This window comes from Polyodon spathula, chromosome 3, assembly GCF_017654505.1.
Source record: "Polyodon spathula isolate WHYD16114869_AA chromosome 3, ASM1765450v1, whole genome shotgun sequence".
Classification (NCBI taxonomy): Eukaryota; Metazoa; Chordata; class Actinopteri; order Acipenseriformes; family Polyodontidae; genus Polyodon; species Polyodon spathula.
In genome coordinates this window covers 18,994,007-19,063,325 of record NC_054536.1, presented here as the reverse complement: position 1 = coordinate 19,063,325, position 69,319 = coordinate 18,994,007, and the positions used below count along the sequence as shown (strand labels likewise).

The following is a 69,319-nucleotide window of genomic DNA, read 5'->3' as shown; positions in this document are numbered from 1 at the left end:
AGTCTTGGATGTAATGTGTGTGTGTTTATATATTCATATATATATATATATATATATATATATATATATATATATATATATATATATATATATATATATATATATATATATATATATATATACACACACACACACACACACATACATATATAGTAGGAGAGGAGGTAGTAGAAGACTAACAAAGCACCAACAAATTCAAAATGTCCAAATTAGGAATTAAGGGGCGTTTCATTCTTTTTTTAACGAAAGAAAACAATTAAACGTTGTCTAGTCACGCCAGTCATTTTATTAGTTACATTGGAATAAAACACTTTGATGGCAATGTTTATTTTATTTCTTATCTTTGAAAGCATATTTAATTTGTATTATTTTGGGAGAGGGGATACGTATCCTCATATTATGAATATGATTCGTAAATATCATTATGTTTACATTGCACTGTGCTTAAACTGAATTAAAATAATAATGAAATAAACAAATAAAATAATGCAGAAACTAAAAGCCTAAATAGGCTGATTGAAACCCGAAAGCACAGGTTTAGTTATGTCTACAGTTTCTTTGCAGATGGGCCCATAGCCTACAATACATCTGATATGCAACTTTCCAGACAGTACGTGCCAAGAGGGTTAAGTATCCTTTTCTGGGTTCCTTTGTCCAAACTAATGCGGTGTTAATGTCTGCGGGCTAATACTTACCCAGTGCGACTCTTGAACAGATTATGGCAATCTCATTCCTAACGATTTGTTGAAATCTGCGCTATTTCAGAGGGTATACACTTTCGCCAAACAATACACCTCCATTTGTGTTTAGTGTAAAGTCGCTCACACCAAAAAAGAAACGCAATATTTCAAATCTTATTTTGTGTCACATTAGTAATGACGGCAACGAGTTAATTAGTCCATGTTGCCGTTTTAAGATTGCACAATGCCAGAAACAACTATACAAAAAAGTTATGACTACCAATCGCTGTCAAATGCGATTTGTAGTCTATACATACCTCTTGTGGAAACATATCACACCCTAATACAATGCAGAAACAACTGAACCAATCATTTTTATAATAGTTTTTAAAATACATACATTAAATGCAACTAGGTACATTTTCCTCAAGGTGACTACTTATATATCATTTTGTAAAAAGGCACACCGCGCGCTGGTTAACTAATCACCTCGCTTTGAACGAGCCGCAGCTGCTGTCAATCTGGTCACTATACATTATACAGCGTCCTTGATTAACCATCTCTCAGTGCTTTACAAATATATACATACATACAAACAAACCCATACCAATACCCACCCACCCTAGAATAGTTCTAGACTGCGCTCCAATAAAAGACCGCATTCAAATCTATGTTTTATGCTTAGATGTAAAGATGCAGTGACTCTACATTTCGAATGGAACCAGTGTTCCAAAGTGAAAGTGCTCGAGAATGAATGCCGTCGCGTCAGAAACTTTTACTCGAGTTACTGGAATTACCAAGAGACCGTGTTTTGTTTTTAATCTAGTTTTATTTCATTTATTTTGTGCGCTTTAACAAATATTCTTTTGTTCAGGTGTGTAGGCCTTTTTCCAGAAGCCCCATACCCTACAAAATGAACGCTGTCAACCGCAATTATAAGGTCATTGAATTAGGAAATACAAGCAAATTAACAAACAGGCTTAATGAAATATCAAACACACTTGGTATTCTATGAATCGTTTTTTCAACATGATGTATATTTGTAATACTGTATTCATATAGCAGCAGGTAACTACTATTCTATAGTTAGTTTGTTTAGTCTGTCTTTTAGTCACTGTTGAACCTTTACAGGGCCAAGACTAAGAGTTGATTTAGTGCAGAACTGGTTATTTATTTATTTTTTTAAAAAGATGGAAGTGGCAAGTAGATTACATGAAAACAAATTACATATGTTATAGTGATGCAGTTGCATGTTGTGTCCAGTTTAAAGTCAGTTGAAGTTGTAATCCGTAACAAGACCACAGTAACCAAGCTGCCCTGCTCTTTGTAAATCTAATGTTTAGGAAATAATTAAGATTTTGTGTGTGTTTTTGTTTTAGTGTGCAGGCTGTAGTTTCAAACTATTGACAGAACTTGCCCAGTGAAAGATAATACAACTCTTGTTCCCATATCGGATCAGAAATCAAATAAACAGTAAGCAGTGTTGTGGAAGTTACTTCTAAAAAGATAGCTGTTACAGTTACAAGTTACTTGAACGAGTTACAATTATTATTGCTTTGAAAAAATCAGTTACTTCTCAGGCACAGTTTAGATTTTACATAAATATCTTTCTTCGGTTTGGTCAGGCTGCATCTGGAAATATTGTTTGAAGATCCAGATATTAAACCCATTCTTTCCCTCCTCTGACGCTGTTTTCAAGCACAATTATATGAAGAGCGAGTCTGTGTGACATGTAAGGTTTGACTCTAGCAGTACAACACTTTGTGTTGCCAGTTTGAGCTGTGAATGTGCTACTTCAAGTGGATGTGGCTAACAGAATCATTTCATAACTCTTCATACAACACCAGCTTAAAGACAGTTCTCAGTTTGCTTGCTGGGCTTTCCAGGAAATCAGTTACTGCTCCACTTCCTAGGTTATTTCACCTCAGCATTGTATTGGCAGAAAGCATGTCAATCAATAGGGGAAGCAGCTGATTGGTTACTGACAGGAAAGAGTGTTGACGTGGTTGGGAAAATGTCAACCCCCAGGTGACCAAGGAAGTGCAAGTCTCTCAGAAAGCAGGGCCTGTAAACAAATATTTCTTTAACCAAGTGCAGTTCCAGAGATCATGTTATAAAAGGAATGTTTGCTGAAATGTAGGCTTCTTTTGGAACTGCTCATTTGAGAGCTATACAGTGAATAGATGTTCTTGGCGTGGAAAACATATGCAGTTGTTTTGCTAGCTTGTATCCCTTGAAGGAATGACGTGCCATTCAATTATTTCTAACACCAATTCTGAACAGTTTTTCGGTAATGCATCAATTTTTTATCCAATATTTATTTGCAGTTGTCTAAAGATGGCATTCATAGAAATATAAAAGGATGCAAAGGTGCACTTGTGAGCCATCACAGGATTCGATACACATGAAAAAAATAAATACGAAGGCAGCAATCGACCCTATGGTAGTTCTACTAAAGGTGAGACATCTTCCTGTGTAAATTGTTCATTTTTGGCCATCACTTGTAGTTAGAACTCCCCTCTTTATAGACCCTTGTGCTTTCTGATATCCTGGATGTAGAACTTCCCAAACACTCGGATGGCCATGGGAGGCGTCACCTAGATAGTGAGCTAATTGGGAGCAGGGTGCTTTGTAAAGAGGGTGCAGTACTGTTTTGGGGTCACCTTGTAAAGAGGGTGCAGTACTGTTTTGGGGTCACCTTGTAAAGGGGGTGCAGTACTGTTTTGGGGTCACCTTGTAAAGAGGGTGCAGTACTGTTTTGGGGTCACCTTGTAAAGAGGGTGCAGTACTGTTTCTGGGGTCACCTTATAAAGAGGGTGCATTACTGTTTTGGGGGTCATCTTGTAAAGAGGGTGCAGTACTGTTTTGGGGTGATGGGAAGTTGGAAACAGGTCAAGCTGATTAGCCTTTCTGAATCAGGATGTTTCAGATGGGATGACTTGCAGTGCTGGTACAATGAGACAGTACAAGCTGCTTACAGAAGTAGCGCTTAAACCCACTGCTGTCTCCAGGGGTCAGAGAGCCTGCCCTCAGCTAACGTGCATGCTGATTCCTAATTTGTCTTCCAGAATTCGAAATAAAGCACACTGGCAGTGTGTTCGACCCCCGTCCTGTATAGTTACCTCTCCAGTCTTTGATAATCCACTGCACTGCTGCACTCGTCCACTCAATGAGACATTAAACTGAGGCCCTGTGAACATTAAAGATCTCAGAGCTGCAACAATTAATACATTAATTTATTATTGATTAGCATGGCTAGCCTTATGTAACCAGTTGCCCTGAACAATTTGTAAAAGTTTACTACAGTAAATTTGCACGATAATTTAATAACGATCAAAGTTTTCCCAGGCTTTCCCCATGGTTACACTATGCATTCCCCATAGTTTACCCTGGTTTGCCATGTTTATTAATATGCTTTAACATACCTATCTGTGCTTTTGTACAATGCTTACCTCATCTTTGCTATGCATTCACTGTGCTTTATTACACTTTGCACTGCTTTTACTAGGACAAACTTTTATAAGGGACTGACCAGCACATCCATCTACTTGACTCGGTTTCTTTTAGTTTTACCCTCTATTAAAAGTCACCTCCCCTTTAGAACGTATCCGTAGCAGCTACTTTACAGAGATTGTAGCTCTGCACTCAGAATGTCAATGAAAAAGCACTCGGAGCGTTTAAACCCTAACACATGGACCAGCCTGCTCCTGGTTCCCTCTATGTGTTGGTCCGCACTTCATTAGTAGCCTCTTCTAATCCCTCTCTGTTCTGGCTTATCCCCCAGCTGAAAGGATCCTCAGGACTGAGACGGGGGTGTTAACTACCAAGCTTCCAGTCTTTGAAAGTGAGCTGGACTAATCCCTAAACTGTGGACAACTTGTCCATCCAGGGTTTGCAGGGGTTGTTTTTGTTTGAGGGGTCATGACTGTAGGATACAAGCAAGTTCTGTATCAAAGGAACCCCTGCTTGCTCCTGGCCTGCGACTCCCTTCTGCTCAAATCCTCTGAAGTAAAGGTAAGGGAGTTGGGACCAGGAGGTTAGGATGAGGTTGTACAAGAGCAGTGACAGAGAGACCACACCTAGAGCACTGTATTCCGTTCTGCTCACCATAGTACTAAAAAGGGCCTTGGAGAGAGTGCAGCGAAATGCAACCAGACCCAATCCAGAGCTGAAAGGAATGAGCCATGAATATCGGTTGGAGGAACTGAATACCTGGAGCAAAGAAGAATTAGGGGTGAATTGATTGGTCTTTAAAATCTTTAAATGAGTTGACAAAGTTAGCCCTAACATTATGATCTTTGGTTAAGGTATCCAGGTTAACCTTTACTTCACTTAATATCCTGTATTAACATCAGATCACCAATAGCGACTCCGTGATCCCCACCTCGCACCGTCACGTTAGATCACCAATATCGACTACTGACCCTCTTAAAATCTTTAAATGAGTTGACAAAGTTAGCCCTAAGTAATACAGAAACCAAGTCCAGAGGTCACAATTGGAAATGAAGTGAATTTAGGACAGAATGTAGTCTAGTGGTTAGCGCTGAGGCACTAGGGGGGAGAGTGGCAGTGCAATCTAGTGGTTAGAGCTGATGGACTGGGAGAGGGGTAGGCAGTGTGGTCCAGTGGTTAAAGTCCAGGGTTTGTAATCAGGTGGTCACCAGTATGAATCCCACCTCAGCCACTGACTCACTGTGTGACCCTGAGCAGGTCAGTCAACCTCCTTGTGTTCCATCTTGCGGATGAGATGTTAAATCAATGTCCTATTGTAAGTGACTCTGCATATAATGCACAGTTCACAGCCTACCTCTGTAAAGCACTTTGTGATTGTGGTCCACTAAGAAAGGCGCTACATAAAAATACAGATTATTATTATTATTATTATTATTATAGTGGTTAGAGGAACTGGGAGAGAGGGAGGCAGTGTGTTCAAGTGGTTAGAGCTGAGAGACTGGGAAGGGAGGCAATGTGGTCTAGTGATTAGAGCTGAGAGGTTAGGAGGGAGGCAGTATGGTCTAGTGATTAGAGCTGAGTGATTAGGAGGAAGGGAGGCAGAGTCACCCATTGATATCAGGATTAGAAGGTAACTCCAAGATAGCACATGCTCAGTAAATAAGTATTGAAACCATCTTGTTGTGTGTGTGAAGTTGCTCTAGTCCTTGTCAATGTATTTAGATGGTGCAGTCTGAGCTGTGCTGTCTCTGTGCTATTGTGGGGTCTGTGCACGGCTGGCTGGAGCTGCAGTGGAGAGACTACCCCCTGGGGCAGGAGACACAGAGGTGTTGGGCTGGTTTATCATGCGAAAGCCAGAGAGTCTGCAGGCAGAGGTATGCATATGAAGAGGGTGTGTGTGAGAGAGTGTTTTAGCCTGTCTGCATATGACATAGAACATAAGAACATAAGAACATAAGAAAAGTTTACAAACGAGAGGAGGCCATTCGGCCCATCTTGCTCGTTTGGTTGTTAGTAGCTTATTGATCCCAAAATCTCATCAAGCAGCTTCTTGAAGGATCCCAGGGTGTCAGCTTCAACAACATTACTGGGGAGTTGATTCCAGACCCTCACAATTCTCTGTGTAAAAAAGTGTCTCCTATTTTTTGTTCTGAATGCCCCTTTGTCTAATCTCCATTTGTGACCCCTGGTCCTTGTTTCTTTTTTCAGGCTGAAAAAGTCCCTTGCGTCGACACTGTCAATACCTTTTAGAATTTTGAATGCTTGAACTCCTAGGTCGCCACGTAGTCTTCTTTGTTCAAGACTGAACAGATTCAATTCTTTTAGCCTGTCTGCATATGACATGCCTTTTAAGCCCTGAATAATTCTGGACGCTCTTCTTTGCAATCTTTCTAGAGCAGCAATATCTTTTTTATAGCAATGTGACCAGAACTGCACACAATATTCAAAATGAGGTCTTACAATACCCGATTCTAATCTCCATTTGTACAGATTTTTTTTTTTTTTTCCCCCCCCCCTTCTTTTCCCCCCTCCCTTCCCCCTTCTTTCTTGGTCCTTGTTTCTTTTTTTCACTTAGGTCTAGTCCTTTGATTTAAATTCATAATTCACTTTTCACAATGTATCCGAGTACATCTTGTTTAAATTCAACACTTTTTTCCTTTTTAGCATTTTTTATAGCTTCCCCACATTGCCTAGATGAAGACATTTCTGAGTCAACAAAAACTCCCTAGGTCTTTTTCATAGATTCCTTCTCCAATTTCAATATCTCCATATGATATTTATAATGTACATTTTTATTTCCTGCGTGCAGTACCTTACACTTTTCTCTATTAAATGTCATTTGCCATGTGTCTGCCCAGTTCTGAATCTTGTCTAGATCATTTTGAATGACCTTTGCTGCTGCAACAGTGTTTGCCACTCCTCCTACTTTTGTGTCGTCTGCAAATTTAACAAGTTTGCTTACTATACCAGAATCTAAATCATTAATGTTTAGGAATAGCAGAGGACCTAATACTGATCCCTGTGGTACACCGCTGGTTACCACACTCCATTCTGAGGTTTCTCCTCTAATCAGTACTTTCTGTTTTCTACATGTTAACCACTCCCTAATCCATGTACATTTGTTTCCTTGAATCCCAAGCGTTCAGTTAGAATTAATCTTTTGTGCTGACTTTGTCTGGGAAAGCTTTCTGGAAATCTAAATAAAACCATGTCATATGCTTTGCAATTATTCATTATCGATTTGCATCTCAAAAAAATCAAGTTAGTTAGTTAGGCACGATCTCCCTTTCTAAAACCATAGACTGTCTCCCAGTTAGGAGGAAGGGAGGGTAATTTTCCATTTTGGCTCTTATTATATATTTCCATAAGTTTGCATACTAAAGAAGCACATGCTTACTGTAAATCTGTATTTACCTGGTTCATTTGTTTCCCTTTTTTGTGGATCGGTATTACGTTTGCAATTTTCCAGTCTGTCGGTACCACCCCTGATGTCAAGAGACTGCTGCATGATCTGTCTTAGCGCTATTGTAAATTACACTTTCATTTCTTTGAGTACTACTGTGGAGGATCTCATCCGGCCCAGGGGATTTGTTTATTTTAAGAGCTCAGAGGTGTTGGGCACTTTATCATGCCTCAAGTTATGAGAGTCTGCAGGCAGAGGTATGCATATGAAGATAGGAACTGGATGACATGTGTGGCATGTTGTCAGTATCTTCCTTTGTAAAAACTTGTGAAAAGTAATCATTTAACATATTTGCTATTTTTTTTTCTTCCTCTACGATTTTGCCATTTGTATCTCTTAAACATTTAATCTCCTCTTTGAATGTTCTCTTGCTGTTGTAATATTGGAAAAAAACATTTTGGAATTGGTTTTAGCTCCCTTAGCAATGTTCATTTCTATTTCTCTCTTGGCCTTTCTAACTTCCTTTTTGACTTGCAAAGCTCTGTAGCAATAGTGTAATAAAGCACAGTGAAAGAATGGCGACGCATAAGTAAGCGTTGTAAAGCCCAGAGAAGTGTGGTAAAAATATTTAAATTAAAATTCCAAAACTACAGTAAAAATTTATTGTGGTCAACTTTTATCAGGGTGTGCCTTCACTGAAGACTATACCATTGCTACTGAAATGTTGGGAAGGGTATATTGCATAATCTGATTCTGGGGATATATGGAGGTGTCTGTCTGTCCATACGGCCATCCATCTGTCTGTATTTCACACGTACATAATCTGAAGATTCGCTTTTCCAATTGAGATTAAACATTTCATTACTAATTCTTATTCTATAGTATTCTGGACATACGCGTCAACTTTTTCATGCCACTGATAGCTCTGATTTTGAATTCACAGCCTTGGCAGTGGGGGGTGTGTTTCTCTGACATGCTTGTTTTAACTACACTCCCTGTAAACGCTCTATACATTTAGAGGGCTTTCAAACAAGATAACTCCAGCAATCTGCTGGCAGGGTGTGGTGGAGATACCAGGTTACGGAGGGGAGTAGTGCACACATTGACAGCTGGAGAGACAAACACCAGACAGTCTGTTTTTCAATGTGGTGAATAATCTCAAATCTACAAAATGGTTCAATTAACCACAGATTGGCTTCAGTGAGTTTGTGGCTGTCCTATTGAACATGCGCTGATAAAAAAAAAGCTCACTGCATTCTTTGTGTCCACCCAGAGCTATAAACACTCGATAGTGATGAATTTAGAAATGCTGAAAGAAACTTCATGAATTCAACGACAAACCTTTTGACCAGAAGTCAGAAGTTTTTAAATTATAAATACTTCGCTCGAAACATTTGTCAGTGAATTGAATTTCTTTTAGCTGTTCCAAGTTCTTTGCATCCAGTAACATTATCATTAAGAAGGCAGAGAATTTGGATCCTGTATTAGTTATAAATGAAAATGAATGAAGCATTCCACCCTAGCCTTTAGCTTCTGTGTTAATTGACTGGACAGTCTACTATACTTCATTCAAAATGCAAATGCACACATCGTATAGCCCTACAGTGCCTGTGGCAGGGGCCAGGCTGTTCCATTCCACGTATAAATGAATAATTAAGGGGTTTAATTGGTTCCATTTGATAACTAAGCTGTCGTTAGAAGTGCCAATGTTGTCTGTCCCTTATCTATAGCAAATAATGGCTTCTTTCACTGAGTTAATGAAAAACCTTCACTGAGATTAATATAGGACAGGCACTGATAGGTATCCCACTTTTCTCAACTGTTATTAAACTTCCTGTAAAGCCGTGCCAGCCATGAGGTAATAAAACATCTTAAAACACATGCTAGCTATAACATGTGCTTATAATCACTGTAATATACTGTGCAGTATCGCAACACAGAACACTTCTCATGATTGTCATTTCTAAGTGTATTTCTTCACTGGGTAACCATTAGAGCGTTCTTCTCCAACAGGCTTGTCAGACAGGATATTTGACCACAGAGGGAGCATCATGACATGGGCTGGTTGGGTTTGGGGTTTGCTGGTGATGTGATGTGAGAGGCCTGGGTTGAATAGGGCTGTTTACTGACAACTATGTGACCCTCCATGCTGTCAGATAAGAAGAGGGCAGTGAGGCTCTCTGTGCAGATAAGAGCTGAGACTGAGCATTCACACCCTATCTCTGCATTGTATTCAGCCAGGCCAGATAAAAACTGTGCTCCCCAGCTCAGCCCTCTCCCTCTCCCTCCCTTCCCGTCCTCATTAACACTCAAAGAGGCCTGTAATAAATGAAAACAAAAAATCAATGATACACTCACTAAATGGTGATGATAACATAATACGTTTTGGAAGCTAATTGAAAGTTTTGGCAGAAAATTGGAAACAAAGGAAGTTTTGGCAGCAAATCATAATTATAGCATGGAACTTCTTGCCCAAAAAACTCCAGCTGTCAGCATTCTGATTGGCTGCAATAACAAGTCTGCAAGTGACCCTAAGGCAGCACTGATTAAACAAAGTACAGTTTATGTTGGACTGCTGGTATTCCTCGCTGGAGATGAAGCTTTTACTTTTGTTCATATGATATTCTCACAGTTAATGAGAATATCAGATTGTGAGGATATGGAGGGGTCTAAGGCAAGCCAAATGATCATTTAGAGATATCTCAAATAGCTTTTTAAGGTATATTGAAATATTTAGAGACATCTTTGAGGCACAGCTGATCCCTTACTAATTGCTTACTTTAAGTAACCTGTACAGTTCTTTAGTGCCACCTACTGGATTAGGTTGAATATCACTCACTTGGGAGGAGGGTGGAGAGCTGTGTCGACGTGCCTGGGTGTATCTGGAGGAGTGTGGGTTAACTAGAGGGATAAGTAATAAAAGTAGCTAACTCTGTGATACATATGTCATAGAACTGTGGAACTCAGGTATGTATGGCCTGAAGCATTTGACTTGTATAACACTGTGTAACAAATTTTTTTTTTTTTTTTTTTGTTCCTGGGTAGTAAGTGTTATTTCCTAATTGCTTATGCCTCAAAAGTATAGAACATGGTTATTATTCCCCATAAACTTTGCTTTTGTGACCAGGACAGTGATATTTCAAAATACTGTAAATACAGTATAATTGTAAATCTCGAAAAACTACTCACTTCTAAATCTTTTGTAGTCATCTTTGTATTACTTTAGTATAAATACACGTTAATTTGGATTCATATGTTGTTTTTTTCTGACTTTATGTGAACGAAAAGACACACATTTTCCTATTTTCCCACTGGAAATAGTGATATTTTGAAATATCACTGTCCTGGTCAAAGAAGCAAAGTTTGTGGGGAATAATAGCCATGTTCTATACTTTTGAGGCATAAGCAATTAGGAAATAACCCTTACTACCCAGGAACAAAAATTGTGTTACATAGTGTAATAAATATGCTCTGTGCTTGTACCAGCAGTCCATATCTATAGTGTCTTGTGGATTAACCAGCCTGGCTATCGTACTGAAGGGTGCTGAAGGCTGTGGTATAGAGAGGGGGTGGGGTCTGGTACAGCTCAACCTAGAGTGGCTCTGGCTGGAGTAGTAAAGCATAATTAGAGCCAAGTAAACGCATGGTAAAGCCCAGGCAAGCAAGGGTAAAAAAAAGAAAACCCTTCACACTTAACCACAGTAAAGCTCATAAAATGCGTATATTATAAGCGTGGGAAAAGCAAACTGTAAATTTACTGTGCGAAACACCTGAGTAAACTGAAGTAACCCCCGTCTAACACAGTGACCATCCCACACTCTTCCCTAGACTCCTACAGTGTCAACCAGGATCTGAGGACAGTTGGAGATGAAGTAGGGAAAGGCGCAGAGTGTAGTAGGCACTTTGGTCAGGGTATGGAATGGGTTACCTAGCCATGTCGCTGACGCGGTTTCTTTTGACACCTGTATAGAGTATCTTTATTAAAATTTGTTATGATTTTATGACAGTTTAAAAAAAAAAATCTTGTTTTTAAATAGCAAAATAAATATTGGTAATAATAATAATAATAATAATAATAATAATAATAATAATAATAATAATAATCTTTTAAGATGGTCAAATTGATTAAGCCTGTGTACTTGTAAAATGTGATGGCATTTCTTTCAGTGTTACCAGCAATTTGAGCTGATTAAAAATGAGAAGACTCCCTTACTTATGTTCTATGCAGTATTGTATCACAATGTTAGTGTACAGCAAATGTTATCTATTTGAGATTTTCTTTTTTAGAATAGTTTGTAGGTCAATCAATCAATCCTTATTTTATATTGCACCTTTCTTAGTGGACCACCATCACAAAGCACTTTACAAGACACAGTAACAACAAGAAAATCCATAATAATTAAAATACAGAGAAATGCATAATACATGATATACAGTAAAAAAAAACCAATGCATAATACATTAAATACAATGGAAAGTTTATAATACATGATAGTAGCATAATACATTAAATACAGTGGAAAGTGCATAATACATGATAGTAACATAATACATAATAGCAGCAACACAGAAGCTAATAGCAGATATCAGGCTTAAAGAGCATGGAAAGCAACAGAGAACAGGTGGGTCTTGAGAGGTCAGTATAATATTGTTTTAAAGCAGTGTTTGTTTGCCTTTGAACTCACAAAGAGAGAGAACATTCTGTTAAACAGTAGATTTTGGATTGCTTGAGCAGCAATGGAAATGTGATTTGTGATTACAATATGCAGTGGATTCTATTAACCAGGGGTTCTATGAAAGACTGGAAACTGCTGTAATTTATCATCAATAGAATTTTATCTTTTTTTAAAAAAAAGCATAATCTGAAAGAGATTCCTTGAAAATTTAGAGATCGGTTACCATATATACAGTGCCTTGCAAAAGTATTCAGACCCCTGACCAATTCTTTCATATTACCGAATTACAAATGGTACATTGAAATTTAGTTCTGTTCGATATTTTATTTTAAAACACTTAAACTCAAAATCAATTATTGTAAGGCGACGCTGGTTTTATGTTGGGAAATATTTTTAAGAAAAATAAAAAACTGAAATATCTTGCTTGCATAAGTATTCAGCCCCTGTGCTGTGGAAACTCCCAGTTTGCACGGATGAAAGAAATTGCCCTAACGAGGACACAATTACCTTACCATTGGCCTCCACCTGTGAACCGTTAAAGTTGCTGTCACATTTTCTGGATAAAAACCCCACTGTTGAAGGATCATTGGTAAGGCTGTGAATCTGAAGGAAAATGAAGACCAAAGAGCATGCTACAGAAGTTAGAGATAAAGTAATACAAATGCATAGATTAGGGAAAGGGTACAAAATAATATCCAAGTGTTTGGATATCCCAGTGAGCACAGTTGGATCAATAATCAGGAAGTGGAAGCTGCATCACACCTCCCAGGCACTGCCAAGAAAAGGCCGTCCCTCAAAACTCAATGCTCAAACAAGAAGGAAACTTGTGAGAGAAGCCACAGAGAGGCCAACAATCACTTTGAAGGAGCTACAGAGTTCAATGGCTGGGAGTGGAGTAATGGTGCACCAGTCAACCATATCAAGAGCTCTGCATAACACTGGCCTGTATGGGAGGGTGGCAAGAAAGAAGCCGTTACTCAAAAAGTACCATCTGAAAGCACGTCTGGAGTTTGCCAGAAAGCATGAGAGTGACCCAGCTGTGATGTGGGAAAAGGTTTTGTGGTTAGATGAGACCAAGATAGAGCTTTTTGGCCAAAACTCAAAGAGCTATGTGTGGCGCAAACCTAACACTGCCCATACCTCAAGACACACCATCCCTACAGTGAAGTATGGTGGTGGCAGCATCATGCTGTGGGGATGCTTCTCATCAGCAGGGACTGGGCATCTTGTTACAATTGAAGGAAGAATGGATGGAGCAAAATACAGAAAAATGCTGCAAGAGAATCTGCTTCAGTCCGCTAAAAAACTGAAGCTTGGGAGGAAATTCACCTTTCAGCAGGACAATGATCCCAAGCACAAGGCCAAAGCAACATTAGAGTGGCTCAAGAACAAAAAGGTGAATGTCCTACAGTGGCCCAGTCAAAGTCCTGATCTCAATCCCATTGAGAATCTGTGGCACTATTTGAAAATTGCGTTCCACAAGTGTCGTCCAACCAACCTGAACAACCTGGAGCAAATCTGCCAAGAAGAATGGACCAAAATCACTCTGACATTTTTTAATGATCTCATGAATTAATATTGCACAACGTATTTGATATGTAAAACCACTGGTAAAATATAAACTACTGTTTTAGTATTAAATGACACCAAACTCAAATTTAATAAATTTGGATTAACTGATATGTTTGTTGTAAAAGAAATGCAGATGTTATAACATCTATGCATTTGTCATGTGACAGGGCGGAGGCTGGGCGCGTACCGGCAACTCCACCCATCGCAAACAAGCTTTACAGAGAGGCAGTACACCACTCAGCACTGCCCATTACAAACACTACAGGATGAGAAATTCTGCCCTATTCTGACCACCAGTCCTTTGCAAGTGTACTCACAGAAAGTGCACTTCTGAAGACCCATGACATGCTAACTTTCTGGTATAACTTTACAGTATATCCTTAAAATAGTTTAAGCTTGAAGCCAATAAAGTCAATAAATTCCATAATACCGATAACAGCTGCATCCAGGTGAGGCTTTTAGCATAAATATTGAGATGTGATGAGTGGGGTATCACCCAGTGATGAGGGGAGCAGTGAAAATGGCAGAGATAAGAAAATGCATTTTAAAACCTTCACCTTCAGCAAGGAAATGTTCCACTAAATGATCATCATAATTCTATTATTTCATGAATTTCGATCGAATTTCGATCTGTTGGGGAGAAATGATTTCATTCTAGTTTTGAAGTGATTTTCACTGTAGCACCTTTTAGGTGAGGTATACTGGATCAGTGTCCTGCTCATGTGTGTCTGTAATAGTTAGGATTTGTGTGCAGAAATGTTAATATAGCTGTTGCTGAGGCTTTTGGTAAAGTAGTCGATTCACAGCAGCTCCTCTGTTTTGTTTTGTGTCCTCTCACCTGGATCTCACACCTCTCAGTGTTAGTTTGCATAAGAAAGCTCTTCTTCCAACCTCTAAGGTTGTAGTAGGCCAGTAGGGCACCCTCTAGCAGAGCCTCACATTCACTGCACCCACAGACAGCACATCCACACAACTCTGTGCAGCTCAAGCCCTTCGATTTACAGAACGGCTGGGGATGGACAATCTGGCTGTGTTACTGCTGACATCACAATACTGTATCACAGACATAAACACTTCTTGGTTTTACACACACACACACACACACACACACACACACACACACACACACACACACACACACACACACACATATATATATATATATATATACAGTGCCGTGAAAAATTATGTTCAGATCTTTTTGTGAGTTGTAGTAGTTTGGTGCTTCTTTCATTTGTTTGGTGAGCAGGGTAATCAAACATGCAATCTTCATGCGTGAAAAAGTTATTGCCCCCCTAGTTAACTCAACTCAGCTAGGGATAATTAGGGTCAGCTGTTTGAATACTCTGGATAACAATCAGGCCTGATTTGGGCCCGCCCTGCCCAATATAAATCTGGAAAGGGTTACAAAGCCATTTTTAAGAGTCTGGGATCCAAATGGAGAAAGTCTGGGACAGTAGTGAATCTTCCCAGGAGTGTCCGTCCTGCCAAAACCTCTCCAAGAGCAAGGCGTAAAATCGTCCAGGAAGTCACAAAGAACCCTAGGACAACATCCAGGGATCTGCAGACCTCTCTTGCCTCGGCTAAGGTCAGTGTTCATGGCGGAAACCACTGCTCACCAAGAAGAACATGAATGCTCGTCTCAAGTTTGCCAACAAGCACCTGGATGATCCTCAAGAGTTCTGGAACAATGTTCAATGGACAGATGAGTCAAAAGTGAAACTTTTTGGCCAACATGGGCCCCGTTACGTCTGGTGAAAACCAAACACTGCATTCTACAGTAAGAACCTCATACCAAAGGTCAAGCATGGTGGTGGTAGTGTCATGATTTGAGGATGCTTTGCTACATCAGGGCCTAGACGACTTGCCATCATTGAAGGAACCATGAATTCTGCTCTGTATCAGAATTCTACAGGAGAATGTCAGGCCATCCGTCCGTGAGCTGAAGCTGAAGCGTAGCTGGGTCATGCAGCATAACAATGATCAGAAACACACAAACAAGTCTAGTTCAGGATGGTTGAAGAACAAGAAATTTAAAGTTTTGGAATGGCCTAGTCAAAGTCCAGACCTAAACTCCATTGAGATGTTGTGGCAGGACCTGAAACGAGCAGTTTATGCTCGAAAACCCACAAATGTCACTGAGTTGAAGCAGTTCTGCATGAAGGAGTGGACCGAAATTCCTCCATGGCACTGTGAGAGATTGATCAAGAACAACAGGAAGCGTTTGGTTGCAGTTATTGCTGATAAATGTGGCGTAATCAGTTATTGAGTCTAAGGGGGTGATTACTTTTTCACATGGGGGCATCAGGTGTTGCATTTTGTGTTATTTGTTCAATCAGGGACTCTTTTATCTAATATTAGATTTTGGTTGAAGATCTGATAACATTCAGTACCAAAAATGTGCAAAAATGCAGAAAATCAGACAGGGGATAAATACTTTTTCACGGTAGTGTATATATCTAGAGCTATGGTCAGACGTTTAGCAGCAGCCCCCTATAGAATTAAAGTCGAATAAAACCTGCTGAATTATGTTACGTTAACACATTGAATTACATGCCGCTTTGTAGTCTTCCATATACTTAATGAGTAACTGACGAAAATGTAAAAATGTGACATTTTGAAATCTAACATGAAATACGATACTACTACTATGGCTTCCGGTAGACTTTTGCGATAACATTTTATAGTTTCTTTGATTACATGATGTTAAATAAAATATCTAAATTATGTTCATATAGTTTTTTTGTTTTTTCGTTTTGTTTTTTTGTTTTTTGTTGTAAATGATGTCTCAATCTTAAAATTCTAGGTGATGCAAAACTTTTGGCCACAGTTGTTGAGAACTGCTTATCCACTGTTCATGACTTCATCCTCCCCCTAGTGGTCACAATGCTGAATAACAGCCAAACAGAGACAAGGTTTCTATATTCCCCAGAGGAAGATGATGGTCTCAATTTGCCCTCTAGTTAGAAATGTTATGCGACAAGTACTTCAGGCTTTTTTAAAAATGCTTTTATGTCTTATTTCTTCTGCTATCAATTTTATTTTGGAATTTTATTGTAGTGCATTTTGATGGGTTCCAGCATGACTTTTTATTGTGAAGTGTCTCTGGGTCATTCCTGATGAAAGGCACTGTACAAGTGTAGGTTTTTATTATTATTATTATTATTATTATTATTATTATTATTATTATTATTATTATTATTAAGTCTGACCTCAATGGCTGTACTGTGAATGGGAGCCTTTGTGACATTTGGTTTATTGAAACTCTACTGTGTCCTATTACAGCAGAATGAAAAAAAAAAAAAAAAAAATAAAAGGAGGGATGCCTCAGGTTAAATACTCTACAAATACCAAAATATTTTGTCCTTATCTGAAACTTTGAAATGGTAAAGTGTGTTTTGGAAGCACGATTTAATATCGAAACTGTAGCCCTATGCTCACACAAGTTTAGTAATGTATTAAGTTGTGTCAGCGTCATTAATGAATCAAATGAACAATCTTATTGATTATTATTATTTTTGTAATACTCGCATATGCCTTGTTTTCTGCCTTCTGTCTTTTTGACAGTCTGTTGTTACATAGATTCTGTTACTGGAACATGTCTAGGCTTATTTTTAATTTTGTATAAATAGTTATCCACCACCTATGTCTTGATAACTCTGACATCTTTCAACTGATTTATTTTTTATATCCGTGTTTAATGTTATTATATACAGCACTTTTAACGGCTTCGGGGTTGCAGTAGCGTCAGTGAACTGAAGAACACAAACGTCCCGGTTTTCATTTGGTAGTGCCGTGCCGGAGATTTGCCACACACAATATGGAGGTCGGGCATTGCCACTTACAATTGTCCCTCTGGTAGGCCGGTGCAGTCGCGGTTTGAAATTGCCTGGAATGATCCGGATGTGAGTGCGGTTGTTATGGAGAAGCATTTCCCCTGGGAGAAAAGAGTGAGGGGAGGGCGAGCGAGAGGGAGAGAAGACAGACAGAGAAATTGGGAAAGACAGGAAGAGAAGGAACACGTACTGTAAACTGCATTTCCAGGTAAATAAACTTTTTATTTATTTATTTATTTCAGTTGCAGTAAAGTACTGATTGGTGTTTTTGTTTTTTAGGAATAATTACTATCAGCTTGTATAGTCGCAGGTAATTTGGATAAAACGCAAATGAATAACACTTTACATTCCCCCTTTAACGACCAAATCTGCAGTTGTGACAGAAACTGCAAAGTAAAAAAAAAAAAAAATCGACAGTAATAATAAAACGTACTGTAGAAATATCAACAGGTGGGTGACTATTGCACTGTGTAGCAAGCCGTTTGTCACGACACAGAAGCAGGAAACCAATGACCATTTCTGCTAAACTACCGCCACACCGTTCACTTCAAAGAGAACGGTTCTAGGTAATAACTGGACCCGGTTTGTTTTGACGATCGTTTGTACCGAAGCTCCTTTTCTTTAGCCTTCTGTCTGAACCAGTCCAAAGTCGCCTGTGTTTATGATCCGTACAGGACGACTTTCCCACACCGTGGGTCGTGTAAGATCAAAAGTCCGGCCGTTTTCTTATGGGCAGAATTACAGTAGACCGCCTAGTTAATGGCTCTTGTATTACTGTAAACAACAGGTCTTGAGGATGAAAATAGCTCCCACTCTGACAAACACAGAGCAGGAAGACTGAAGAAATGCGCTACCAGCTGCTCAAAATGGTACTTTGAGAAATGTCATTGGGATTCATACATATCCTATTGTACATGGCCGGTGATTATCTATCTATATCTCTGTGTACATCAAGCAAAGTGGTCCCATGCAAATCATTTATTTGTTCTGCTATTTGATGTGATTTTAGATTCCATTCTATAGAATGTAAGATATAATATATCGATATATGGTTTGCATATTGATATCTTGTATTGTTGTTGTTGTTGTTGTTAGTAGTAGATAAATAAGTGTCGCGGTACCCCAGTGGCTCTCGTTTGTAAATGTTCTTATTGCAACGTGTATTATACAACACAGAGCACTTTCTGTACATCCATCTCCCAAATGTACAAGAACATAATGTTGTTTTATGAGGATTTGCTATGTTTGTCTAGTTACTGGAAACGTGGGGCAGTTAACAGTGATACAGTGCCCCTCCACTTTTTAAACAAAACTTTTTTTTTTTTTTTAAGTGGAATCTGCAATTTCATGCATTCTTGTACTTAAATTGGGTAATTGCCTGACAAGTGGGCTATGAGTCCAAACCACCATGACTGTGCTTTTTCTTCAGTTTTACTGGACATGGTTGAATTGATTAAAAAAAAAAAAAAAATTAAAGTCTGTTTGTGCTAAACTTGCATATCCTCACATGACTTCTAGTGCTCCTAAAGCAGATGGTTTATACCCCTAGACTACATTCTGGTCATTTCTTTTTGTTGCAATTCTTTTCTTTTGTTAGTAGTTTAAATGATTAAATGTTAGCCAAGTGTTAAACCTTTGTTTGCCTTATGCCTAATGTCTAACAATTGTCAGAAATATGTAGGCAAAATATAGTGTTAGCCTTCAATATAATTAAATGTTATATACAGTCTTATACACTAGTACACATTGCAGTCATTTATAAGGTGATGGAGGGCTTCTGGTGATGGCTTTCCTCATTGTCACAAACATTCCTGATAAAGCTGAAACATTTAATGTTTCAATGATTTGGAAACTAAAGAGAAACGAACAACCCTATTGTGTACAAATGTTTTCTAATGCAGTAAGGAAGGCTAGATTCACTGAGCATTTGATCTGTAGAAAAAATGAAATGTTGGAAGTTACAAAAACTTTAAATAAATGACACTGTCCTCATTTAGATGATCCTGTGTGTGTGTGTGTGTGTGTGTGTGTGTGTGTGTGCGCGCGCTCTGTGCTATTCAGAAATAGCCAGGAAACAGAATCACTCTGGTTCCTCTTTTTTGAGACATTTAAACTGAGCTTCCAAGACTCCTTGGATTCCTCGTGGTGTTGTTATTGATTCCTCTACTCTGGTCAAAGTCTCAGAAATTCCTTAGGGAGTCACCCTGCTGTGTGGTCACACCCTGCATTCCAGGCTGCACTAAGACTCAAGTCTCAAGTTATGTTAAATATACAACAGTGAAGAAAAAATCAGCTTCTACGCGGTATGTAGGCCAATTGGACTTACTACTGGAACTTGCAAACATTTTTCCCCACTGCTTTCCTTGTCAGCCGGCTACATTTTTAGGAAGGGACCTGGGCTCTCCAGAAAGCATGCGGTACGAAACTTGTCCTCTCCTTACCCAGCTATACCTGAGTATTGGGGGTGATACATACAGTATACCTGATTTTAATTTCGGTTTTATTTAGGAGGTTAACAGTTTAGAATTTAAATGTTAGCGAAGTGATAAACATGCAGGCCAATTAGAGGTGTTACTGTGCCTGTAAGTAAAAGCATTTCAGCGTTTAGTCCTGAAATTTGAATGTATGAGAAACTAATAAGCCTAGTTTGACGGGTTTATTTGTAAAATACCGTGTGATTATTGTGGCAGGCATTGTAACAGAAATAAAAATGTTGCTCTGTACAGTATGTCAAGTTAGCCTCGTACTGTAGCAGTCGCAGTTATATTTTAGATTGGATTGCTGTATCTTGTCAGTTTGTATCTGGTGTTTTTACAGCAATGACAAAGTTATGTATTTTGCGTTCTGTGTTTCTATGTGTTGGGTTGCTACCAGTAATCATGTTGCGAGTGTATTTCTCACACATGGTTCTCTGTGTCCAGGGGGTCGTCTGTCTTACAACTTGTAGGATGTATTGTGGTTTGAACATGTTGGCAAAGAAATGGGTCTGACGTCTGAACTATAAAAAGCCCATTGTTCTGTACAGGAGAGTGTTTCAGTCCTTACTCTCGGAGGCAATTAGATGGGACACCGTGCTTATTTTATGCTTGAGATATTTTCTCTGTAATATAGTACTATGTATACACTTGCAGAACACTAGACTGACCTTTGCCTGTATGTTGCACTGCTCAGATTCAGTTTAGTTCTTTTAAAGAGCTTCTTTATTTCCTATGGCACTTTGGCTCTTTGCAACACACTTCTCCTTTATGATTCTCCAACTCTACTAACATCTCCAGACTTGCTGAGCAATATGTTTCTACGAGAATGTTATTGCAGGATACTGCAGTCCTGCGTTTTCTTAGGTAACATTACAGCATTTCTAGGGGAAAGCTGTAAAATATGTTGTATCTGTTGATAATCATCATAATAGGCCTTAATGTATTATTTTATTCATGTAATGTAGCTGGAATGAAGATGGGTTTTTGTAGGTTTGAATTTTTTTTCCTATTGAGACGAATAGTGTTAATTTAGAATTTGCTGGAACAAAATAAATCTTGTGAGTAAAATATACCTGGTAACCCTTCCAATTCCCTATTAAAGAAAAGAGACACACTCTGTACTGTACAATGTGCGTTATGTATTTCAGATTTCATGCATTTCCTTTCTGTGATATCTCTGAGATATACAGTATAAGTTCTCTTATGAACAAATATGAACATAATCATTTCGAGCCCTGTTTGTTTGAATATTCAAATACTAGGGCCAGCACTGCTGATTGTTTGTACTAGTTATTAGATTTTTGTCTCTACTTTTAAGTTCCGTTACACTTTAAAACAGCAGTCTGGTATTTTAGCACTGCCAGGCTGTAAAGAATTGACCAGTTCACCAATTCTGGATCCTCTCCCCACTTTCCAGCTCTGGAGTTTTCAGACTGAATGTGTTCCAGCAATTACTTGGAGACTGACTCATACAGTTTCCAAGACATTCTTCTGTTAATTAGCTTGCTTAGGAATACGCAGTGGTCTACATTTCGATTCTGCTTCTATCTACTTGACCACAAGTTCAGTGATGTTGGAGGGACTGTGGTTTAATGGATCTCCTCCTAGCAGCTGATGAGTTAATAATACTGATGTCAGCAGAAGGCCTGTACTTGCCTCTCAAACAGAGCTTGCTCTTGAGTTGAATTGTATGGAGTTCTGAGTTTAGCCTATCGTGTTCAGCCCTTGCCTTTCCATTCAATTCAATGGGTTGAGATGCCAAGCCATTGCAGTGGTGCCTTATGGGAAAGATCCATGATCCCTGTGGTTGAAACAGGCAATTTCATATCCTTGTTCTTTGCATTGTAGCATCTGTGCTGGTTTGAGACATGTGATCCTCTCTGAAGTTGCTCTGAATCATTTTATGTATTTTTATTTTAAAACCTGATATCTGGTACAGAAGTCTTGCCTTCAGGCAGTGTTGCACTACCTTGGTCACATGGAGAGTGAAATTGCCCCCTCCCCTTATTTCCTGTCATTAACCAATCAGCTGCTTACCCTGTTGACTGTCTTGCTTTCAGCCAGTAACATGAACCAGAAGACGCTTCTGGGGTGACCTAGGTAGTGTCCAAAGTAGGGACCCTCTGTATCTTTGAATATTTCTGAGAATATTTTCTCAAATAGATGTACATTTCATCCACATTACACTGGAGCTCGATCACATTAGAATAAGATAAGCAAGTTTTTACCTAATGAAATAGCAGGAGCAAAAGCAATGGCTCACAAAGGTGTCCAGGCCACTCATCTACAACAGGTGCCAAATGAGATGCTAAGTTACTTTCAAAACAGCACAATTGGCATTTAATGGAATTATTTTGTGAGCTACAATTACTTTAATGCAACCCACACACACAGAAAGATAGCTGGCTCTGTTGACTCAGCTCTGTATTTGGTCTGCTGCCTGATAGCATTCTAATGGTTTTTCTTTGTTTGAGAATAGTTTATTAGTGCAGTTTATCTCCCCAGGCTTTGACTGCATGTGGAACAGTGTTTACATTGCATTCAAATCCAGATTGAAAAGCAGCATAGTACAAGGGCGTTCTGATAGGGTTAGAGAGATTGTAGATAACAAAATAATGCCATAATACCTGTTTTGCACTTCCGTTAGCTACACAGGTGTGAAGTGTGCAGTTGTAGAAAATAGCACACCTGTCTTTTTTTATTTTGAAACATGACACCAGGTACTACTTTAAAGGGCCCTAATGCTTCCGCATCAGCAGTGCGACTACTGTAGGTAACCCCTTCCATTCCCTCTTCATTCTCTATGGAAACAAGGGTGTCCTGCCCTCTAATTTTGGAGGGATGTGGTTTCTGGCTTTTTTTAACTGTATTTTTCATAGATCCTACCACGATCTCCCAGGTTAATATAAAAGCTGTGATAAGATGTGCTATCCAGTGTGTTTTCAGGTCAGGCGGTAATGGATTAGAATAGAAACTGAATGAGAAGGTCTCTACGTGCCCTGTGTGTCATCCCATGCTAAAACCTGGACTGTAGGATACACATCTACAAAGAGTTGGCAAAGTTAGCCCAACCCAATATTGTAAGCGCAGCATAGAAACCAGGGCCAGAGGACTCACAGTTGGGAAACTAAGTGGACTTGCTGTAGGACAGAGGGTAGGAGACTCTCTTTTAGCATGGAGAGCACTGACTGGTGGAATGGGATACCTAGTGTTGTGCCTGATGCTGAATCATTGGGATCCTTTCAAAACCAACTTGATAACATTTTGAGAGTCAAACATCAACTGTTGATCTCAAAATATTTACGGTTTGAATAGTCAAGGTTTAACTGCATGTCTTTCTTCATCATAGTGCTCAAGCCAGGTCCTGAGGTTACCCTTATTTCTTTACTGTTGGAGTTTTCCAGAACCATGTCATGGTAACAGCCACACCCAGACCGTTGATTTAAATACATAAGCTGTCATAAAGCAACCATGGATGAGTTATGATTAGTCACGCCCGAGATACTTCAAGCAATACAATCCACCCTGCAATAGGTGCTGGAACTTCCTTGAATCTATTACACAGTCATTGAGAAGGCAAACCTTTCAGACTAGTACATATTTCATGTTTGGCCATTATAGATGATGCTTTCAGACAGGTGGCACTAAAAAGAGCATACACTAAACTATACTATACCATTTCCTTTATTATCAGAATCATATTGAAATGTATAAAATAGCCATCTATAAAAACAGCAATAGTTGTATAATCTAATTATTGAACACCTGAGTCCTGAAACTCTGTCCCTCCTGTGGACTGTAATAAAGAAGAGCAATGTTATTAATTTCAAGAATGACCATGGCTAGGACAAGGCGGTATAAGGTGAGAATTTTGCCAACATTGGCAATATTTGATATGAACACTGTTTCACCTTTAGTGGAACTTCAGTACCATAAGGTATATTGGCAGAAAGGAACTTGCACTGTCTGCTGCATTGTTATTTTCTGTGTGTATCAAATCCTATGTATGCCCACTTGTTCAAACCTGTTTATTTTAAGATAATGTAATACTACCATTTGTAATGTAATGTAAGTGGCTAATTTAAACAAAACACAGTTGGAGGAATCTTAGCCCTGCATTTTTATTGCAGTAGAAATGTGTCTGTCAGGGGTGTGCAATTTTTGAAAAAAAAACCTTGTTGTCCAAGGGATGAAATGCTAGAAAAATCTACTTGTCCACTCCCCGTCGCACAAAACACACGCAAAAAAGTAGAATATAACTTGTAGCATTTTGGTTTTATTTAACAGTGAACACAGTCAATCAGTAAGTAATTAACAGGGGCGGATCTGGCCTTGAAGAATTTAGTGAACCAGTCAAGCTACAAGATACACAAAAGGTTCCCTGTGACCCCACCTCACCTCAACAAATATATTTATAACATACTTTAAGGAAATGTTCCTTTCAGAGCAGTTTGTAACATATTTGCTAGTAAATGCAAGTAACATACTAAGAGTGCAACTGTAATAAGCAGTACTTTGGAGTTATTCAAATGTAAAAGTAGCTTCTGCCTGTGTTTCCCCCCCCCCCTTCCACTCTCTATAAGCTGAATCCAACTGTTTATTGTAGGTGTTTTAGTTTTCTGCATCACAGATACAAAATCATTGCCAGCTATTACTGCTGTTTTGTGTAATAGATTTTTCTTGATGTTCTTTCAGTTTTCTAACTGCTGAACCCCAGATTTTTTAAATGTGTTTAACCTGTCAAGTTTCTCTGCAGTTTTCAGAAACCTGCGTGGCTCGCTACAAATGTACCTGTTCTCTGTGCATGGAAACCACGTTTTTTCGAGCTGTCTGTGAAAACAGCACGAGAACGCTAGACTTGGCTAATTTGCATATCGTTCTCCTCATTTCCTCTTCATTTGCATGCTGTCAGGTGAAAAGAGGGTCTTCGCAAGTAAAATAAACTGAGCCAATGGAACCCCGAAATGTATAGGGTCATTTTTCATTTGGCTCGAGAACAATGTCTCGAGAGAAATTAGAGCACACATGGAAACTTCCCCCATTGTTTCAAGCTGCCTGTCAAACTGATGGTCAGCTGCAGTCTCTGCCTGTTGTGAGGCTTTTGAAACTGTCTGGATATTTACTAGTTAACAGAAATGCTGGTATTGTGTAACAGGGGAGATGGTAGGCACGAAGCAGCGATCCCATGTTCCACGAGCATCTTAACCACTGTGCAAAAGAGCCATACTCCTTTTCATTCCTGTTTTAGAACTTTTACCCTTTTCTCACCAACAGGGGGCAGAATCCATAACAGCAGTGCATCACACAACACTACCTGTTACAATAGGTAGTCCTATTTGTTTTTTCTCCATCCTTTATTGTAATTATGCCAGAGTGACTACAGTGACTTCCAATACGTGTCGTTCTTGAAGAGGATTTCCTAAAGGTTTCCCACTAAAGCATACTGTAAGAGTTGACTGATCGTTAGATAGCTGTATAGAACTCCTTTTGATAAGATCTTCTTGCCGGCGGTGTGCAGCAGTGCACTGTATCTCTGCCGTGTGCGTGGCACACAAGAGAAGCAGTGTGCTGCAGTGCAATGTATCTCTGCCCTGTGTGACTTTCACGATGAACAGTGTGCTGCAGTGCACTGTATCTCTGCCCTGTGTGGCTTTCACGATGAGCTGTGTGCTGCAGTGCACTGTATCTCTGCTCTGTGTGGTTCTCAGGATGAGCTGTGTACTGCAGTGCACTGTATCTCTGCCCTCTGTGTGGTTCTCAGGATGAGCTGTGTATTGCAGTGCACTGTGCCTCTGCTCATCATGAGATTCATGCAAAGGGCAGTGTTCTGGAGTGCACTGTATCTCTTCCCTGTGTGGCTCTCACAATGAGCAGTGTGCTGCAGTGCACTGTATCTCTGCCCTGTGTGGCTCTCACAGTGAGCAGTGTTCTGCAGTTCACTGTATCTCTGCTCTGTGTGGCTCTGGATCAACTGTGTGCTGCAGTGCACTGTATCTCTGCCCTGTGTGTGGCTCTCTGGATCAGCTGTGTGCTGCAGTAATGTTGTTGAAGCTGACACCCTGGGATCCTTCAAGAAGCTGCTTGATGAGATTTTGGGATCAATAAGCTACTAAAAACCAAACGAGCAAGATGGGCCGAATGTCCTCCTTTCATTTGTAAACTTTTGTATGTTCTTACGTTCTTATATATCTCTGCCCTGTGTGTGGCTCTCTGGATCAGCTGTAGCGGATTAACATGGTCGGTATGGAGGAGTGGCTCTTTATCTGGGGATTACTGTTCACAGGCACCTCTTGTTTCTCTTTTCAAAGAAGGATTACAGAATAGGAATTAAAAGCACAAAAGATATTCCTGGCAAGTGGTTTACTGGAAATGGTTTGTAGGATTCCTTTGCATCACAGTGATATCAGTACCCAGAGGAATTTCAAGAAAAAAGTGGGATTCGTTTAAGTACCTGCACTGATGGTTTCTTTTCTTTCTGGTGCACTTACTGTACCTGTTACAGAGTAACATGGGAGCAACTGAACTAGGCATGGTCATGAACATATTTTACTATTTACGAAATACACCTATTTTAATATTGAACTAGTATGTTCTGTTTTTATTTTAATTACAAATATATAAAAAAAGAGAATATGGCAGTATAGCTGTAAAGATGGCTACAGAGACAATTTCTTTCCCTGTAATGGCCAATTTTTAATAAGGGTTTTATTGTCATTAGAAATGGTAAACTGTGCCTTTATTGTTATTTTAAACACTTGAAACCTCTGTTTTACAGATTTCTTTACCTTTTCTATGTTTTGCTATACCATCCGTTTTGCTATTTCAGAGCAAGACTTGCTATCTGGTCTTGTGTTACTCTGTACTCCGAGCTGCAGTCATGTCTCAATCTGATTTGCAAAAGCTGGATGGTAATATTTGCCAGTTTCTTTTTGTTTGGGGAGTGATCAAATTTGTGTTGCAATATCTTCTGTTTAACACATCTCTCTCTCTCTCTCCTCTCTCTCTCTCTCTCTCTCTCTCCTCACTCCTCTCTCTCTGTTTTACAGGGTGGATACCTGTGGAATTTTGACCTGGAGAGAGGACAAGTCGTCGAGAGAAGAGAATTTGTAGAAGAGTGCGGGATCGAACTGACTTGCATGCAGGAGAGGAGAGCATAGCACAGCAACACATGTACCTCCTCTTCGACTGGACATTCAAGCTCAAGAGATCCATCCAGCTGGTCCACTTCAGATATAACCACTCTTCTACTCAATTCAGGAAGCACAAACTTCCTTGTCTAAACTTACCAGCTGGTTTCTGTCATATGTTTTTTTTTTTAAAACTGCTGTCACTTGAAAGAATAGCAGCCCAGTTTGACCAAGCTTAAAACTCCCTCCCTTCAATGTGGTGAGGTTCTTTCCTCTGTCAATAGCCAAGCTAAGTAGTACAGTTCAGCATCCTTCAGTTACACACTCCAGACAATCTGTGCTTGGAGATGATGCAAACCCGGCATTTAAGGAGGATTTTAATAGAGGAATAACATCTTTTTTGTTTTATTTAATGTATTTAATTTTTGATCTGCATTCTTACATTTTAATATTCATTGCGACAACTGGATGCTCAGCACAGCGGATGCATGTTTTGATTTCTTTAGAGAAACAAACAGTGACATGAATTGAGCTGCAGTGGACCTCAACAGATATCCCAGGAACTGTGTGTCTGAGACTGAATTCTGTGCAAATATATACTGTATATAAAGTGACCACATTGGGACTTGGCAATTACACAAGCTCACTAGGAGGAGGCAGTCTTCAGAGTTTCATTTTTTTGGGACAACCTGGAACCCATGAGAGAAACCAGCTCAGGTCTGATTTAAGGCGTATCTGAATAGTGTAAATGATTATTTAAACCCTTTATTCCCCTGCTTCTGTTATTGCTTGCCTACACACTGAACACATAGAGAAATTGCGTCAGATTGCTGTTGGTACTGTTCCTGCTGGTTAAATCATGACTCCTGCCTGTAGATGAGGCCTAGTTTCGGACATCTTTGCCGTTTGAGGGATGTGTGTTGCAGAGTGAGACGGAGAGAGAGCGAGACGCCATGACGGAACACGCAGAGCTGTTGGCTGAGATGCCGGCAGTGAGTCGCATGACGACGGCGGAGCGGCTCAAACACGCGCATAAAAGACGCGCACAGCAGCTGAAGACCTGGGCGCAGATGGAGAAGGAGGCCCCGCACAGTAGCAAAGGGGGGCAAGGCAGAAAGGAAGGGCGTCACATCACCTTCCCAAACAACGTGACCCTGCTGGAAGCTGCAGCCAGGAACGACCTTGAGGAGGGTGAGCAGAATACCGGAGCGTTTTTCTAGGGCCTGGACTAACATAATTCATGTTCCAGTGATGAAAATAAGACATTTCATAGATCCATTACTGGTTTTACTAGAAGTGTAATAAGACTTAGCTGAGCTTTACACACTGTGGCTAATCAAGCTTGTATTAAAACCTGGAATAGGTAAAACTACTATGCAATGGGAGTGTTATTTTCGTCCCAGTCTTTTCATTTTTAAATGGCTGGGAAGTCTAATTCGTCCCATTTGACAGTAAAATAAATAAGAACATATCTGAATATTTGTCCCAGCTCTTCCATTTACTGTTTAACCCAACACTGTCCAAAACAGAGTTAGAAACTCACATTAGCCCTGCTGCACCCAGTCCTGGGGTTCAGTACTCCCCTCAATGAAGTATATTATTGAAATGATCAGGAGCCAGGAGTTTCAGTAGTGTTAGAAACTCACATTTGCCCTGCTGCACCATACTGGGTTTCAGAACTCCCCTCAATGAGCAAACAAACGTCTTGTTAGAGAGGTGTTCCTCCCCTATAGCTGCATGAACAACTCCCCCAATGGTGCTCTGTCAGGGTTTCCAAATTGTGGTCCGCGACACAGTCCCGGGTGGGCAATGACAGTCTATTTTTTTTTTTTCTATTAATAGCGAAAAGCAGGCACCGACGTCAGCTGTAACTATAGAAAAATAGTGTAGCAAAGGAGTATTGGCGGACTGTCAATCAAAGCAGAAATTCACAAAGCAAAGCTAACAGATTGCCTGCCTGTAGGTAGAATGTGGAGCAAGACCTCTGACAATAGGGCAGTATTAAAGTCATGTGATCGCTCTCCTGGCAGAGGTAAACAGTGTGTTAGGTATTTTATAAAATTACAATATGTCGACTCCGCTAGCAAAGAAGTTTTGCAAAGTATAAAGAACAAAAAAGGCAGCAGCTACAGGAGTTTGAATGCATTTGTACCGTGGGCTCAGCTTTGAGGTGCTGGAATGATTTTTTTCTTTTGTAGAAACTTTTTCATGCTAACTTTTGTACTTGATAACATTAATTAAAAACATTTAATTAGTGCTATGATTAATACGTTTTTGTGACTAGCTATTAACATTTAAAATATTGACTACCAGTACTTTGTTTCATTATTAACTAAATCAAGTTATTAATCAAACTGATAAATCATTTACAGTCATCTTAAAATATCGCTAGAATATGTTTTGTTGGAAAATAATAATAATGTTTTTTGACTGGCTCAAATTTCGCATCAGATGGATTTACTTTAAATTTTTCTTTTGTGGCTAAAGTAACTCATGCAAGGCTCTCGTTTTCCTTCTGTATTGTGCACATTTGTCCTTTTTGTGCATGACAGTTCAGTGTGAGAGGTAACGGCTGGACGTTTTAGTTACACAACGTTCAGAAATTTGGATTTAAGAGTTGTGTTTTTGTGCACATTGTGCTGGTTTTACTCAAAAGTGATTCCTGTTCAGGTATTTATGAATGGGAATGATAAGAGACATGCACTTTCTTGTTTGATGACCAAGAAAAATAACTGCATTTCAAAATTTTTCAATTATTCAAAGGTACCTAATTTTAAAGGTTTGATAAAAACATCTGTTTAGTTTTTGCAATTTATTTTATTTACTAAAATTAGTATTTCTTATTTCTTATTTTTTATTTTCACTCCGTGCATATTCTATGTGATTTCCATAGTTATTCAAATGAATAAACGACAAGTTTTAGATTAGGTTTATTTATAATGTTACTGGCTTAAACTTAGAAAATGGTTTTTACATTGCCGTTTTCTCAAGGAGTGCTAATAGTGGGCTGCAGTGTCTAGTCCAGCTGAACAGTCCTAATCCTTCTCTGTGTGATTGTATAATGCAAGGTCACATGGCTTTTAGTTGCTAGAACAATGGTTTTCAAACTTTTTCTGCCCTGTATCCCTTTCCAAAAAATCTAGACTACTGGGTACTCCAACATCTGAGAGAGGGTCATAATATACCTATGAAAACAGAAAAAAAATTGTATTTTCTGATTACTAGGCTTAAGTACTTATTGATGTTAACTGAGAATATATATATTTTTAAATGCTTACCTACCAATGTGATGGGCATGCCTGCTTTTTATCACAGATTTCAGTAAAACTATACCTAGTAAACAATGCAGCCCATATACAAGGGTATGTTATTCTGTATTTTAAAATGAACGAATAGGACGTCAAGTTACAAAAAAATTTAAGCAGGTAATTAATAAACAGGCCTTGATTTGCTGGCTCAGAAAGCACACAGGGAAGGATTACTGTTCATGGAAAACTGCTGTTAAACTAATTAAATCAAATTTAAATTAAAAATGCTATGTAAAATTATTTCAAAATCCAGTCAACAAGTATGGCAAAACGAGTCCAAAAATAGGTTATGCTTTTGAAAAACAAAACTAAGTTTCTAATTTAAAACAAAATCAGAAAGCAATTTTCAACAAAAGTCCCCCATTTCTTCCAACAAATGCATACGTGAAGAGAGAAAACAGATGGGGCACTTTGCATAAAAACAATTTAATATTTACAAATATATGCATTAAAAAAAAATAAAAAATCAGGTAGCATGCAGGACTGTGTGAATTTTGAATAACACATTGAATGTGTGTGTGTGTGTTTATTTATTTATCTATTTATTTATTTAACTCAAATTTTATCGTTTAACTTGAGCTGAACATTTAAAATGCTATGTGTGTCTTGTGCAGTATCAAATCCAGACAGAATAAGCACATTGTTTTGAAGTGAATATTTCCAAAAGCTAAATTTGATTAAAGCAGACCTGTCAACTCTCCCGTATGCACCGGGACTCTTCTGTATGTTGCACCCCTCTCCCGGACATCTCCTGAGACAGATTTTCTCCTGTATTGTGCTGTTAAACCCCCTTATGTCAGCAAACACTTACTGTCTACAAAATTCATGGCCGATGTGTGATTACTGCAATCCCCATCTGTACCTAGTAGTGTTTAGGATCCAGGGGAGTCCTGTGGCAGGCTTGCATTCAGTAAATGAGGTAAGTTACATACCTGTCAACATTGAGTATGTGAAAAGTAGAAAGGTGACATTTATGTCATGCAGTCAAAAATGGCTTTTAGCAAAATGCTTACATGTTAGTATTTAGTGCTGTTGTCTGTTCTTGTTACAGCTACCAGAAAGCTTGTTGATGGGCACTCGCTATAGGATATGAACACACTCAATAGGTCTGGCGTAGGGAATCCAATTCCAAACACTTCCTTTTTAATCATGCAATTCCATTTTAGTAATAATAATAATAATACTGTGCTTTTGCTTTTATTAGCGTAAAAATTAGCGGCATACATGCGTAGGCTAATGCAATTACTTTGAACAAAGGAGTTCTTCAACAAATTAGTCAAAGTGAAAAACCATATGAAGCATTGCAAGTAAAGATAAGTCGTGTACATTCCAGTTCCAGTGCAGTGATTTCACTGTCTAAGTACCTAGTAAATAATACACATTTTTTAAAGAAGCAACATCATCTTTTTAACCTACAGACTGCAGAACCACGCCCTGCTTTTTAAATATGTAATTTTGCCATTGTCAGCAGTCGGTTGGGTGTTTATAGTTAACCTACCCCAACAGAAAGAAAATGCACACCAGTACGGCTGTGTTTTTATTTGAAGGCAAGTCAACATTGTTAATTTGATTGCTAAGTCGCAAAGTACTACAGTGTGGTTTTTAAAAAAAATAAATAAATAAATAAATAATTTGTTTTGTCTGCCATTACAGGATTTTTCTCACATACCCCCTGAGGAGCGCTCGAGTACCCCCAGGGGTATTTGTACCCAAGTTTGAAAACCGCTGCTCTAGAAGCAGAGAAACCTAGGCAAACAGTAAGGCCTAAGAATTAATACATCTGATAATATTGAAGCAACAAAACCATTTAGAAAAGAGAGATGGGTGTTTTGCCGTCCATACACAGAGTCTTGTACTGTCTGATACAGTGTGTACTGTTCTGTACTTGGAACATTTATGTGAACACGAGCCATACGCAATTGAAGATGTATGTTTTGTTCAAATTCAAGGTGGTTTCTGTTTGAATGCATTTTCCTCCAAATGCACCAGTTCAAATCCCTCCCTCTCTCACTTTTTCCCTCCTTCCTTCCTTATCAGCCTCCTGCCAACATCCGGTCTTTTCATTATCCTGAAACACAGAGTTATTTTGGGGCCTAAAGGCTGAACAGCGGTTGAAGGACAGACCGGTTAGGAGATTCAAATACTTCTACTCAGTGCTCTGCATGGAGCTGCAGTTTCTTGTGCATAGAGGGGGAGGGGTTGCTGTCAACAGCGTTTTATTTTGTTCTTGTTGTAATGTTATACATACTGTACAAGTTGTTATTTAAAGTAATTGTAGCTAAAAAAAGAATTCGTAAAATCTTAGCCATTTTGCACATCCATTAGCTACATACATCTCAAATGTTAGCACACATGTATTTTCATTTTAAAACTACTTTAGGTCAAAGGAGACTCTCACTTTCTGTGCCTGATTCTTGGGTTATCGGTTTGCTCTTGTACTCCCTGGGTCATACGGTTATGTTGACTGAATGCTGATCATCGTGTGATGTCGTCATCGCGCGATATCTCTACAGTATAAAAGATTTAGGAGTATACAAAAGCAGCAACAGTAACTTGATAAGAATACAAATAGATAAACATGCATGCACAATGGTAGGTGCAGAATAATGGGCGACATCACAAATGAATGTAAAGCTATACCTAGTAAACAATGGAGCCCATATACAAGGGTATGTTATTCTGTATTTTAAAATGAACGAATAGGACGTCAAGTTACAAAAAAATTTAAGCAGGTAATTAAATAAACAGGCCTTGATTTGCTGGCTCAGAAAGCACACAGGGAAGGATTACTGTTCATGGAAAACTGCTGTTAAGCTAATTAAATCAAATTTAAACTAAAAATGCTATGTAAAATTATTTCAAAATCCAGTCAACAAGTATGGCAAAACAAGTCCAAAAACAGGTTATGCTTTTGAAAAACAAAACTAAGTTTCTAATTTAAAACAAAATCAGAAAGCAATTTTCAACAAAAGTCCCCCATTTCTTCCAACAAATGCATAAGTGAAGAGAGAAAACAGATGGGGCATTTTGCATAAAAACAATTTAATATTTACAAATATATGCATTTTAAAAAAATAAAATAAATCAGGTAGCATGCAGAACTGTACTCCCTGGGTCATTTCACCTCAGCAGTGTATTCCAGATGGTGTCATACCATCAAAATGTAATACCATGACATCCCAAGCCATGATGTGCCACTTGCTTTGCTATACTACATAACCTGTCAGTGTTTCATGCTGAGAGTTTAAAAATAACTGGCTCGATTCCCTAGTGATTATTTCCAACCACAGTCATTATAGGGGGTGTGTTGATTTTGGGTCTACAAAGCAAGCAGAGAATACTTTACATGTGAAGCCCACTCTACCCCATTTGTATTAGTGAAGAAGCAGAAATCTGTGTCTTCAGTGGGAGAAATTGACTGTCAAGGTGGCATATCGATAGATTTATCAAATCATAAAGCAACAAGCAAGCAATATGTGTAAAACTTCCACGTTTATAACTATGGTAAAGTTTAGAAGCAGTATATTTCAGACTGGCTTTGAGTTACGTTGGCTTGTCTATGATTAGTGTAGCAGATCTGTTTCCGCAAGGTCATATTATGTCTCCCTCGTCTGTGTTTATTCTGAAACAATCCGTAATCTGTATTTGTCAGCTTTTTAGAGACACAAAAATGAAGATTATTGATAGCCACATCTTATTTTGTGAGCCTGATTTAAACATTTATTAATGGGTTAATCTCCTGTGGTGCACTGTTTGGAACCTAGCTAGCTAATCTGTATCACATGCGTTCCTTGCACATTGTCAGACCTAAATCTTTGGATTTGATTTGTGATGCCAATCCTTAAGCCCTTTACACTAGTAAGAATAAGTACAAGAAGTCCATAACTTTTACGTTGTACAGAGCTACACACATAATGCTTAAATACATAATAAGACAAGAATCTGAATAATGTGTTGTCTTTCATTGACTATATCTGGTTGCGCTTTCTGTGTTCCACGTTGTTTTCATTACTGTTTTTTGCTATGGTAAATTACTGTGCTTATTTAGGCACTCTGCGATTTGACTGGGAAAGGTAACATAGGGTTACTGGAGTTCACACAAAAAAACGGCAACCTTTTCACTTCCTTTTTAGCTTAATTATTGAGCTTATTGCCTCATGTAATTTTTAAGTTTTCAGGGCATTTTGTTAATGCACGTCTGTTTTTTGTTTTTCGCTGTTCTACATTTTTTTAATGTACTCGCACACGTTTTGGTCACCATAATAACTGCTGCATGAAACCGGAGTGTAATAATCCAGCACCGCTGCATTTGTTTGTTAGCTGACAAGTGTTCAGCTGATATTGCATCACGCCTTTCATCTTAAAGGCGTACAGCCTCTGTATGTGAACCCCCAATATCTCTCACAAGCACCTGGGTACATATTGTTACGATATCGCAACAAAAGGAATACTTTGCCGGGGGGCCCGCCCAGCTGAAAAGGCCTGGGGAGAACCCTGACAATCACATTTATATTTTGCAAACCTGAGTATACGGTTATGTTGACTGAATGCTGATGATCGTGTGATGTCGTCATCGCGCAATATCTCTACAGTATAAAATATTTAGGAGTATACAAAAGCAGCAACAGTAACTCGATAAGAATACAAATAGATAAACATGCATGCACAATGGTAGGTGCAGAATAATGGGCCACATCACAAATGAATGTAAAGCCTGCACTAATTAGTCTAGGGTGTCACCTATTGTAACATTGTAAAGATCTGAAACTGGTGCTGATCAATGAGTGTGCAATCAGCAACCAGTGCTACATCAAACAGGTAATACTGTAAAGCCATACATATGTGCGAAACTTGCGTTTTTCATGTATGAAAAAAAAAATACATTTTTGGCACAAATATCAAATTCCACTAACAATACATACTTTGTATATTGCAACAGGTCACCAACATTTCTGGAGCAAAATAGGTTTTATGTGTGTGATTCGCCAAATATTTAGGTCGCAAATATATATGGCTTTACAGTAACTGACAATAATTGATGCACTGAAAATGTATAGAGTTCACAAACTACAACTGAAAACACGCATGTGCATGGAATTATACTGTGTGTTTGTAAGTGTTCAAGTCTTAAAGGAGCCATTGTGTGCAGTCGCCGGTCTTCGCTGGGGATTCCAAACTGAGCATTTGCTCTGGCATTCCAATAGGTTAGGGAGACAAAAGCATCAGGGTCTGTTTGTCCTCTATTTGTTACAGCGCACCCTACTGACCAGGCACCTGGTGAGCTGCTGGGCTGCCTGGACACCTGCTGGGCTGGCCTTTGTCCTCCAGAGGCCGGTAGCTCACTGACATCCTGTCTCTCGTTCCTGGGTATAAAGAGGTATTTGCCTTGGGGGATTGGAGGACACCCACTGACCTTCAATTCTCCTGAGCTGTTGAGGGAAATTTCTGTGATGAGGGAGTGTAATTGGAAATTCTAAACTGGGGAGACCGTCGGTGGTAAAATAAACAAACTTCTGACAGACTCCCCCCTATCCTGGGTGAGAGAGACTGACAGTCTGACACCTCAGGGCTTGGTATTGGTCTCCTAGCTCGGAGATGTTCAGCGTATCTAAAAAGCACGCTGCCTGACGGGTTAGTCGAGATGCTGTGGGTAATAGCAGGTGGGTTTGTGAGGAAACAATCCCCATGTTTGTCAAGGTGGCTTTTCAAAAGCAGACTGTATACTGTGTTTTCTTTCTGACTTGAATAGCAGTTCACAGGACTGGTTTGTGGTTTGTAGAAAGCACAGCAGAACAAAGAAGGAGAGTAAGATAATTCAATATTGGACCCCATTGGCAAAGCTTTTTTATGTTATTTTTTTAAGTCTGTTATGAATAAACTAGTCATCAAACTCTCTTTATAGAATTAGACTTTTGGGGGGGGGGGGATCCTAATTCACTAGTAGGTAGCTTTCAGTTCAATTCTTAGACTGTTTACTTTCTGACTGGTTCTTATTGTAATTACTTAAATATTAGCAGAACCTCAGTTACGAACACCTTGGGAATGGAGGTTGATTTTAAGTTTGAAAAAGCTGTGACTGAATTAGTTTCCATCATTTTAATTAATGTGTACACCTGCTATCTACACCCTTACTCTGGTGAATACTGCAAGGATACAGTACAGTAATGCAATACTCGTGTTATAGTGTGAAAGGATTTAAAACTACTATACAATTGGGGGGGGGGGGGGGGGGGGGGGGGGGGTAAATTGAACTTACTATTTAAATTGTAACTATAGCAAAAGCACAGATTTTTAAACGTTCATGAAAATCTGGGTTAATGTAGTACTTGTTTTTATTTTAAACTAAATGCATTTGTGGAGCTTCCTCAGTCATTCTGCCTTCATGACCAGCATGCAAATTTTATGGAGTGCTTTATTAAAAACATCATCAGCTTTGCATACAACTTTCAATTGGAAGTGCAACATGTTTACATTTCCCAGTTCTTACCATTCAACAGGTTAACGTTACACTTTAAGACTGGATTCTGGTTGCATTGTAGGCATGGTTGAGTGATTGCATACTTACAGCTAAAGGTGGGCTGTTTGCTTGACCAGTCAGTTCGTAATTGAGGTTCTACTGTATTGTTTTAATAAATCTGTGTATCATGGTGCTTTCATCTGAGTTCAGGAGCTGCTCTTTAGTTCTTGATGCCTGCCGTAGAGCTATGTGACAGAGGCTAGATGAGTTCAGGAGCTGCTCTTTAGTTCTTGATGCCTGCCGTAGAGATATGTGAAAGAGGCTAGATGAGTTCAGGAGCTGCTGTTCAGTTATTGTTGCCTGCCGTAGAGGCTAGATCAGCCAAAGTGTCTAGAGAATAAAGAGCCAGCGCCAACTAGTGATCTGCCACTTTGGATCAAGTGTCCTTTTGTGATTTTTTTTTTTTTTCTGGCAACACACTAGCTGTGCTTTACGTGGTACAGCACATCTAATACTTTGTCTGATCTAGCCTGCATTACATATGTCTATGGCTGAAGAGCAGCTCCTGAACTAACTAGTTAAAGCACCTTAACATAAACTTATGAAAAACTAAATTAAAGACAAGGTGGAAAATTGCAAACGTAATACCGATCCTCAAAAAGGGAAACAAAAGGAAAGCAAAACTGAACCAGTTAACTACACACCAATAAGCCTGACTTGTATTATATGCAAACTTATGGAAACTATAATAAGATCCAAAATGGAAAATTACCTATATGGTAACACTATCCTGGGAGACAGTCAACATGGTCTTAGGAAAGGGAGATTGTGTCTAACTAACCTGCTTGATTTTTTTGAGGATGCAACATCAATAATGGATAATTGCAAAGCATATGACATGATTTATTTAGATTTCCAGAAAACTTTTGACAAAGTCCAGCATAAAAGATTCATTCTCAAACTGAACGCAGTAGGGATTCAAGGAAACACATGTACATGGATTAGGGGGTGGTTAACATGTAGAAAACAGGAAGTACTGATTAGAGGAGAAACATCAGAATGGAGTGTGGTAACCAGTGGAGTATTAGGTCCTCTGCTATTCCTAATCTACATTAATGATTTAGATTCTGGTATAGTAAGCAAACTTGTTAAATTCGCAGATGATACAAAAATAGGAGGAGTGGCAAACACTGTTGCAGCAGCAAAGGTCATTCAAAATGATCTAGACAAGATTCACAACTGGGCAGACGCATGGCACATGACGTTTAATAGAGAAAAGTGTAAGGTACTGCATGCAGGGAAATAAAAATGTATATTATAAATATCAAATGGGAGATGACTGAAATTAAAGAGGGACTCTATGAAAAAGACCTAGGAGTTTTTGTTGACTCAGAAATGTCTTCATCTAGACAATGTGGGGAAGCTATAAAAAAAAAAGGCCACAAAAAAGGATACATTGTGAAAAGTGTTGAATTTATATCAAGGGAAGTAATGTTAAAACTGTACAATGCATTAGTAAGACCTCATCTTGAATATTGTGTTCAGTTCTGGTCACCTTGCTACACAAAGGATATCGCTGCTCTAGAAAGAGTGCAAAGAAGAGCGACCAGAATTATTCTAGGTTTAAAAGGCACGTCATGTGCAGACTGGCTAAAAGAATTGAATCTATTCAGTCTTGAACAAAGAAGACTACGCGGCGACCTAATTCAAGCATTCAAAATACTAAAAGGTATTGACAGTGTTGACCCAAGGGACTTTTTCGACCTGAAAAAAGAAACAAGGACCAGGGGTCACAAATGGAGATTAGACAAAGAGGCATTCAGAACAGAAAATAGGAGGCACTTTATTACACAGAGAATCATGAGGGTCTGGAATCAACTCCCCAGTAATGCTGTTGAAGCTGACACCATGGGATCCTTCAAGAAGCTGCTTGATGAGATTCTGGGATCAATAAGCTACTAACAACCAAACGAGCAAGATGGGCTGAATGGCCTCCTCTCGTTTGTAAACTTTCTTTTGTTTGAGTAACTGCAGTAAAAAGCAATCTGAATGGCAACAAACATTATGAGTGCTGTGCGTGTGTTTTGAATGTGTATTCAGTAAGCTGGAAAACGAAACCCAGCTCAAAGCTGCTGCTACAGCAACTGTGTCGTACTTCCAGAGTAAGCATGCTTGCTAGACAGCTTAGCCCAGTTTTTATTACAACTGATTTGCTTGTCAAATGATTGATTCTTTTTTAAAGAGGGTTGGCTGTCTTACATGAAGTAGCCTGGGGACAGAGTAGCTCACTGTAAAAGGTGAAGGTGTAAAACTAGTCAGACACCCTGCCTCTCTCACTCTCAGGAAGTAATATCCTGATTTTTTTTAATTGTTATTATTAGGCTTCCAAGCCAAAGGCTGGGAAGCCTATTGTTATTTTTTTTTTTTTTTTTTTTTTTTTAATTTAATTAATATTTTTTTCTTCCCAAAACTTTAAACTGCTGCTGCTTCGAAGCTGTGTGACTGATCAGGTTCTGGCTTGGCAGGTAACAAGCTGGATACATTGGCTGTCAGATGCTGAAAAAATTTTGCTGCTACGTCCTTGAAATTGATGCCGTGACGCATTTTTCGATAAAACCTTTCGAAATCTTCTTCTTGGGAACCGGTGAAGTGATTGATCTGAAACTTGGCATATGTCATCAGCATCCAAATCCATGTCAAAATGGCTGCCACAAATCTTATCGAAACGCACCCCTAAACAACAAACTGCTGCTGTTTGAAAACAGTTTGTCCAACAAAATCCAAACTTGGTAGTTGTCGTCCCAGTAACAGTGGGATACAAATATGTGAAAATGGTGATGTTTTATAAAACAAGGTGGCCATTACTTATACGTCTTACATTTGAAATTTAAACCTACATTAGTTGACAAATGATTTACTTGACTAACTCCAAACCCCACAAGCATCTTCCCTGAAACTGTATCAGTACAACTGACTTTTAAAAAATTGCGTTGACCAGAAACAAAAATGTCCGTTTGACGCATTTTTTAGAAACTTTTTGAAATCTTCTTCCTGGGAACCGGTGAAGCCATTGATCTGACCCTTGGCATATACCATCAGCATCCAAACCCGCATCAAATTTACGAAGCAGAAGTTTCTGCGATAAATTTTAATGTCGAAATGGCTGCCACAAACTTTAACGAAACGCGCCCTTAACAGCAAACTGCTGCTATTTGAACACCGTTTGACCAACAAACTCCAAATTGGTAGTTATTGTCAAAGCAACAATGGAATACAAATATGTCAAAATGGTTATGTTTTATAAAAGAAGATGGCCGCCACGTGTACATTTACATCTGAAATTTAAAACTGCCTCAGTTGACAAACGGTTGGTTTACTTGACTAAATCAAAACTTTACCATCCTTGACACTGTAGAAATACAAGTGACTTTTAAGAAACTTGCGTTAAACAAGATGGCTGCCTGACGCATTTATAAAAAAAAAAAAAAAAAAACTTTCAAAATCTTCTGTGGAACAGTTAAAGTTGCTGATTTTAAACTTGGAATATTGAGAACTAAATACGCTTCCACGGGTACTGATACCGGGGTTTGGGAGCCGTAAAACTGCCTGGCAGTTCTAGTTTATTATTATTATTATTATTATTATTATTATTATTATTATTATTATTAATACATAGGATTTTGCAAGCCATTAGAAGCTATCCCAGGCAGCATATAATATGAATTTGCTAGTTTCCTAAATGGGATTTCCATGGAAATTTTGTTTTGTAGATCTCCTCATAAAACAAAGGCTTCTAGTTGTAATGTCTGCATTTTTCTAAATGTAGCACTATTGAGGGTTTACTACGTAGTTACGAAGGTCTGTTAAAGCGTTGAATTAACATGCACATTGTTCCGGTTGTTTAGTTGAGTGTCTGTCATTTCATTGTTTACACTCCAGCAACCTTTTTACTCCTTCACATTTCAGCTGCACCTATTTCTTTATCAAAGGTCTTTCAAACCTGGCTTTGTTCTGTGCTGTCAGGTACAAGTGTACATCTTCCAGTGACTTCTACACAAACAGCATACAGAATAACACTCTAACACTGTCTAAAATGCATATTTTAAACCGTGATCCCACAGCAATTATCTTGTTACTCAAGAACCGAGATGAGAAAGAAGAATCACATGCAGGTGATCACAAGATGAAGTTTGGGAGATTTTACAAAAGTCTTAAGAAAAAAAAAGATTTTGTAGAAAATTTACTAAAACTAACCGTGTATGACAGAGTGCAGGAGACGGTTCTTTCTACAAAGGGTGGTGAGGGTATGTAATGGTTTACCTAGCTGTACTGTTGATGCCGAATCACTGGGTTCCTTTTAAGGTCTGACCTTTATTAAGATTTTTATTTTTAGATCAATCAGCTACTCGGATGAACACTAATGGGCAGAATTGCCTCTTCTCATTCGTAAACGTATTTAGTTTCTTTTAGTATTTCTTAAAGTTGAACTAAACAAGACTGTGGGGACAGAATATATTTAAAGGCAAAACATGTAGGGTACAAAGTGTTATAATTACTCTTATAACTTTTAAAGTTATTTTCAAAATGTCTGCTCTAGTGCACTGGAGTTTGAGATCTGTCCTCTAAATCAATGGTTCTCAACCCTGGTCCTGGGGACCCCCTGTGTCTGCTGGTTTTCATTCCAACTGAGCTCTCAATTACTTAAATAAACCCTTAATTGATCTTACAGCGCAGCAGTAACGTTACAAAACACCCGCATTCGTGGCTGTCCACATGTTCCAATACCGGAAATACAACAGCAGGACCTCATTTTAAAGCTCTTATTCTCCTCTTTCTAATGGTGTAGGGCTGGGCTGTCTCTCACAGTGCCAGAGTAAAAAAGATTTAAAGGGCCAGATTGCCGGCGGTATATTTAACATTAGGCGGACCTTATAGAGTTCAACAGTTGTAGAAACTGAGGGATGTGTATGCTATATTTTTAGGAACCCTGCTACTTACTCTAGAATACACTTTTTAGAGTTTCTTCAAACGGTTAAAACTACTATTATGATACTTAGTACATGATGTTCATATATACATCATCAACCTAAATTTCTGGTTGTGGCAGTGGGTGATGGATGTTACTGAGTGCCCCAGACAGGCACTGACTTTACTGAGTATGTCTCCAAGTCTGCACTGTTGCCATGTTCTCCAGAAACATGCACACTCTAGTGGCAGCCCTAAAATCATGTGAGGTTGTTTCAGGGGTTGTTGTGCAGCAGAATGGTCCGCTTTCCATATTTTAACAACACATTTTCAGAGGTGACTTACTGTGCAGAGTTTTGGCCTTCTGAAAAAACAACACACGGACACACACATGCAATCCTTGCCAGCTGAAGTTTGCTGCAGTGCAAAACCGCAAGTTCTCTTGTATGATGAAATTTTTTTTTTCAAAACTATAGCAGGAAAATTACTCCTGGTTAGTCATTTTGCTGTAAGTTTGTGTTGTCCCTCACTGAGAGGCCCAGTCTGCGTCCCACACTCCTTCACTGAGAGGTCCAGTCTGTGTATCCCTCTTTTCCTCACTCACTAGAATTTTTTCATCATAGATTCTTTATTTTGTAAATATAAACTATAATAAATAAAGAATGCAATGCAAAGCCCCTGATTGGTGGCCCTGTTGTGTGATTGCAGTTCGTGAATTCCTGAAGAATGGGGTCAGTCCGGACCTGTATAATGAGGATGGACTCACTGCGCTGCATCAGGTAGGACCCTGTGTGTGCTCTGCTCTAGTGTCTGTATATTGTGTGTGAGTCTCTCTGCCTCCCTCTTGGTAACCATGCTGTGTTCTCTCCGTGCAGTGCAGTGCTGTCTATTGTGTGTTTGTGTCTGTGTGTCTCTCTCTCTCTGTCTCCTTCTTTGTGCTGTGTATTGTGTGAGTCTCTATCTCTCTCTCTCTCTCTCTCTCCCTCATTGTGACTGTGCTGTATATTGTGTGTGAGTCTCTCTGTCTCCCACGTTGTGACCTGCTGTTCTCTCCTGCTATGCTGTATATTGTGTGTGAGTCTCTCTGTCTTCCTCATTGTGACTGCTGTCTGGTCCCTCAGTGCTGTATCGATGATTTCGAAGAGGTTGTGCGAGCGCTGCTGGATGCGGGGGCCAATGTGAACGCGTGTGACAGTGAGCTGTGGACCCCGCTGCACGCCGCCGCCACCTGTGGACACATGGGCCTGGTGGAGATGCTTATCAAACAGTATGTGGACCTGGGCTCTGCACTGCCACTGTGTGGACAATACAGAGAGGTGCATTCTCTCTGTGTCGGCCCTCAAGGGCATGGCTAAGAAGTGCATACCTGTCAACGTTTGAAAATACAAAATCGGCAGTGGGGTGAGGGCCGGGGGGTGGTACCTTTTCTATTGTCTTCCCTCTAGGGGGGGTTATGAGTAAAGGTGCATGGTTAAGTATGTAAAGTAGCTAATTGTATGCCTGCCACAGGGCTCCCCTGGATCCTAAACCCTGCTCGGTACAGACAGAGATTGCTGTAATCACACACCTGCCATGACTTGCAGACATTAAAGGTTTGCTGACATAAGGGGGTTTAGCAGTAGAGTTTTGAGCAAAATACTGGAAAATCTGTCCCGGGAGAAGGGTCCAAAATACCAGAGACTCCTGGTGAATACAGGAGAGTTGACAAGTCTGGAAGTGGGGTATAAAGTGATTGTAGCTAACAATCATTTCTTAAATCTTACCTGTTTTTCACCTCCATTGGCTGTGTATGTCTCACATTTGCATGTGACCTGGAAAATACAAGTGTAACAGATATCCTGGAAGGCAAGGCAAAATTTAAGAACTTTCTTTAACCTATGTAGTGCCATATTTCATATTTTAAAATGAATATGCTTTCATTGCAATATCATATGTTTCTTTCTAACCTGTGTGTGATTTGTCGGTGTCAAATACAAATCCTATGTAGGGGTCAAATACAAATCCACTATATATCAAGGGCCGCAATCTAGCGAGAGACCCATAGAAAAACAAATAGGCTAATAACAAATACTGTACAGCCAATCCCTCGTATTATCGGGGGCGTCAGGGTCCGATTATAAATCCTCTACGCAACACACTTTTTCTCATTTTTTGTATAAAAAGCAGCACACCGTTTTAATTCATACTGCGGAGGGTAATTGCTTCTCATCAGCTTAAGTGTTCAATTAATTTCATGAATCTTCCTCACCTTTCTCAAATGCCCAAACAGCTGCATTGAAAGAATCCATTCCCAACATAGGAGGCTTGTTACTAGAGCTGACATCACTGCCCTGTGACTTTTGCTAGTGCATTGCTTAAAAAACCATTCCAGCAAGTAGATATTTAATTTGCTTTGTGTTATTGTGCAATGCGTGTATAGGATAACAGTACGATATTAATGATTTGTTTTTAATTGTTCTGTATATTTTAGTTTGTGATGTGCAGTACAAAATAAAACGAACAGTAATTCTAAGTGAAATTGTCTATGTATCGTGCAGCTAAGGCATGCGTAGTTAGACTGTAAAAATGTGAGCCAACTCCAGGATCGCGATATATCTGAATCCGCAGTATAGCGAGATGTGTGTGTAATATCACTCACATTTATCATGATAAACAGATTTCCAACACTTAATTTTTTTTTTTTTAATTTAGTAATCTCCAATAATTTTATTATTTTCTCTCAATTTAGCATATACAATAATTTTTTTAGGCTCACTGCCACCCCCCCCCCCGTGCTGACTCGGGAGTGTCAAAGACAAACATATGCTGTCCCTCGAAGCGTGTGCTGTCAGCCGACTTTTTTTCACACTGTAGACCCACCATGCAGCCACCTCAGAGCTACAGCGTCGGAGGACAACGCAACTCTGGGCAGCATACAGGCAAGCCTGCAGGTGCCCGGCCAGCCTACAGGGGTGCACGGTGAGCTGAGGACACCCTGGCCAACCTAAGCCCACCCACCCCCCCTCCCCACCCGGGCGGCGTTCTGCCAATTCTGTGCCACCTCCTGGGAGCTGCAGTCTACGGTCGGCAATAGAATGTCCTGAACTCAAACCAGTGACTTCCGGGTTATAGGGTGCATCCTGCACTCCACTCGGAGTGCCTTTAGCAGATGCGCCACTTGGGCGGCCCCCCAACACCTTTTAATACAGTTTAAAAGCTTATTAACTGCTATGTTATTTGTGAACTGCTGATGAAGTCAAATGCTTTTTCTCGCCATTTCTGCTCGCTCCCTTTTGAAGTACCATCAAACAGGGTTGTCTGTACAGTATTAATCTTGGTCACCCTTGTATTAATGACTTTGAGGCCTTTGTTTTGAAACACCATTAGCAGGCAATCATTCAGTGCTGCTGTTTGGTTGACCCGCCACAGCTGTTTCCCTCCACCTTTGTCTAAATTACAGAACCGTTGCTGGTTGTCTTTTTCTAGAACAGAGAGGGTTGTTTGGATACCCTTCTTTTAATGACACAAGAGTGCAGAAATGTACCAGCCACATTGTCCCTCAATACTAGTGGAATCAGATCATTCCAGGAGCAATCCCCCAGTTGATTGATGAATAAAATAAACATGACTTGTGTGAAGAAATGGCAAGCCATTCACAGCTAGTAATGAGCTTGTAAACATGACATTGTGTTCATGAAAGTTGTTTCAGATTGAATCCCCTCATTATCTATGAAAGTGTATTCATATTTCCATATATGGCAGTGTTTAGAAAGAACCTCTTTACTATGCATCCAGACTGACTCCATTAAACTTCCTTGCTGCATGAATTCCTTTAATATTTCGTACCCCCAAGCTGCAAAGAGGGTGCATAGCATACTCTGCAGTGATCCAGCAGCCGTCAATGACTGTGTCTGAATAACCCAATAATAAGGCATCAGTGCAAACACTGGAGGAGTCATGTTTTTTAAAAACCATGACAGGCTGTGGTTATAAGTACTATATTTCCTTGCCACATGAACATACTGTTCTACACTTCCAGCCTGTTGTAATTTTACTTGTAGGAGAAGTCAAGGTTGTATGTACTGTACTAGCACAGAGATGTCAGTTCATATGTAAGACAACATAAGGTAACCGGAATGGTGTTACAGTTTCCAGGAAAATGTAAAATACCTTCTTTATGTGGAGAATCCCTTTACCTGTTTCTCCATGGTTATAATATGCTTTACCATATCTCCATGCTTTACAGTGTTTGCCTATGCTTTACCACACTTTTATCATAGTTTGTCGTGTTTCTTTTTTGTATATGCTTCACCATATCTCTCTGCTTTACAGTTTAAAACTGTGCTTTAATAAACTTGTTTTCACAATGGGAAACTATTATATATGGGTTAAGCCTGGCACTACCTGTGCTATATGAAAGTCCTGCAGGATGAACGCAGTATATGTGTGTGTGTGTGTCTCACTCTTCTTTCCCCCACAGTGGTGCTAACATGCTGGCAGTGAACGCAGACGGGAACATGCCTTACGACTTGTGTGAAGATGAGGTCACCCTAGACTACATTGAAACAGCCATGGCTAACCAGGGTCAGTGTGCTCTCTTACACTCTAACCACACTGCCCTCCTCCCCCTTCCCGTGTCTCAGCTCTAACCACACTACCCCCTCCTCTCTAGACCACACTGCCTTCTAGCATACTCTCCAATGATCTAGCAGCCATCCGTGACAGTGTCTAGTAGCTGATGGCAGCCCTGTAATTTCTTAGCTGTTATATTGACCCTCCCTCCCTCCCTCCCTCTTTCCGCTCTCTGCTCAGGTATCACACAGGAGAGGATAGATGAGTGCCGGTCCTCCAAGGAAAGGCAGATGGTAGCTGACATCAGGGCTCTGATCCAGGCTGGGTGTGACCTCAATGCACAGGATGAGAACGGAACATCACTGGTGAGATCACTGCTCCACTCCTCACAAACAGTCTTTCTGTTGATTTTTTTTATTCTGCAGAGGTGATTCCCTTCCCTGTAATTTGAACATTTCATCCAGCGGATCTAAGTGATTTGAATCTTTATATCATGCTGTTGAATTGAAGTCATGTTTGCTAAGGTTCTCCAAAAGCTCCATCTGCTAAACCATTCTGTCTGATTGTATACAAAGTGCTCTTAAAGGCAGAGTATATACAACATTTCAAATCATTTTCTAGCCCATGTGTCTTTCAGGGTATTTGGTATCCAAATTCTTGTTTTGTTTCTGACTTTTTATTTAAGTCTTATTTAAGTTTTATTTAAGTTTAGCAAGGTTCATAGCCACATATTCTCTTCTAAAGACCATAGGAAGGTGGTATGGGGGCTGAAATGAAAGAGAACAATTCAGTTCTCTTTGGAGGTGGATCCTTGGCAATGGAAGGGTGCGGGGCAAACCTGGCACACTCCTGCTGGAGAAGAGCTGTGGCTGTAAGCAGCTGGTCTGGGCACCATGCAGCCTTAAAGCGGGGGTCCAGTAGAGCTGCCAGCTTGTAGAGAGGCATCTGTTCATAAGTGGAGAGGTTCTTCTCCAGGGATGCCTTGAGGGATCTGGGCATTGTACTTTTGCATTAAAGTTGTTCAGGAAGGTCCTTAGCTGGGAATGACATGGCTGGCAGAAACAGTGTTGGAACACTGGGTGAGGAGAGTGGCATCCTTCCTGAATAACCACAGGTTCATCGAGGCATTGGATGTCTGCTGGGGTCAGCTGTACTGGTGCATTGATCTGCTTGAGTTTATCTTGGTCAGCCCTCAAAATGGATTGCATCATCTTGAGATCAGAGTTTTAGCATACAGCAGTTACAGGCTAAAGCTTTCTTTCTCCATCCAGAATGTCAGCTGCAGTGGGTGACACAAGCGAGCCAGCTTTGGCAAGAGGGTTCCGGGATGCTGGGCACTTGGACAGGCTATCATTCACAACATGCTGTTTGACATGGGCAAAGCAGCCTTCACGATGGGGGAGTACATCAAGTGATTCCACAAAGTCAACTCTCTCCAACACAATATCCTCATCCTCACTGTCAGTGTCACTATCACACCGACCCACCTCCAGGCAGTCAAAAAGCTTTTTTCATATTACTGGCATTGTCAGCGATAACACTGGTGATTTTCCCTTTAATCCCAAATTTGGTTTTAGTCTCTTCAAATGCAACACTGATGTTGTCCCCGGTGTGACGGATGAAATGGCCTGTGATGCCCAGGAAAGATTTCGTCAGGTGTGATGACCACATATCCACAGTGACACACTGGGTGCAGAGCGTAACAGGGTGACGAGGTGACTGGATACTGCTGTGCTTGACAGGAAGACACACTGTTGACAGGGTTTTGCAGCAGGGAACAGTGTAGCGTGGATCCAGTGCCTCAGCGAATATGCAGAAGCTGGGATGATTAACATGGGACAGTGCAGTAATGGTGTCAGCTGTATAGTCTGCCAAGGCATTGGTGGCTCTCAGCTGACGAGGATGAGTCGAACTGTACTTCTTTGAAGTAGCAGTGGGAATGCTGGAGAGCAGAGCGTGTGAGGAGGAAGACCGGGGCCGATCACCATCAGGCTTGTCAGTGTAGATGTATGATTCCTCTGTAATATTTGAAGACAACATTGAAGATACTGTTTACAGTGTTATAATAACATAGTGGTATCTGAATTTGTCAATCAACCTTTGAATATGGACAATGCATGTTTCCACCACCCCCATATATGGAATGAAGGATTACCGATCTTTGTGTATATTGTTGTAATGTTCTAATAAAGGGTAACGTGATTGAGTTAGAAATGTTGTTAATAATGGCACCTACCACTCAATATCCATGTACATAGTAATATCTTGTTCAGATTAGTTCAGAGATTGTAGATCCTACCAAAGTTTTGTCCTAGGTCTGGAGTGTAGTGTATTGTGGGGTATGAGGATGTAGTGTTGGGTATGAAGGGGTAGAATGAGTGGTGTAGGATATGAGGTTGTGACGTAGCGTAGGATATGAGGGTGGGGTGTAGTGAAGTGTAGTGTGTGTGTGTGTGTGTGTGTTAAGCAGTTGATTTTAATCCATGGGTCTGGGTGCTGAATGAAAGTGTTTGTGTTGGTTCTCTTTTCCTTGTCCTGAAGCAGAGAGTCTGAGGGGCCATGTCATTAATAATAGAGGGAGCTGATTGTTTAGAGGGCCCTTGTCATGTTTCAGCTGACCTTCCCCTGAACCATACAGCACTCTCTCCCTGCACAGCTGGTGATGAACCAGCCCCGAGCAGAGCCACCGAGAACATAGGATTGTGCCTGGCACTTTCTATAGTCCTTGTTTTTCTGCATTCTCTAAATTTTGTATTTCTTTATTGTTAATTTATTTATACTTCTAATCCTAGGGTTTATTGGAAGAAACTGAATTTATTTAGAGCAGGCTAGAATTAGGGAAGGCTTGACTAAACCAGTAGTTTAAGTGCAGCACAGTAACCAGAACTAGAGGACACAGTTGGAAATGAAGTGAAAATTAATTTAGAACAGAGGGTAGGAGACACTTCTTCACACTGACAGTAGTGAGGGTATGTATGGGATGGGTTACCTAGCCATGTTGTTGATACTGAATCATTCTTTTAGACCCAACTTGATTAAGTTGACTGAGATCAATCAGCTACTAGAAACAGGACGAGAATTAATGGGTTGAATGGCCTCCACATCACCCAATGTTATAAGTATGTGAATTAAAACGAATTGAAGAAATTGAGAAAGACTTGTAATTGAATGTATTACATTTCTTGTAGCATTTGGTAATGTAGCACTGTTGAGTGTTCAGTGGTTCTGGGTATTACTGCTTTGTAAGGGCAGTGTTTGAGCTGACGCCTGTGTTTTCCTTGTCTCCTCAGCTACACATTGCCGCAGCTAACGGTTACCAGAGTACAGTCGAGCTGCTGCTGGAGCACAAGGCAAGAGTGGAGGTGCAAGACAGCGACGGCTGGAGCCCGCTCCACGCTGCCTCCTGCTGGGGACAGGTCAGTACTGCACACCACAGCATTCGGCAGCTCTTTTAATTTGGACACAAAAATGTAGCACCAACTACCAAATGGGTGGTATAGACATAGAACAGGCCAACCAAGAGAAAGGCCTTGGTGTTGTAATAGACTCATCACTGCCATCAGCAACCAGTGCGGGGAAGCAATCGAAAAGGCAAAGTGGGGGCCCCTGAGTGGCACATCCAGTAAAGGCGCTCCACGTGGAGTGCAGGATTTGCCCTATAGCCTGGGGATTGTAGGTTCACGTCCAGGCCATGTCACAGCCGACCGTGACCATGAATTAAAAAGAAAAAAAAAGAAAAGGCAAAGTAAACGCTTGGGTATACAGCCAGAAATGTAGAGCATAAACTAAAGGAGGTTAGATTTGAGGTTGTATAATGCACTGGTGAAACTGCACTTGGAAATCTGGTTACCACATTACCAAAATTACAGTGTGGCCTTAGATGCTATCTTATTGATGCTGAATTACTGGGATCCTTTAAAAATCAACGTACTGAGATGAGCACTGATGGTCCGAATAGCCTCCCCTTGTTTGTAAACTTTCCTTTGTCTGATGAAGAGATGTTGGTCTTGCTAGAAGGATATCTTCCTTATTGAAAGGGTTAGGCAGAGAGGGTGGTCTCAATGGTGAGAGCTGTCACTGTGCTAGAAGGTTAAACACGTCTGCTTTTAGGGTAGATCTAAATTCCTGCGAGGACCTGTAATCCATAACTCCAATCTAAAGTATTCGGTTACCTCTACAGATCTAGCTGGTAGGAGCACATGTAGACAGATTTGGATCATCAGTTCATCTGTAGACGAGGCTGTTCTGATTCATTTCACAAGGCTATGTTGATAAGCATATACACCTAAGAACAACGTGTTGTGCTTTGTAACAGGCTTGCCGTCGTCTTTGTATTTCATTTTAGATGGGTTTGTACAGGAGTTTTCTAAATCCTGATTATGAAAGATTTCCAGTTCTTTAAAACCTATATAATAAGTTAATACATTGTGTGTAGGGTGTCTCTTATTGTATAAGAGTTATTACTTTAAAAGATCCCAGTATTCAGTATCAAGAACATGGCTAGGTAACCAATTCCATACTTTCACCACTCTCTGTGTAAAGAAGTGGTCTCCTTCCCTCAGTCCTAAGTCTGTCGCCATTTAATTTCCAACTGTGCAACATCCTCTAGTGCAATGAACACAAGGTTAAATTGTTTTGTACAATAGATTGTCTTCCATTTCAGATCCAGATTGTGGAGCTGCTGGTTGCTAACGGAGCCAACTTGAATGCAAAATCCGTCTTGGAAGAGACCCCATTAGGTAAACTACATCCTGTGCTTTCCTTTCCATAGCCTGGCCAGTCTCTGTCCCATTTGCTAATCTAGCAAAATGAAATAACCAACAGCCCTAAAGAATCCTTTACAGTGGCAAAAACTTTGCAGGTGCTTATTTGCAAGACTTAAAAGTAGTGCTGCATGAACCAAATATTGGAACAGAGTTCTTCAAAGAAATCGGGAGCTGACAATCAGGTGAGGGGCATTTGTCATTGGGCTAATTTACCATTCCAAGTGAAACAAGTGAAAAAACGGCCGCGTGGGTTTGTGTGGATTGCTGCTTTTCTTAGACACTGTGGAGAACAGCAATCCACACAAATCCAGGCAGCTGTTTCTTCACTTGTTTCACTTGCAATGATAATTAACACCAATGACCAATAACAAAGTGGAGAGCTTGATTTGAATGATCTGCTTACAAGAATATTGACAGGTGTGAGTGTGAGCCACCTAGATTGAAGAAATAAATGAACACTGGTTCATTGTGTTAAATATTTGTAATTTTTCATAAGCCTTTAACCATCGTCAGATATGCATGTCCTTTATAGTATTTCTATAGTAGGATGATGTGTGAAGCCCATCAGAAAGCTCATTGCAGCCCATTATAAAACAAGTAACAGCACTGCAGTGGAGTAATGGAACTCCCCTGTTCAAGTGTTGACGCAGGAGTTCCATTATCATCCTGGTAACACTGCAGAGCGTGTGACTGTTTTCCCTGTTTTCAGATGTGTGCTCAGATGAGGAGGTGCGAGCCAGGCTGGTAGATCTGAAGCACAAACACGACGCCATCATGAAGTCCCAAGACAGACACAAGAGTGCCCTGCAGAGGAGGGCCTCCAGTACGGGGAGCAGAGGGTGAGTGAGAGGGCTGAGCTGGAGAGAGTGTGAGTGCAGACTGAGAGATTTGTGACTGTGCTCATTTCATTCCACCCACCATTATGGAGCGGTATAAAATTGTTCAGATCAATCCAACAAGAGTGAGTTCAAAAGTTAGCCTCACAAGCTGTGATAGAAGCAAGCATCGAGAGCCAGATGAGAGCCAGATGCTCATCCTCCATTTTGTTAAGTCACTAACAGACAGTCCTTTAATAAGTTTCCTCCAGTAAAAGCATTGCAGAATGTAATAAAGCATAGTGAAAGCTGGTAAAGCATAGGTAATCATTATAAAACAAAGGTACAGTAAAGCATATTCAAAACTATGGTAAATGCGTAGTATAGCCATGGGAAAAGCATAGGAAAATGACCATGCACAATTACTATGCAAATTTATGTCGCAAACTAAGGAGTGTTGGACAGTGTACTTGGTTCAAATGTGAGTCCTTTTTTATGGTTGTGGTCTGTTCTGGTGTCCTGTTCAGGAAGGTGGTCCGTCGCGTCAGTGTGAACGAACGTTCGAATCTGTACCGCCGTGAGCATGAGAAGGAAGCCATCGTGTGGCAGGAGAGAGGCAGACAGCCGGAACCACAGGACGATGATGAGGACAGACAGACGGACGCAGAGCTCCGGCAGCACTCCTCAGTAAGACTAACTAAACCACGCAGGGAGGCAAGCATGCAGGGGAGTAGGGAGGCAGGCAAGCAAGCAACACTCTTCAGTAAGACTACCTCTTAACCATTCAGACAGGCAGGCAGCCAGGGAGGCAGTCTGATGGATACAGAGCTGAAGGAGTATGATTGCCACTCTCAGCCATGCACTGAGACAGACTGGGAGATGAGGAGGCAAACAGACACAATAAGATGTCAGCTCTCAAACAGGGAAGCTGGCAGGCAGGCTGGGAAGCATGAAAGCAGGCAGGGAGGCAGGCAGACACAGAGTGCAAGCTGCATTCCTCAGTAAGACTGTCACTCAAGACTGCAACTATAGACAGGCAAGTAGGTAATGATACAATAATACACTTCATACAGTATTATTTTAAACTTTTTAGAAATTGTCATCTCAAATTGTTAGGGTAAGAATGCGTATTCTAATTCCTGGGTGAAAAAAGTGCACTGTCAAAAAACATGGCTGTGTTGGATTTGTTTCATTAATACTTTAAGGACAGGGGCACGTTTACAGAATGTCCTTCCCTTATTAAAATATTTCAGTAGAAAGCTGTATTATTCTGTGGGTTTTGGCGATATTTTATGTGGTATTTTGATTTTGTGCATTTTACAGCTGCAATCACCCGTCCATAAAGGCTAGAATCCTAAAGACGAATTAGCATTGTAATAATTGTCTATTTGATTCCCTGCTTGTTAGTTTGTTCAATTTTCAGCCTGGGTCCGCAATACTGAGATACTGTCTCTTTGTTTTTCTTGCAGAGCTCTGGTCCAGACCCTCAAGATGAGCCAGCACAGAGGGAGAGCAACGGAGGGAAAGGAGAGCCGAGCGTGGGGAACGGATCTTCATCTGCGTTGCCCATGGAACCGCAAGGGAACCGGCTGGACCGCAGCGCCTCCTACCAGCTGGCCACGGAGGAGCCAGCAGAGGGGGACCTGAGCCGGGAGAAATCCCGCCACACCCTGGCAGACTTGAAACGGCAACGCGCCGCCGCGAAGCTGTACAAACACCCCTCTACCATCGCGGACAACAGTCAGGACCTGCCTCCCCTGCAGCCCTCCCGGGCAAGCACGGAGCCCAGCACAGTCTACTACAGCCCCTCCAGCACAGACCCCCCCCTGCTCAAACTGAGAGCCCCTGAACAGGAGCCCCCACCAGAAAAGCAGCGCTGCTGCTACCTGATGTAACTCCACAGCTCTTCAAGACACTGCTTCACACCAGATCCTCTCTGTACTGTGCTTAACCAGCTGGGATGAACACAGGAACGCTCGCTCCAGACACTGTCCTCTGTGCTTTAATGAAAAAGATATTGCTGGCACACAGAGTGTTAACTTACTGGGAAGATTGAGAAAGATATCACAGACCACATAGGTCATTATCAGTTGGGGTGGGGAACGATACACTAATGTGACGATACATATCCGAAACTTGTAATGGTCCGGATGGGCTACTTGTATGACGCATAAGATCAAATGATCATTAAAAAAACAAACACTTAAATGAGATGAGATATTCATATACCAGCTTTAAAACACTTAATTCAAGTATGATTTGATGGACTACAATGAGTTGTTGTGCTTTTGGTCTTGTATCGCAATGCAAATTATACATACCTCTGTTACTGTATTATATAGCCTGTAAAGAAAGAATAGCAATTAATCATACACATTGAATCGTTGCTCCACTAGTGATTAACATATTGAACACAGAACAGCTTGCTTAGTGTAAGGCTGTTGCTTGGTGTATTTGAGCTGTTTATGAGATTGCTGTGAGCATCAGTCATGGATTGTCTATGCTGAGGTTAGGTCAGGTGTATTTGTCGGTGCTCATAGTAAATCAAACATTAGCAACCCTCATTCTAAATGACTGTAGCAGCATTTGTTGGTAGGTTATTGATGCTGCAATTTGACCAATTATCTATCTCTCTGAAATAGTTTTAAAATTATAATGTTATATTGATGTGTAGTTAAGTTTTCTAAATGCAATGGCTTCTGCCTTCTATTTAGCAGGAAGAAACTACCCTATTTTAATATAATCCTGATCAATACATTTTTTTTAGACTGGGGAATCAGATATGTTGGGATTTTTTAAATCCAGCAATTTACAGCTGATTTTATAATCCAGCAAACATAAAGCTCTGTACCTAAAACCAGCTACTTTAATTCAGTGAACTCGATAATAGGATTCAAGAGCCAGGGAACTCTGTGCAGAATTCAAAGCGCTAGTGGTAAAGACGGGACGTGAAAAGCTGCCAATTCAGTACATGAGAATTCCATTCACTCAGTAAAATAAGAATACTTACGAAGTGAGTGGAGGTCATTCGGCCCATCTAAGATTGTCCGGTTCTGAGTAGCTGATTGATCTTAAAGGACCCCAATGATTCAGCATCAACAATATGGCTAGGTTTCCCCTTTCCATCCGCTCAACCCTATCTGTCATAAGAAGTGTGAACTCTAGCATTAAAGTGACTGCTCTACAGTATCCCTAAACTGTATCTAAAACCTGCTGCTTTTCTCAGCCTGTGTCATGAATCCTGTCTCTTGAGTACCACCAGCATTGCCCTTTCAGGTTCCCCGCAGTGCTGAGTAAAGCTTTGCCAGCTCAGAATGGAGCCTCTCCAATTCCCGGAGCGTTACTTTGTGTTCCAGAATCGATTTGTTAAGGAGGATGCTTTCTGGGTTAGTGGGCTAGTCATGGATTCCACTTTGACTTATTTATTTGACTGAATGTGAACAGATTTAGAGATTCATAGTTCTAGAAGTGTAGAATTGTTTTTATCATAAATTATTAGTGGTATTTGAAGATTAGTACAGGAGATATTGCCTAGTTTTCATGGATGTGATTTTTTTTTTTTTTTTTTTTTTTTTTTTAGTTTTTTAATAGAATAAAATAAAATTTAATAGTTAGGGTATAATATACAGTAGAACTGTTTAAAGTTCTTGAGATGATGGCATGAAAAAAATGTGTTAAATCAAATTCAAGAAGGTACCTGAGTCACAAAAATTTAAATTAAGTTTGAATGACATTATCAGTAACTAATCTAAACTATACATCGTTTGAATATTATCATGTAGCACACACAATAAATAATATATATATTATATATATATTATATATATATATATATATATATATATATATATATATATATATATATATATATATATAAATTATCCGTATTAGAATGGAGGCATACAGTGGGAAACTGTCCTGCTAGGAAAGCACTATACAGGGGAAACCTATAGTTCTTCCCTTGGAGGCCATAGTTTCCCACTATGAGCCGAGATCTGCAGTCCATATTTGTTTTATGAAGTGGTCAAGTCATGGTTTTGAAGTCCATATCGCATAGTTATTAAAGTTTTTTGGCATAGAACTGTCAGCCTGACTTTATCACTGCGACATAGAATTCTCAGAGGAGTCCGTTTAGTTTGTAAACGTCGTATTTATTTACATCGAGTTGGATTTGTTTGAATTTTAGGAAGTCAGAAAACACTGAAAACTATGTGTTTTTTGTGACGATTTTAGTGTTTGCAATATCTTTGTAATATAGTTTGTAATTCATTTGCCGTTTTGCTTTATTGTGTGAAGAGGGAGGATGTTCAGCGTGATGACGTAATTTGAGAGCATTTGTTAAAAAAAAAAAAAATGTTGACCGTAGGCAGCGTCACGGGGGCAATAGATGGATCTCTTTTTGGTCATGTGATAAGGTTTTAACCGATCACATGCCATAATTTCTAAGGACTGATCCATAAATTGTGTGTTTTATTTATATATATATACATATATATATATAAAATATGTAAAATCTCACACAAACAAACAAGAGTGCTCAGAAAATAACTTATTTGTACTGTGAAAAAAAAAGCAGTTCTACAGTATTAACCTATTATGAGACCAATCAGCCATATATATATGGAAAAGATGTGCAGAGTAGGTCTGTACAGATACTTAGAGGTATTCCCTTTTTAAAGTGTTTTTAGTTGATAGGTATTAATTGAATGGAATAAACGTGCAGCCCGTCTACCTAATTATTGAGTACCAGTCCATAGCAATCTGACAGTGTGCTTTTAATGTAAAAACTAATACCAGTCCTATTGTATCTGATTATTTGTCTTTCCTTTCTTTGAGCCTTTTTTAATATAAAAGCATTCTGATTTCACTTTGCTTGTTTCCTTAGAAATGCATCCTCTCTGCAGTTAGTTGTGGGACTAGTCCTGGACATGATATAACCTTTTTTTAAACTCAATAAAGAAATGCATACATTAACCTAGTATGCACGACGGTAGCTCTTAATGTAGAAAGGTTCAGTGATCAATCGGTTGCATTTGCTAGTTTTGGTTCAGCTTTTGGCCACAGTGCGGCAGTAAAAATGCTGCCTTTCTCTCAGCTTTGCAATTAGCTTGTTGAGTAGGCTTGTTTGGTTTCGTGCAATATCTGTTGACAAAAAACACGGTAAAGGGAATTACTCAGAACAATGTATCTGCATAGAGTACAGTTTGCTGGTAATGAAATAAAGGATACTTGTTTGCTTATTACTCTTCATTTTTAAGAATAAGCAGACGGTTAGTTCTGGTTCATTAATACATGTTTTTTTCTTCAATAACAACACTCCGTTTGTCCTAGTTAATCGTACAGTACCAAGCTGTGTTGTGATTTTGTTGACAAAGTTGGAAGAATACATTTCTGGTGAACAGTGTTTTTGTCATGGTCAGTGTTAAAGACCTGAGTATCAGGTCCTAGTCTGGTTTGTTTGCCTCAAACTCTTTCAGGGTCGTCTTTTAGAGAGTTTAGTTTCAGAAAATGTGGAACTCCCTGGTGAGTAATAACTGGGTGCACAAACAGAGGCCCGTCCAAACATATAAGCCCACTCTACAGGGATGAATAATTAGGCAATGCAAGGAAGCAAAGGATGAATCATTTATCTTTTAGATTGAATGAAAAAGTGGGCCAATCAGGTCAGAACGACTGCGCTGAGATTGGTCAATATAAAGCAGGTAGTCTTATTATATAAGCAGAGTCTAAGAAAAGCAGCGATCATCACAAATCCAAGCAGCTGTTTCTTCACTTGTTTCACTTGGAAGGATAAATTAGCCCAATCAACACCAATGACCCTCCCCTGATTATTAGCACATGATTTCTGTGGAGAGCTCGATCCGAATAATCAAATAACCGGTTCCTGCAGCTCTCATGTCCAGTGCCACATTGAGTCCAATCCCTGCCGGGCTTTCACTTTGCAGACAATCTGAATATATATTCCCACCAGCTATTGATTTTGAAACCTTTTTACTTCATTATATCTAGGATGGCTTTTTTACATTTCTTTTTCAGGGGTGAACTAAATACTGTAATAAATCTCTCGCCTTTTAGGGGCTGAGATACTGATATCCAGAGTAGGATTGACAGCTGTTTCATTTGCTGTGCTTCCAAGTTTCGATATGATGTCGTGTACTTACTACTACATATACATATATATATATATATATATATATATATTATATATATATATATATATATATATATATATTATATATATATATATAGTATATAGTATATATATACAAATATACATGTTCGAAAAAAAGGAAGACATAGTCAAGACCCTATAAACAGGGATAAGTTGTTCGAAATTTCTTAAAAAAACAAGTCCATGTTTTTTTGTTTGTTTGTTTGTTTTTATGAAATCAGTGTGGTTAATGCAAAATGAAAAGTTTCGTGACAAAGCACAAATATAAAAAAAAATTTGTCAGGAATTCAGGACTTATCCTGAATATAGATATATAGATATATAGATATATATATGATATATATATATATATATATATATATATATATATATAGACTTTACGATGATCTGAAATTCATATGTGTTTTCTTCATGATTGCTGACTACTACTGATTTGCATTTTATAGAATTTGGGGTGAATTTGTTTTATTTATACATGTTTTTAAAAAGCACTTGTCTGGAACTGACTTGTATGAACTTATAATTATCTTTACTAAATTATATGAACCTTGCAAGGTAGGGATGAAAAATGGACACAAAATAACAATAGCAACCCAAATGCCATGAATGAATCATGGTGGGTGAGAGCATGATTTAATTGAATACGCCCTGTCTGCTCTACCACTGCATTCCTTGACATGACTACAGGCTGAAGTGTTGGATGAGCAGCCAGCACTGCTTCTATTGCACGCAGGGCACAATGTGCTGCTGGGGGAAACCCATGGCATGCCCCCTACAAATCTCCATTATTGACCTGTAGCCGACTAGAAGAGGCTGTGGCTTTACTCAGTGTGTTTTTATACCGGATTTGTTTTTTTTGGGGGGGGGTTAAGAAAAATGATTTAGAATAAAGCTATTATGCTATCACTCTGCTCTCTGCTGAGGTGATGTCTGTCTGTCTGTCTTTCTTTGAATAGTTTGCAGTTTAAACACTGAAATTTTTCCTAAGTGCTAATTTTTCGACTTAAATGACGGTCGACTTTGTGGATCACAAAACAGGCGGTAGAGCTGCCATGTAACGGCACTCATTCTCAGTGCACAGCAAACAGTGCTTTCAGTTCAAGCCACTGTTTGAGGATTCTCCTTGCCGCTGGCTCAACGGAAATCCACCGGGTCGAGCAGGCCCGGTGAATTTCTTTGGCTCTGTCCCGTCGTTTATTGCAGTGAATACCTTCTTGTATGTTATTTGTCTCCAAAGCACTGTGGGAGAACCAATTTTGAGTCTCCTTAACTAAAAAATGTAAAAACTTAGGAAGCAACTGTTAAGCACGGAGACTGCCAGTATTAAACTGTGACAAACACACAGCACCAGAACTAGGTGTGGAATTTCAACTTTTAGCTTTGCATACACACCATTATCCCTGTCATTACTCAATGTGCTTGCAATAAGCTTTGCTTGTAGTGCCAGGAACACACTTAAGCCAGTTCTTAAAACCACCCTCCTTTCAGCTGGCTTCCCGGGAATGTTGGTCGCAGTTTTCAGGTGGCTTTTCTGCCATTTTCTTCGAAAAGACAACCGCCTTTCTAGACCCGCACGGCAAGAAATTACGCATGGCCGTCTCCCGCCAGCGTTGCCGCGAGGTAGCTGATGTACTGTGTCAATTTTAAAGATTGCCACCTCTGAATGGTGGATCTGTGGGGAAAGGCGGCAGTCTAGCCTATAGGAACAGCATTGGGGCTCATGTTGGGAGAATATAGGCAAATCGTAGTGTGGAGGGTGGGCTTAATTTGAACTATTATTTATGAGTGTATTTTCAGTTTAAAAATGAATGTCACTAGATTTTATTCAGAGTAGCTAAATAAGAGATGTGTCGCATTCACATGTATAAAATCTCCATTGTGTTAAAGTAGCCAAACCTATTGACAAATTCGCCAAACTGGCAACACTGATTAGCAGTGCCATTTCTCCACTAGCTTTTACCATGGCAATGGAAATAATTATTAGGGCGTTAAAAAATGGGTAGTGGAAGGAGAGTGCTTGGCTTCTGCAATGCGACTACCACTAATTCGAGCATGACAACAATGACTACAACAGTAGCCTGCACTAATAGGTTATTCAGCGAATTAACCAAAAACATTGAATGGGCATGAATGCAATTCAAGCCCACTAAATCAAGGAGCATCTCTATAATTAAAGGTAAAGTAGTAGATAAAAGGCTCTACATTAATGGTGAGGCAATACCAACAGTGTCCGAGAAGCCAGTGAAAAGTCTAGGGAGATGGTACGACGGGGATCTAAAGGACACAGTTTGTGTGGGAGAAGTTAGACAACAAGCAGTGGAAGGGTTGAAGAGCATAGACAGCAGTGCTTTACCGGCAAACAAACTCTGGTGCTTTCAGTTTGGTCTACTGCCAAGACTGCTGTGGCCACTGACTGTGTACGAGTTTTCCTTGACAACAGTTGAGAAGCTGGAAGCTTTAATGGTTGGGAGTTCCACACTGCCTCAGCAGAGTGGGACTTTATGGTAAAGGAATACTGCAGCTACCAGTCTCTGCTCTAACTGAGGAGTTTAAGTGCGCCAAAGTCAGACTGGAAATGATTTTAGTAGATTCACGTGACAAATGCGTAAGGGAGGCAGCACCTGTGTTGAAAACTGGAATTAAATGGGCGGCAAAGAAAGCTGTGGAAGATGCTAAGGCTGCCTTTCGAATCGGAGATATTATGGGACAAGTTCAGTGTGGAAAAGGAGGTTTTGGTCTCATTTCAGCTCCTCCTACATGGCACAAGGCAACCCCAGCTCAATGGAGGAAGCTGATAGTCAATAAGGTGCAAAATCAGGAGAAGAGGATCAGGTGTGTTAAGGCCATTTCCAGATCAACATATGATGTTCTCCCATCACCACAGAATCCCTCATGTCCTTTCTGTTCATCACCCGCAACATTAAGGCACATTTTGACAGGATGTAAGGTGGGTCTTAGCCAAGGATAGTTTACTTGGCGCCATGACCAGGTGCTGCGATGTTTGGCCTTCGCACTGGAAGACACGCGTAACCTGACCAATCTATCAAAGCATTACACAAAAAAGACAATATTCCTCCATCCAGGAGAGCAACCACGGAAAAGGTGTTAAAACCAAGCCTCACCCAGGACAACTGGAAGCTGCTAGAGACTGAAAGACGCTGACAGATGTTGGTCAACGGCTTATTTTTGTAACTGAGATTGCCACCATTAACCTTCAATCACACATTGTCTTGTGGTCTGGATCAGCACGCCTTGTTCATCTGGTAGAGTTAACAGTGCCATGGGAGGATGCTGTGGATGAGGCGTATGAGAAGAAGAAACTTTGGTATGCTCAACTAACTGCTGAAGCAGAACAGCGAGGATGGAGAGTCTGGGTTTACCCAGTGGAGGTGGGTTGTCGAGGATTTGTGGCACACTCTAAAACCTGGTTTCTCAAAGACATCTGTTCAGTGGCCAAGAGTTGCACTGCACACTGAAGAACCTATCTGAAGTAGCAGAAAGGAGCAACAACGCTGTGGTTGAAACGGAAAGATTCTGGATGGGGATCTCAAGCACAATAGAAGGAAAGCAAAGTTGATGTATGGGTAAGTAAGCTAGGCTGAGCTGAGTGGAGGATAGAGGGGGGTGATGCTGGGATGCCAGAATCACTGTTGAGCCCTCTTGAGGTGTCGTGTGCTAGTTGACAAAACACAGAGGACAGAAGGTGCCCACTTAAAGACCCCAGAGGTGTACCCTACTTAGCTCAATCCAGACGGCTGTCATGCTGATGCGCTTTGGAGACCGCACTGTGGTTGATCCCCGGAGCCAGGATCGCAGCTCTTGTGTGTGCTGATGCGGTGGGGAGGCAAAATAAGCTGATCCCAGAAGCCAGCATTACACTTCAGCCATCAACACCAGGCAGAAGGATATTCAGCTACGTTTTAGTTGGTGCTTATCTTGGCAAGAGCCGAGTTCAAATCAGCATGAAGTTTTAACTATCTACTCTCATGTAATGGCATTTTGAATGAATATAAGTTGGATTATAAATGTTTTACGTGGATAAACAACAATACAGACTCTCCTAGTAGACTAGGGTAAATAAACAAGCTAGATGAAGCCTACCTTTAGTGACACACCTTCAGGAAAAACACAGCCATATTATCTCTGACTGGTTCAGCTAAATGCAAATAAAATATAAAGCTTGTTCTATGCAAAATGCCATTCTCCCTCTTCTATTGACAGATGCAATTGCTAAACAAATGTTATCATTTGCCCTTAGGTCATTGCTTTACTGCTGGTGTCTTGTTACTGCGAAGTTCAGCTGTTTAATATAACTCATGACTTGAAGCTTGTTAACCAGTAAGTACTGTATTTGCAATTGTTTTGTGGACATACACACCACTATAAAAGCTTGCCAGTCATTTTGCAGTTTTCTCATGGCTTTACTATGCTTTCAGCGTACTTTTTTTCTTTTTTTTAAATGTGATTTAGCACATCTGTATGAGCTTTGCAATGCTTTCATGGTGTTTTTTTTTTTTTTTTTTTTTTTTAACATTGCTGTTCTTTAACTCTGGGGTAGCTTTTTATAATGGCATTTATGAGCAAGCCAGTTGCAGGATGCATGAAAACAATAATTCAAACACACACACCCCTGAAATAGCCTATCCAAGTCTGCTCCTACCTGTGGCATGTTGGTTGAGGCTCTTGGAGCATTTGGAGGAACTGTGGAGCAATTCTGAGATTCTGACTCACCTGGGCTCAGGCAAGCAGACCTAATCCAATAGCTGGCTCACAAATTGCAGAGTTAGCTGCAGCACTGACCCAGGACAGTAGACACCAGCAGAGTACCGCACTTTTCGGCACTGCAGTCTGTGAGATCCAGTGTTTGTGTCCAGGAAAGATTACTGAAGAGAACGCATGTGTAAATGACTGGTTTCAAAAACGAGTCGTTTAATTTGATTAAAAGAGCCAAAGACATTCCTGCATCAGTCATTCAAAACAATAGATTATTAGCACAGTATTGTCAGAGTGATGAATGTGGCAAATAGCTGTATTATTCAGTCACTTCTGAGTCATGGAATTACGAATCCATGACTTTACCCAGTGGGCACAAGACGTTATACTTACGTTGTGTATTGATTGTATTTGAGTCGTGACGTCGGACAACCAAAATATAACCAATGCACAACGTCTTTTTGAAAACGTCGATTCAAAGTCTTTCTTAGTCATCGTTTAAATTCTTCGAAGAGCACAGAAGCACCGCTAGGATGCGAACCTGGATCCAGGATCAGATCCCTATTACAACCGGTGTGACGCTGATTTTGATACCCCATGGAATTCTGTATAACTTGTTATTTCACGCCTGCGCAGATGCGTTTTTTCTCTTTTTTTTCTAAAGACGGCTGAATTGGAATATCAAATATATCTGTGTATACGCGCCACACTATTTTCTCCCAATAAAACCGCGATTTAGTCAGGCTAATTTGTTTTACTTAGTTACCGTAATGTACTCAGGCTTATTGTTTTACTTGGTTTGAGGAATGAAAGCGTCACATATTTATTTTTAGCAATTCTATATATTGTTTTTGACGTGAAAATCTGTATTTGAAATGTAAACTAATTACTGGGGTATCACTGCCCAGAAAGCCTTCGATAATATTTAATAAGCAATTAATAGAAGTCAGACGAAGTAAAACATAACACAAATACTCTTATGTTTGGTTAAAGCTCTCTTTATCCCTCACTGTAAACTGCAAATAAATATTTGACTGTGTTCGCGTTACTCCTAGAAAGTCTCCTTTGAAGTTGAGAGTCATACGTTTTTTGTACAGACTGTCCTGTGAGGTAGGTGTTCAACTGTATTAAACACTGGGGTCCCCCAATATTTTACATGGGTGGGGGTACAGTATTCCACAGCTATTGAGAAGCCAAAGAATTCCGTATCCCTTCACAATGTAATCAAAACATGAGTTTAATGGGATGTGATATCTGTACAGTGTTTCTGCAGTTTGCTTAGGCACCAGCATATTGATTGTAATGACTGTTGTTAGCAGTAATACACTGTAAAATAAAAGCTGTCTACATCAGAACATAATGTTACAAATCAAAGTTTTATTTGAACAGTCTCTTATTTTTACCGCCAACAGCAGAGGGAAAAAAACCAAAAAAAAACCAAAAAACAATAACATTTCAGTAACTTAATTGGGATAAAAATAAACAACATTAATAAGCTAAATATAAACTACAAAAAGTAATGTAAAACTAGTTTGAAGTTAACGGAATAATAATAATAATAAGAATATAGCTGCAAGCAGCAATACAGGGGGCCAAGTATGAGAAAATAGATATGGTATATGCCAGTCTGCAAGATCCACGAGTGTACAACCTAATATTATAATGAAGTTGATATACATGCTTGATAATTACATTACTATTGATGCTTAATTTTAATTGCAATCCATTACATTTTCTTTTACAGATTGCTTGTGATGGCTGCAGCCTCTGGTTCCATTTGGATTGCATTAATCCACAGCATCAGCCAAAATATGTTGTAGACCATTCCTTTTTTAAAATTTTTATTGCTGCAAGTGCATACAATAATTAGGCTTCCAAGCCACAAGGTTGTACACTCGTGGATCTTCACAGACTGGCATATGCCATGTCTATATTTCCATACTTGGTCCCCTCCTGTGATTGACAATGTTCAAACATAGGCTTTAAACAGTTAAATTGCAAAATGTACGTGAAAGTTCAATTGCCAAATGAAGTTAATGTAAGAATTAACTTATGAATTGATAAATTAATTAACAAATTAACTACCGGTACTTAATTTTGACCCTTCTCCATATTTTCTAAATTTTTCTAGCAACATGAAGACTAATGTCCCCTCGGATTAACTTTTACCATTTTTTAAAATGGTTTCCACGCAGGGAACAACGACAAAAAAGCAACAACAACAACAACAACAACAAAAAACCACCGTGAACCAAACAATTTTTTGAACACAAATGATACATTTGTTGGTACCGCTTGTCTTGCATCTTTCCTCTCGCCGTTTAAAGACTACAACCCCCGACGATCTTCGTGGAAATGCCTACAGAATGACGTTAAGCCGTTTGCATTCTGGGTCCTCTATACGGAACAGGCGGTGCTCCAGGGTTGTACAACAGGAGTGTGTCGTTGCTGTGGAAACTGAACCCAAATTTACTTCTTATAAGAGGACAACTGTTTATGGCGAAACAAACAAATAAGAAATAGCAGAAACTAAAGTCTGGCAGTATTTTTAGAAAGAAGAAAAACCCGACTGCAGACAAAGAATATCGGATATCTACTAATCGCTACAGACTAGGATCTCTGCAAACAAAACCACATACAGACATTTTGGCAACTTCACCGCTGCTGCTAGCCTGAACGAGAAGGTACTGTAAACAGTACGACTTTTCTATTACATCGTTGTGGTACTGTCTGCAAAATAAACATACCGTTCTGGAGGAGCAGGTCCGTGATCATCTACAGCAATACAGAAAAAACACTAATGAAAACAGAAAAAAATGTGTATTTATTTTAATGCAAAACACACTTTTATTGGATATTTAGTCATCTGAAGAAGCTTAAAACACAACATACCTGTATAGTTTAAGAGATGGCGAACTCGGAAATAATAAAAACTAATGTGGAGATTTCTGACTGACAGTTGTAAATACGTGGATAGTGAAGGATTGTTCTCGAAGAGTGGGATTTACAAACGGTATATGATCAAAGATTTTTACATCAGCTTTCCAGCACAGCGCCGATATTAATCCTAACAGAAGGCGGCAGATTCTCCAGCAGTCCTGCCCAAGTTTAGTATCAGCCCTACCTTTTCATACTGACCATGCTTCAGGCAGGCTCCGTGCAACTGCTGTGTCTGACAGCCAGCAGCGGCGTCCCGCTGTTCTGCCGTGGACGCGGCTCTTCAAAGCAGCTCCCGTTCTCTGTTATCGGCTCTCTGAACGGCGTTCACATGTTTGGTAGCAGCCAGGACGCGCAGATTTGCAGCACAGCGACGGAGGGGGGCGGGAGGGTGGTGTGGCGCGTCTTCCAGGACAGCGTCGCGCTGATCGCAGTGAGCTCGGAGGAAGGCGCTGGAGAACCCTACCTGCGCCGCCTGCTGGACAACGTCTTCAACTGCATGGTGCTGGTGCTGGGGCTGGACGAGCTGAGCAGGGTAAAGAATGTGGAACGCCTGAAGAGAGACCTACGCTCCTGCTACAGGCTAATCGATTGCTTCCTGGAGTCGGGTGGTGAAGCCATAGGGGACCTGACGCACTGCGCAGACTGCCTGGTGTCGCCGGACTCGGGCGTGCTGCAGGAGTGCCTGGATGCGTTCACCCGGGCAGCGGAGAGTGAGTTTGGCTGCTTGCTGGCGGACGGGAGGGTGGTGGTGGCGACTGAGAAGTGGTGGCGACTAGCTCCCCAGGAGGTTGTTCTGCTCGCCTTCCTGGTGCGCTCTCTGGCCAGCACCAGCTCCCGGGACTGCCCCATCTTCTTGCCCCAAGGAAGCCCCAATGTGCCTCATCGGCTGCTTTGTTTCCAGCTAGTCCCTGGGGTGGATGTGTGCGTACTGTGTGGCCCCACGCCCTCGCTGCAGAGTGCTGAGAGTGAGCTGGTGGGCAGGTTCTGGTCCCCTCTCGTGGAGCCCCTGCGGAACTGTGTTGGGCTGAAGGGCCGCTGTTTCCTGGGCCCCGCTCCCCGCGGCATCCTGGGGCTGCTCTTGATCAACCTGGACTCCAGCCGCGCGCTCTATTCAGTCCAGCTCTCCCAGGAAGCTGCTGCTCAGGACACACTGCCTCCGGAGAGGAGGAGGGAGCTGCTGCGCCTCTTCTACACACTGGCCACCACCAGGTACTTCCAGGGAGAGCCCCATGGGGAGAAATGCGAGACCCAGATGGAAGACTTCCCCGCTGGCTTCTCGCATGAGCCCCTGCAGTGTTACCTGGCCGCGGCCGAGTGCAAGTGCTTCGCACTGCAGACCCCCCAGCATCAGCTCTTCCTGCTGACTGCCCCCACCCTGCCAACCTTCACACTCCGGACCCTCGCCACGCGCACACTCAGCACACTGCTCGCACAGACTGGCAAGACTACGCGAAACTGACTACAGTGGGGGTGGGGCGGGGGGGGGGGGGGGGGGGGGGGGGGGGGGGGGGGGGGGGGGGGGGGGGGGGGGGAGTGGGGGGGGGGGGCTTTTAGGTTGATCAAATGCAATAAAAGGTTGATTACAATTTGTGTAACGTGTATAATGTTAAAAAAAAAAAAGCATGAGCTTCTACTTGTGTACTGAGTGCAGCTGCTCGTTTGGGTTAATCAGCTAAGGGTTGTTTGTTTATAAAGATCCTTTACTATATGTCAGTATGATAAGCTTGCAATTGGTGTTCTAATAACTTTCTGCTTTTCATACATGGCGTTTGAAAGATATGACTGACTCGATGCACGATTATAACATTGTAGAGCATTATGAGACCGTTGGCACTGTATAAAAAGACTATTACTGAATGAAACAGCTAAAGATGACCATTAACACTGTAGCTTCAAAAATTGCTGCCGACAATAGTATGATCCACATAACTAAATTCTGATTTATTGTTTTTTTTACAATGTATTCGTGTAGAGGAGCTACTAACATTTAAACTAGTATTCTGTTTATGCTCTGTGCCATTATTAAATAAGTAAAGCGCTGATCAGCTGCCGTATCAAGTTAAAAGTTAGGCCTAGATGTTTTTTCAGCTGTGCAACATGAGAAGCTTATATATATATATATATAAAAACACACAATCAAGGAAGAGATTTCAGACTCTAGCCAAAACATACATTGTAAAAATGACCTTCACAATACTCACCATATAAAACAACAATATGTCTACCAGTTTAATCAATATTATGAAACTATGAGGACATCAACATGCTGAATACATAACCCAGCACTGACTTCTTTCTCTCTGTTCTCTCTGTTTTATAAAAATAAGAATGATGTAAGAATGCATCTGGTAACCGCTGCCTCTACATTTCTGCAAGCTTTTCTGTTTACGTGACATGACAAACTTCTGTATTCCTGTAAATGAGATTCGTGTAAAGTAACCGTTTTTTCATAACTCAAAGCGCATCTGGGCCTTGCCCGGATGATAACACCCTTGTTTTACATGAGTTTTTGCTTAAAAAGCTGTTTTGAGCTTATGTACAAACCACAATCAAACCAGTTAAAACTTGTTCCAAACCACAAACGTCTGCTAAAAGGGACGTACTATACTTTTGGCACCTCATCACGGAACGCCTACTAACAAACCTCCTGTGAAGGGGGGGCAGCTGTGCACTGGTGGAGGTAGGGGAGTTTCACTCCCAGTGGGCAGGTGTTTGTTCACTATATTAATGCGTTAATAAGGTATTTTGTTGCTCGAAGATGTCTTGACCAGACGAGGGTGCTGGTAGGTGGGGCTGGCCAGCTAGTTGTTTTCCTCTCCATAGCAGGTGATACCTCCTGAGCATCCAGAAGGGCACGTATAGACTAGAATAGGGAAAAGGAAATTGAATGTCAAGAAATGTAAAGTGTTACACCCCAGTCCCAAGAATGTAGAATTCAAATACCACATGGGTGGTATGGAACTGGAACAGGGTCACCAAGAGAAATGCCTTGGTGTTGTAATAGACTCATCATTGCTGTGAGCAACCACACAGTGTGGAAAACAAATCAAAAAGACAAACTCAGTGCTTGAGTATATAGCCAAAAGTTTAGAATATAAATCTAAGGATTAGATTGTATAACACACTGGTGAGACTATGCCTAGAATACCTTTGGCCCAGGAGAAAGTCCAATGAAGAGTAGTTGTATTGGTCTTGCTAGTCTGTAACATGAATACATCTGGGAGTGGGAATGTTGCCCAGCATGTGATAGCTAGTGGCAGGTGACCTTTTGAGGACTGATAAAGAGAATAAACAGTACAGAACAGAACCTGTGACTGCCTTCCTTCCACCTGGTAAAAAGGTTAGAGGTGTATTTCACTGCGTTTATTAGTCTGTCTGATCTGTCTGCTAGTGTGTATGTCACTGTGT

The 69,319-nt window shown here is 40.3% G+C and overlaps 2 protein-coding genes across 2 annotated transcripts; both read left to right on the top strand.

Annotated features, from left to right (window-relative positions):
• Positions 1-17,629: 17,629 nt before the first annotated feature.
• ppp1r16a (protein phosphatase 1, regulatory subunit 16A) lies at positions 17,630-55,773 on the top strand. The gene is made up of 11 exons (XM_041244591.1): positions 17,630-17,828; positions 27,144-28,415; positions 42,663-42,733; positions 43,076-43,221; positions 46,414-46,517; positions 46,746-46,870; positions 49,796-49,921; positions 51,169-51,244; positions 51,981-52,110; positions 52,614-52,773; positions 53,556-55,773. Exons 2-11 carry the CDS (start codon positions 28,178-28,180, stop codon positions 53,979-53,981), a joined length of 1,602 nt encoding a protein of 533 aa, XP_041100525.1. The 5' UTR covers positions 17,630-17,828; positions 27,144-28,177; the 3' UTR covers positions 53,982-55,773.
• An 8,741-nt stretch (positions 55,774-64,514) lies between these two features.
• fuz (fuzzy planar cell polarity protein) lies at positions 64,515-67,370 on the top strand. The gene has a single exon (XM_041240245.1). It carries the CDS (start codon positions 66,111-66,113, stop codon positions 67,368-67,370), a length of 1,260 nt encoding a protein of 419 aa, XP_041096179.1. The 5' UTR covers positions 64,515-66,110.
• Positions 67,371-69,319: the final 1,949 nt, after the last annotated feature.

Excerpts from the sequence above, each read along its gene's own strand:
- ppp1r16a (XM_041244591.1), top strand. The coding sequence starts at position 28,178 with ATGACGGAACACGCAGAGCTGTTGGCTGAGATGCCGGCAGTGAGTCGC. Across the intron at positions 46,518-46,745 it reads AACAGCCATGGCTAACCAGG|GTATCACACAGGAGAGGATA; the intron begins GTCAGTGTGCTC and ends CTCTCTGCTCAG. Across the intron at positions 52,111-52,613 it reads TCCAGTACGGGGAGCAGAGG|GAAGGTGGTCCGTCGCGTCA; the intron begins GTGAGTGAGAGG and ends TGTCCTGTTCAG.
- fuz (XM_041240245.1), top strand. The coding sequence starts at position 66,111 with ATGCTTCAGGCAGGCTCCGTGCAACTGCTGTGTCTGACAGCCAGCAGC.